Source organism: Lagenorhynchus albirostris, chromosome 15, assembly GCF_949774975.1.
Source record: "Lagenorhynchus albirostris chromosome 15, mLagAlb1.1, whole genome shotgun sequence".
Lineage (NCBI taxonomy): Eukaryota > Metazoa > Chordata > Mammalia > Artiodactyla > Delphinidae > Lagenorhynchus > Lagenorhynchus albirostris.
In genome coordinates, this window is record NC_083109.1 from 72,729,902 (window position 1) to 72,796,808 (window position 66,907).

Genomic DNA, 66,907 nt, shown 5'->3' on the forward strand with positions numbered 1-66,907 from the left:
AATTGCATATTATGTATTCTTTCGTGTCTGGCTTCTCTTATCTAACATCATTTTGAGATTCAAAAGGAACAACTTCTCCTCTCTCCTGTCCCTCAAATCTCACAATTTACAGAAGGATTTAGGGAGGTAGTAGGCAAAGGTATGTTACTGAAATCCTTATATCCTTGGTATGGACAAGCATAATATTAAGTGATGTCTCAACATCAGTGATTAATAAATTATTTCCCTTGTGTTTTATAAAAATTATTTAAAAATTTTTGTTGGTCTTCCCAACCATGTGCTATTAGCATAAAAAAAAAATGTGGAGTTCGATGAGAACTCCAACAGCATAGAAGTGCCTCAGAGCATCACCCATCCCGTTTCCAGGTTTGCTACCTAAGTCCTTTTTTTCTTTTTACTTATTATTCTTATCTTTTCATGTGTACTCTTTTTATTTTTTTAATTTTTGGCTGTGAGGCTTGTGGGATCTTAATTCCCCAATCAGGGATTGAACGGGGGACCTTGGCAGTGACAGCACGGAGTCCTAACCACTGGACCGCCAGAGAATTCCCCTACCCAAGTCCTTGACTCCGCTTTTTCCCCTAGCTCTGCACCTCCAACTCAAGTCTCTTCAGGCACCACATCCTTTTTGTTCTACTTCAGAAAGATTTCTCAACTCCATCCTCTCCTCTCTGTTGCCAGTTCTACTGCCTTAAGTGCAAATCCTTGTCATCGTTTGCCTGGATTATTGCAAAAGACTCCTTATCAGCCTCCCCTGCTTCCAGTCCCTGCATTCTGGTTTATCACCCATATAATCCACCAGTGATAGTTCTCCCTTAAACCCCAGACTCCAGCATTAACTCTGATGTCACTCCCCTGCTTCAAAGCACCCGTGCCTAAACGCCACCCACAACATGGCCTACAGAAGAGTTCAAATGCTTCAGCACGGACAGCAGAGCTCAGCCTGGCTTTGCCCCAGCTCTGCAGCTTTAATCGCCATGACCTTTCACACCTCTGTGCTTTTGTACTTATTTTACTTCCAACTGCCCAGAATGCCCTCCCCCCTTTCCTGTCGCCTAAACGTGTCCTACTTATCACGTGAGCCCCAGCTCCATTGAAAGCTTTCCCAAACTCTCCTATCACACTTGGTGTGGTGACTGTTGCAGTGGCATTGAGAACCATCAGGAACGTCTGGTCACATGTCTGACTCCCCAGTAGACTGAGCTCCGCGAGAGCAGAGGCTCTGGCCTAGTGCCTGACACGGTAGGCCGCCAATAAATGGTAACTGAATCAAGGAACCACTTCCGGCTGCTCAGGTTTGCTTATGCGAAGACTCAGATTCTTTTATCTTTGTTGTCCTCCCAAGTTACAATGTGGACACACTTGGAAAGTTAACCAAAGGGACCATGAAAGTGACCACACCCAATCTAAGTCTTCCCAGTCACTTTGCCTGCCAGTCAATGAGATCATGGTTATTTCTGTAGCAATAACAGAGAAAAGCAACTAAAAACAATGCTGTTTACTTGGGTCCAGTGCATTTCATCTACGCATCTGTACTAATGAGATTATCTGTTCTAAGAATTTCCACACGTTGATTAAACCTCACGACAACTAACCAAGAGAGGGACTATCACCCCATTTTACAGATGAATAAACTGAGGCACCGAAAGGTTTTAACCTTGCCAGTGCTCATCCATACGATAAGTGGCAGAACCAGGACCCAAACGGTCTGGCTCAAGAGAGCTTCCTGCTAATTTCTCTGCTATAACGCCTATCTCATTAGGACAATTTTGAAAAAGAAACTACCTTTCCTCCATAATTCCACCACTTCTAAGAATAATATCATCATGTTTGCATGTTTCTTCAGGCTTTGCCAACATGCCTACATATTCTGACTACTCTATAGTCATAGTTTAGCTACTGAACAAGAGAAAACTACTCCAAGCAAAAGATGAATCTAATTTTGCTTTCCGAAAAGAATTTGTGCATTCTTTTTTTACTTGTGAACATTTTCTGGCTCATTCATATTCTTCATAAGGATATTTTAATGGCTATATACAATTTTTATTTAAAATCCCATTTTATTCATTTCTTTTATTATTGGAATGTCATTACTACAGAAAATGCTGTTATGAGCATGTTCAGGCCACGCACAGAGCTTATTTTTTTTTAATCTCTTGTGTAGAAATCACCCTCAGGAGTGCAGCTGATGCCCTATGTAAGAAAGGGCCTTTGGCCTTCATAAAATAGACGCTCTTCTGAAAATCTGAATGGCCACAGTTCAATTTGCTCGTGTCTGAGACTGAGCCAAGCCTGATGACCGTGGCCCATTCATGGTCTTGGGGCCCCTAGGAAAACCACAGCAGTTCTGGCAATGCTCTCTGAGTCAGCTGGGACACAGTCAGTGCAGTCAGCCCTTGTGACAATTGAAAGTGCCACAGGTTGCCAAAAACTTCGATCTTGTTAGCGACAATAATCCACCACTCTGTCTGTGACTATCATTGCTCTCCCCTCCTACATTCCCTGTCTAGCCTGGGCTTTCCTTACCTCTTCCTGAGATTATTGTGTCTTTCTTCCAACTGCCTTACATAAGGCTGTCAGATACGTTTCTTACTGTAAGGCAGAGCTTCCTTTTTCCACAGCCTGGGACACATAGAAAATGTTAACAATGATTTGTGCAGCACACTGGGATAAAGGGTTGAGGCTGCTCCCAGCTGGAGGGGCCTGGCCTAGTGCTTCTGGCCATCCCAGGCCCCACCCATCTGTCCTAGGGGTTAAAGCAGTGGTCTCAACCCTGGCTGCACACTAGAATTAACCAGAAGTTTTACAAAATTCTTTTGCCTAGGCTGTACCCCAGAGTAATAACAATAACGTACAGCCAAGGTTGAGAACCTCTGAACTAAAGGGATATCTCAGGTTATCCTCAGTAACCTCCACAGGTTACTCCTTCCTTCACTGCAGTGTTTCCCTTCTGAGCAATGGGTCCAGGGTATCGATAGACTAAGATTGAGTCCTGAACTCGGGTGTGTGCAGCTCTCAGTAGCTGGACTCAGTGTCACATGATGATAAAATTTAACTTAACCAAACCGTCTAAGCCTACATGATTGTGTCCGGGCTGGGGGTACACAGTGGCCTAGTGGAGAGCTGAGAAAGCTGAACCTGACGGAAGGCGGGTGCGCGGGGTGCGGTAGGGTGGTGAAGGCAGAACGCAGCGGACACCTTGGGAACAGTAGTAGAGGCCCGGATTTTAAGGCGGGAGGGGCTGTGGTTCTTTAAGGGAGTTAATAGAATAACTGGACTCCAGGAAGAGAATGGAGGGTGGAAAGATGAAAAGGGCTGTGGAGGTGCTCGTCCCGCCCTTTCTACCCCGGATAACACCCGTGTGCTTTCGGGGCTCATAGGGCCGCGCCGCCTCAAAGGGGCTCGGCGAAGGCGTGTGTTCAGAAACGCCCCCTGCTCTAGGTGGAGGCGGCGGGCCGGGCTGCTGCCGATCGCCAGCTCTTACCCACTGAGACCCCGCACCTGCGTGTCTCCTGCATGACACAACCGAGGTGCAGCCGAGACGGGGCCAGTCGCCCCCACTCTCCGGAGAGGGCCAGACCCCAGTTCCGGGAAAGCCATCCGTGGCGTCGCAGAGGGCCCAATCCCGAGAGGGCTGCCACCCGAGGGAAGACTGAGAAAACGCGGCAGCGGCGGCGCCTGGCTCGGCTGAGGGGGACGCGGCCAAACCTCCACGGCTGGCAGCCTCCGCGGCGCCTTCTGGGAAATGTAGTCCCCGCAAGGGGCCGAGACCCGGATGCGGAGGGTCCCGGGCATCCTTACTCAACCTCCGGCAGGAGACGCTCCATCCCCCGCCGCCCTGCTTGCTTCTCCTCCCCAAAACCCGCCCCACCTGTCCCCAGGCCTTCCCAAGATGGGCCGAACCGGTCAGAGCAGTGAGCACACCATAAAGAGCCACCGAGGAACCACATCCCAGTCCCTAACTAGAATGTGAGAGGAAGTAGCCGGCTGGGGCGCCCGGGCGAGCGAGCCCTGGTGGAGGTGACCTGGCCTAACGTGGTGTGGTGGTACCTAAAACCTCTCGCTAAGGAAAGACCGAGAGTGAGGAGCTGGCCTCTGGCAGAGAATTTAAGGGAACGCCCCCAAACTCAGTAATCAAGAGAAGACATTGCAACGCGATATTTCAAAAAATCAAAATGAATGCAAAAAATTCATGGTGAACAAAATATCGAAATATCGGAGATTTAAATAAAGACAGGCATCAACCCTGTATTTTCTCCACCCTGCCTCACTCACCTCACCCTAATCATGGCCCTGGTTCCAATAAAACTTTATTTAGAAAAGCAGGTGGCTGGCACAGGTGGTAGCTTTCTGATTTAAAAGTATATATAGGGGGACTTCCCTGGTGGTCCAGTGGTAAGGAATCCACCTTGCAATGCAGGGGACAAGGGTTCGATCCCTGGTCAGGGAACTAAGATCCCGCATGCCGCAGGGCAACTAAGCTCACGTGCCTCAACTAGAGCCCTGGTGCAGCAGCTACAGAGCCCATGCGCTCTAGAACCCGCGCGACACAACTAGAGAAGACCTGCGCACTCCAACTAGAGAGGAGCCCACGCACCGTAAGGAAAGATCCCGCATGCCTCGACAAAGATCCCACGTGCCACAACTAAGACCCAACGCAGCCAAAAATAAATCAAATTAAATAAGTAAATAATAAATAAACCTTAAAAAATATATACGCATAGATGTATCATTTATCTTGATTGCGAGTATTTTCATGCTCCCTTAACTTTTGCACTAGAGGCTGGTGCCTCGCTCATCTAACCCTAGTGCCCCTCTGCCAAGTCCCCTCAGCTTTGGGAGCCACATATCTGCCCTGGCACCCAGAAGTGGACTACATCTGGAAAGGACCCTGATTTTGGTCTAAGTTCAGCCACCAGCTGCCTGAGTGACCTTGGGCCAGTCAGGCTCCACCTTGCCCTCTGTTGACCCCCAGAGCTGTGTCTTCCCAGAAGGGGCAACTTTTTCTTCACGTGGTGTCATATAAGCTAGAGAAGACTTGGATCACAGCTGCAAACCGGGGATTAGGAAGCTGCTTCATTGCCTCTAACCTGATTCTTGACACCCACAAGGCTGAAGATTAGACACGGCAACACTGCAACAGAAAACCCCCATGCCTCCTCTACCTTACTGGTCATCAGAAAATAGCAGCAAGAAAGTGGCCCATTTCATTCACACCTTCTAAATCTCATGCAAGGATATTGGAAGAACCTAATATGCAAGGGAATCTAAGAAATGTAGTGTTTAGTTTTCCAACAACTACAGTCCAGAGAGCCTCTTTAGAAGGAAGTGAGAATAGATTCTGGGTGTCAAATGACATCCCAAACTATGGGAAAGCCAAGCTTCAATGCAGGTATAAACCCATGCTGGCAAACATGCACCCTACACATAGCAGAATCATAAACTCTTTGAGGGAAAGCTCTGCGAGGGGCTCTGAAAACCATCTCATCCTATCTGCTTATTTTACAGCTGAAGAAACTGAGGCCCAGAGAAAGGAAGTGATTGGGGAGTGGGGGTGGGCAAAGAGTGGTATGAAGACGCTGGCACGGGTGAGCTGGAAGAAGAACCTGCAGAAAACTTCTTGGTGCCCAAAGAGTTTCTAAATTTACAAAGATTGTACTGAGGTTTGAATGTGTTGTGCCTAATTCAGATCCAGGAGGACGCTGGCCATTAAGAGATGTAAGCATTTTTCCAGGTCATGAAAAACAAAGAAATTGTCCTAAAATACTAAAGAATTCTTCTAGATTAAAAGAGACTAAAGAACCATGAAAACTAAATGCAATATGTGCATCTAGTTAGGATTATATCCTGGACCATAATTTTTTTTCTTATGCTATAAAGACTATTAGTGGAACAATTGGTGAAACTGTAATAAAGTCTGTTCATTAGATGACAGTACTGGATCATGGATAATTTCCTTGTTTTTAGAAAATCCACATTATTTAGGAATAGAGAGAGAGAGAGAGAGAGAGAGAGAGAAGCATTTTGAACTGGCAGGAAATAAGAACAGAAGAAAGAAGAACAGAAAGGGATCCTGAATCCCAGGGAAGAGAAGCTGCGAATCACCTAGGCAGTGTGATCAGACCTTCCTCAAGGTGTTCTGCACCTGCCCCATGTGGGATGCTGGGGACTCAACAGGGACAATGCAGAGTCCCTGTCCTCCTGGAATATGTCTAGGGAAGGGAGGGAGGGAGGGACTTTGGCTTGGGACAGGGGGGGATGCTGTTCCGGCATCCCCAGTGCACCTCTCAAAGCACCTGCCATGGGGCTTCCCTGGTGGTGCAGTGGTTGAGAGTCCGCCTGCCGATGCGGGGGACACGGGCTTGTGCCCCGGTCTGGGAAGATCCCACATGCCACGGAGCGGCTAGGCCCGTGAGCCAGGGCCGCTGAGCCTGCGCGTCCGGAGCCTGTGCTCCGCAACGGGAGAGGCCACAACAGTGAGAGGCCCGCGTACCGCAAAAAAAAAAAAAAAAAAAAAAGCACCTGCCAGCCACTGTTGAGCTTCTGGGTGGGTGGGACTCCAGCTGCCAGCCAGTGGCCACACCCACTGCCCAGCACCAGCCTCTGTATCGCCCACCAGGCTCAGAGGAGGAACCAGGCTCCCAGGACTGGGTGAGATCAGACAGAACTGGATGGAGTCCAAGCACATGTCCAGAAGCCAGGGCCAGCCCAGGGGAGACAGTATTACTGACGCCCCCTCCCTCCGAGCCCACCGGGGCCTTAGCGTTTATAGAGCACCTCCACAGCTGCTTGCTTCCCAAAAGCCCTGCGAGGGGTGTCTGCCGCGGACTGTCTCCCTGAGGCTCACAGGGCCCAATACTCGGTCCTCTGACCAAGGTACACAGGGGTTTGCCTGGCCTTGCTGAACCCGTAAGCTCTGCCCCTACTCCCTGGCACATACGGAAAGGAGCTTCAATATTAGAGGGTGATATCTGGGGTCGGGAAAGCAGGTCCGGTCTGTCAGCTGGGCTGGGGGCTGGGGAGGAAAATGGCTGGTCGGGGGCAGGAAGGGGTGAGGGAAAAGAGAAACTGCCTCCACTGCATGGGCCTTTCTCACCCATGAGAGTGTAGGGTGGGGATGGTCACCCCCAAACGCCTTTCTGTAGCTGTTAGGCAAGTAATTCAAATGAAACTCGCTGAGTCAGGGACACACCAGGGAGCGGTGGGGACTGTCCATGTCCGGGGCAGCCACTACTCAGCCCTGTCAACACGTTGTTGCTGGAAAGCTCCAGTGTTGCTGAATTTTCTGATCCTCTCCCCTCTCTCCTCCCCAAAAACAGCAAACTAGAAATCTAGATTGTGATGTGAAATCTCCTGATTTAAATGTTGGTTCATGGGACTTCCCTGGTGGTCCGGTGGTTAGGACTCCGCACTTTCACCGCTGAGGGCATGGGTTCGGTCCCTGATTGGGGAACTGAGATCCCACAAGCCACCGGCAAAAAAAAAAAAAAAAAAGGTGGCTCAATAGTGTAAACACACACACACACACACAAACACACACACACACACAGAGTGAAGGCCAAAGCAAACATGTCCGCTGCCTCTGGCCTAAGCACTGGCCACATGCTTGGAGAGTGCCTCTTTCCCAGCTCAGGGCACAGTGAATGCCGGATAAACCCCTGTTGGATTAAGCCCATCCTTCCTGTTTCCAAGGACTGGCCTGCCTCCCCGCTCTGGGCAGGACCTGTCTCTACAACTGAGAGGAGATGGGGCACATGGCTATTTACCTTAATGTGAGAAATTAGCTTCCAGTTGACTGAAAGGGATTTTGCAAACAAATCCTCCTCCCATGCCCACCTCTGCCATGTACCTAACGTCCACCTGCAGTTACAATTTTGCAGAGAACGCAGTCCAGCTTGGAGGAAACTGAGGCCCCAAGGTCACTAGTAAGAGTAAACAGGACCTGATCATAACAACTATTTACTGAATGCCTACTACGGACGCACCTGGCTCAGGCCTCCAACTCAGTCACTGGCTTGTGCTATTTTGAGATGCCATTGATGGGGAATATGCCAGAACCCATCTGTTCATCACAGACCCAGCTTGAGGAGACAAGTGGCATCCATTAGATGTCACCTTCATGAAGCCTCTTAGACTTACTCCAGGTGATGCCCTTTCTCCAGTGCCAGCATCGAGCCTGAGTCCATCTCCTTCACGACACCAAACTACTCCAGGACTGGGGCTGCCTCACTCATTTCTGTAACCTTTGGGAGAAGCTAGGAAGAGTGCTGGCGTGATGTCTGTGGGCCAACACAACCGGTGACAGGGTGACAGCCTTGAGGAAGAGCAGGGAACTGAAGACTGCTGAGTCCCTTCCTTGCCGAGTCCTTTCATCATCCCTGTTTTACAGATGAAGAGACTGAAGCTCAGAAGAGGCAGACCTGTCCAAGGTCACGCAGTCACAAAGAGAAGCCTGGACACTCTGTGCTAGAAGCTGAGAGAGGAGTTACCTCACATCCTTCCCCTTTGGCCCCTCTTCCCCGTGGATACGGTTCTAGATGCACCAAACCTGGTGAGAGACAAGATCTGGGGACAGGGCACCAGATGCATGAGGCTCATGGTCCCATGGGGTGGGCATTAGGCCTCCCCAACCTCATAAGGGCTACATTCTGTGCCTCTCCCAGGAACACAGGCAGCTACGGCGGGGAGAGCAGGGCCTCACAGCTTAGACTCTGCTCTGGGCACACATTGTGCAGTGCTTCGGGAAGCCTCCCTCTGGCTCCCATATACTCTAAGTTTTACCAATAGAAACACATTCGTTTACGGAGGCAGCCCGCCCCAGCGCCCTGGCAAAACGACCATGTCTAGTCCCCGGTGTCCGGGCACAAGTGAATCTTCACATTTTCTCCTCTGTTGAGAGATCAGAGAAAAAGCCTGGGAAACCTGCAAGGGAAAAGGCTAAAGAAGAGGTAGGGGCAGACAACCAACCTCAGGCCTTCTGCCCTTGCCTAGAAATGTCACCGGGCACCCCCCGAACTCAACAGACAGGCCTCCCGGTCCTTTGCTTTGGCCCTGGGCCCCACCAGCTTCACCCTGTAAAGACAGCTCTCTTTCAAAGGGGTCACACACCCCAGAGCTCACCTAATGGTCTCAAATTCAAACTCTGATCCTTGTGCTAGAACACAGCCTGCCTTATGGTCCCCTCTGGAGGTGAGGACCTCCCCGACCCCCTCTTCCCCTACTGCATTCCTCACGGGGGCTTGCCTGGCGTTGAGCCCCATTCCTCTGGGCTGAGGTAACTGCTGCTCTTGGTGTGATTAGCCCCATCACTCCCTAGGCCTGTGAAGGGACACACCCAGGTCGCCAAAGGTGTTCTGCATCTTAAAGCAGCTGGGCCAGCTCTTGCCATCCCCAAACTCTCCCTCCAGCTGGAATCCCATCTCCAGGGCCTCAGAGAACAGGCCTAAGCCCACTTTTCTGTTCCGATTCCTCCAGCCTGGGGTTCCCTGATTCAGCCCACTAATCAGCAGCCCTAGAGGAGCAGAAGTGAGGTTTACTGAGAAATGCTGGGCCCCTCAGGCTCCTTGAGCCTGGACCAAAGTCAGAGCTGAAGTCTGGGCTGCAACTTAAGCCAGGGATACTGGCAGGGGCTGTGCCCCTGGAGCGTCCGCTGGTGCTGGCCCAGGTTGGAGCTGCGGGCGAAGGCCTTGCCACGCTGCAGGCAGACGTAGGGCTTCTCACCGCTGTGCGCCACCTGGTGGATGAGCAGGTGGGCGCTCCGGCGGAAGCTCTTGCCACACTCGCCGCAAGCATAAGGCTTCTGGCCCGTGTGAGGGTGTTGGTGCCGCAGCAGATGTGAACTGTCTCCAAAACTCTTGCTGCAGCTGGGGCACTTATAGGGCTTCTCGCCTGTGTGCGAGCGTTGGTGTTTAAGGAGCTTGGCGCTGTGGGAGAAGGATTTGCCACATTCTGGGCAGGCATCGGGTCGTTCACCCATGTGAACGCGCTGGTGATTGGTGAACTGGGTGCGCTCACTGAAACCACGACCACACTTAGGACACTTGAAGGGCCGCTCTCCACTGTGGGTGCGCTGGTGCCGTATGCAGTCCGAGATGTTGGTGAAGTTCTCGCCACGCTCACAGCAACTGTAGGGCTTCTCCCCAGTGTGTGATCGCTGGTGCTTGAGCAGAGAAGAGCTGCGCCCAAAGCTGTCACCACACCAGGCACAGCGGTAGGGCTTCTGGCCCGTGTGTGAGCGCTGATGCTGCGCCAGGTTGGAGCTCAGGCTGAAGCGCTTGCCACAGTGCCCGCAGCGGTAGGGCTTCTCGCCCGTGTGCGTGCGCTGGTGCTGGATCAGGTAGGAGCTAACGCTGAAAGTCTTACCACACTCAGCGCAGGTGTAAGGCTTCTCACCCGTGTGCACCCGCTGGTGTTTAACCAGGTCCGAGCTGCGGCCAAAAGCCTCCCCGCACCCCAGACATTTGTGGGGCCGGAGGCCTGAGTGGGAGCGACGGTGTTGGATGAGGTTGGAGCTCAGGCTGAAGCAACGGCCACACTCAGGACAGGGGTACGGTTTCTCTCCAGTGTGTACTCGGTGGTGCTTAACCAGATCTGAGCCACGTCGGAAGCTTTTGCTACACTCCGGGCAGCAGTAGGGCTTGTCGCCCCCATGGCTGCTTTGGTGGTGAATGAGGTTAGGGAGGTAGGCTGCGGACAGTCCACACTCCTGGCGCTCGAAGGCTCTGGGGACTGCAGGATAGTTGGTCTTGCCAGGGGCTTCTTCCTCCCCAGGGCCAGAGACTGACCTACGTAGGTACTGCAGGCCCATCATCATTTCCCGGGCGGCCGGCTGCCCCGGCCACACCAGGAAGGGCCGCTTGGGTGGAACAACTCCGCAATCGAAGGCGGACCTCGGGACTCCCTGGGATCCTGACGACCGGTTGGTTCCCCCGCTACTCGGCCCCGTCGGAGTCCTCCCTTGCCGTTTCTGGAGCCACCGACTCCACAGCGGTAAGAACGTACCGTTTCCTAGATACCAGCCACTGGGCTCACAAGCACAACCACAGCTGGAGACACTCTGGACCCAGTGATTCATCACCGGAAACGGAAATGTCCACCAGCCCGTGCAGTTCTAGGAAGTGGCAGCGAACGGTCTCGGTAGGTTTAACCCTCTCATTCACCTGGCAGAGCAAGTGCTCCCATCTGCAGCCGCTGTAGGAACTTGATACTTTCCGCTTGGCTCGGGGTTCTCAGTCCGTCAGCGCGGACTTCAGTGCCCCGGCCACCAATGAGGGGCGGCGAAGCGAGCCTGAAGGAAAAGGCTGTTGCTGCCAAGGACACGCTGGGGGCAGAGTAGACAAGTCACCTGGAGCAGCACTGTACTGAAACTCCATGATCGGATGTCTGGGTTCTCCAGAGGCACCGGCCCACCCGAGTCCCTTGAGAGAGTTTCCCATCCATCCTAAGCTAGGCGTCTTAAGCTTGGCGCGGACTACATAACCCAGCATGCGCCGCACGCGCCTCTGGGGCTCGCACTACGATTAGATAACTACTGCTCTCAACATGCCTTCTGCAACTGTGCAAGCCAGAGCACCGGGATCGAGAACTACAACTTCCGACTCGCATGACAACTGCGGCGGCGCTATTTAAAAAGCGTCAGAGAGGAGGTGCATGGCCACGTCCTTCTCTTCCAGTTCCGCTCCCTAGGATGAGCGGCGAGGAGAAGGGCGGAGCCTTAGGCCTGAGCCAAGATGGCGGCTGCGAAGCTAAGCCCCGCGGACTCGCTCTCATTCTGCCTCGCGCAGCTCACGGCGGCGGCCGGGGAGGGTCTAGGTGGGAGAAAGGACACAGCTACCAACGAGGCACCCTTGGGCCGTGCGCTCTTAGCCCTCCGTACGCGCCACGTCAAGGCAGCTGGGGGAATCGAACGCTTCCGGGCACGCGGCGGGCTCCGCCCCCTTCTCGCGGTGCTACGGCGAGCGGCTGCAGCGGGTCCCGCCCCTTCCCAGGCTGGCCCAGGCTCCGCCCCCTCGTCTGTCGAGTCAGCGGCTTCTGGCCCCGCCCCTTCTCCGGGCCCCGCCCCCTCTGCTGTGTCGTCATCGACGCCCTCGCCACCAGCGCGCCTGCGCAAGACGCTGGACTTGGCGCTCAGCATCCTAGCCAACTGCTGTACGGAAGGGGAGTGCCGGGCTGAAGTGCGCAGACTCGGAGGCATTATCCCTTTGGGTAAGTGCTCCGCCCCCATTTCCTAGAAGGATTCTACCCACACCTCTGTCTGTGTCTGGGCCTGGGCGGAGTCTTGAGTTCTTTGTGTTGTAGCCTGGAAGATCGTGCTTTCTGACGGCGCAGCGCCCGCAGCTCTCATGATGTCATGACCCGTGACGTCACTGCTCTCTCTATATATTATACCCTAGCCCTCTTAGATCAGATGCCAATTACCTGGGTATTGGTTGTAGAGCACCTCTCTCGCATCTGGGCTGGTGGAGGCCAAAGGGTTATTTGATGACTCTTTCAAATGATTCTTACTCTCCATTTATGTTCATAGCAGGCACTCAGTGCCTACTGTGTCCAGCCTTGTGCAGGGCTCTGAAATCCCATTTGATGAGCTGGGGGTCAGAAAGTGTAGTGGTTGAAAATGTGGGCTCTGCAGTCACCTAGACCCATCCGAGGCTAGGATTGTAAAATGGAGTAATAGCTACCTCAAAACACTGGAATAGGGAGAAAATGAAATACAAAGATAGAACACAGATATCTGAGTCTGGACTGGGTACTTCTAGTTATTAAAAACTAGCACAGTGAGAACAAATCCTGGGAATTCCCTGGCGTCCAGTGGTTAGGACTCGGCACTTTCACTCCTGGGGCCTGGGTTCTGATCCCTGGTCGGGGAACTAAGATTCCGCAAGCCTTGTGGCACAGCCAGAAAAAAAAAGAACAAATTCTAAGCCAATATTTTATAATAACTATAAATGGAGTGTAACCTTTAAAATTTGCGAATCACTGTATTGTACACCTGAAACTTATTTAATACTGTACATTAACTACACTTCAATTTTTTTTAAAAAGAATAAATCCTAACAAAAGATAGCAAGCTTTTCTGTTTACCAGCTAAATTGGCGCCTCCTAGTGGCAATGTTGTGAACACAGTTTACACTTCATTGCCAGCTATGAAATTATGCCTATTTTGATGAAATCTTAATTTTTTTGATAAAATAAAACATTAATATATTTAAAATTTTCATTGACGAGAGGCCTGGCACATTAATAAGTCCTCATTCACTGTTTTGTATTTTAAATATCTCCTGAATCCATCCACTTCTTTGCCTTCTTCCATCACGTGCCCAGAGACTGTGCTGGGCTGTGCTGGTAGCTGACTTGGGTCAAGCCGTCTTCTCACTATTGCAACAGCCTCCATGTTGCTCCCCCTGCCTTATTCTTTCCCCCTGTAATCCATTCTCCCCATGGCTGCCAGATTTTATCATGTCACTTCCATTCTTAAAACGCTGTGTGGCTCCCAGTGCCCTCACGTTCAAGACCTGAGCCCTTGGCCTGATCAAGGCCCTTCATGAAGTCATAGCATAAACACTAGATCTCACCTCTGGGCCTTTGCAAAGGTTACTTCGAAACCTGAAATGCCCTGTAACACTCCCATCCACCATCCTTCTAGCAAATACCTACCTATCTAACCTTCCAGACCCCACAAGTGTTAGGCCTTTTCTGGAGGCCTTCCCTGACTCTCTCAGGCGACGTTCTTGAGGTGATTAATGAGAGAGACAAGAAGGGGTATAAACCTCAAGAGGCCAAACCCTCTTGCAGTGACTATTCTTCAGTGTGTGAAGACAGACAGCATCCAGAACCGAACGGCCCGTGCTCTGGGGAACTTAGCCATGGAACCTGAGAGCTGTGGGGACATCCACTCTGCTGGTGAGCAGGCTCTGAGGGTGGAGCCACCCAGGGCTTGGGGGTGGGAGAGGGGCTTGGGTGTCTGTCCTCACTCACCTTCTGTCTTCTTCCCTCTGCAGGTGCTGTTCCCCTGCTTGTTGAGGGCCTGACGGCCTGCCAGGACTCACAGTGCCGCCAGAGTGTGGTTCGTGCCCTCCGCAACCTGGCGGACTCACCCCAGCACCGCCTGGCCCTGGCAAAGCAGGGAGTGGTGCGCCCGCTGGCCGAGCTTCTGGCCGCTGCCCCAGACCCTGCGCTGACCTTGGCCTTAGTCCGTGCCCTCCTGGAGCTGAGTCGAGGCTGCTCCCGGGCCTGTGCTGAGCAGCTAAGTCTGGGTGGAGGACTAGGCCCACTGGTCAGCCTGGCCTCCCACCCCAAAAGAGCAGTGCGTGAGGCAGCCATCCTGATCCTTGCCAATCTGTGCGCCCAGGGCCTGGTAAGGCCTGCGCTGGGCAACGCTGGTGCTGTGGAGGTGCTACTAGGTGAACTCCGGCGGCGCCGGGACCCCAGCGGGGCTAGCCCAGCCTCCCAGCAGCCCCTGGTGCGGGCCGTGTGTCTGCTGTGCCGGGAGGCTATCAACCGGGCCCGACTGCGGGATGCTGGTGGTTTGGAGTTGCTGATGGGCCTGCTGCGGGATCCTCGCGCCAGCGCCTGGCACCCTCGTGTTGTGGCAGCCCTCGTGGGCTTCCTCTATGATACTGGGGCCCTGGGCCGGCTGCAGGCTCTGGGACTTGTACCTCTCCTGGCTGGGCAACTGTGTGGTGAGGCTGGTGATGAGGAAGAAGAGGGAAGAGAAGCTGCTTCCTGGGACTTCCCTGAGGAGAGGACTCCTGAGCGGGCAGAGGCCGGAAGCTTCCAAAGCCTCAGGTGAGTTCCCACCTGATGCTGTGGGGTAGAGTCTCTTCACTACCCTCACTCTCCGCCCGTTCTGTCTCGGTAAGACTTTTATTGACTCTGATTCCTAATTCCTTGTTCTCACTGAACACGACCACTTTCCAGTCCGCATTAAATACACCTCTTTTCCCTTGGGGCCACCTTTGACCTTGGCTCCACCCCAGCACCTCTGAACTTTGGGGCCCAGACAGGTTCCCCGGAAGGTAGTATGTGCACTGGTTCTGATGATACGTTCTGGCATCTAAGTTCTTATTCTGGTACCACCACCTACAAGCTGAGTCATCTCAGGAAAGTTAATTAACTTCTCTGAGCATCGGATTCCTTGTTAGTAGAACGAAGGCTAATGCATACCTACCCCATAGAGTTGTAAAGATCAAATGAGGGCACTTTGCACCTTACCTGGCACTAAGCAGCGCTCAGTAAACGTCAGCCTCTGTGAACTCCTGACCTCATTTCCCACTGCTTTCCTGGTGCCCACGATACTCTTACACACTGGCCTTCTAGCTAGTTTTTGGACCTGGCAGATAAGTACCATATCAGGGCCTCTTTGGTTATTGTTCCCTGTGCCTAGGGCACTCTTCCTCCAAGATGCCTTGATTAGATCTCACCCTCATCAGCACCCAATTTTAAAATGTCAGCTCTCCCCTCCCTGGGCTCTTTTCTGTTCCCTTTTACTTTGCTCCGTATGCATCACTTCACACCACACTAACTGCACACTAACATACCTGTGGTTTCTTATTTTGTTATCTGTTTCTCCTCACTGGAATATAGAGTCTAGGAGGCAGGACCTTTTGCTCACTGCTTCTCCCCAGCACCTGAAACGGGGCTTAGCACACAACAGGCATCAGTAATTGCTGAATGAGCTGGGGTTTGCCCCTACCTCCCTTTTTCCCTGTCCCCCGCTCGGGCCCACCCTCTCTCCTGGCCTCTGTCACCTCTTTTTGCACAACCGATCTTTTGGCCCTGCCCCCTCCCCTCGGCTCTGGGTTCCATTCCCTCTTTCTCCCTCGGCAGGTCCTGGCTGATCTCCGAGGGCTATGCTGCGGGCCCGGGCGACATCTCTCCCGACTGGTCCCCGGAGCGCTGTCCGCCGCCGCCAGAGCCGGCCAGTCGGGCCAGCCCCTCCCTGGGCCCGACCTCGCTGCGGACGCCCCGCGCCGTGCGCCCGCCCGGCCGCAGCCCCGCCGCCACTGCCCCCGAGGAGCCCTGGGGCCGCGAGGGGCCAGCGCTGCTGCTGCTGTCGCGCTTCTCCCAGGCTCCCGACCCCAGCGGGGCGCTGGTGACCGGCCAGGCCCTGTGCGGCCTGCTGGCCTACGTGACGGGCGCGCCGGGCTCACCGAGCCCCCGCGCGCTGCGCATCTTGGCGCGGCTCACCTGCAACCCCGCCTGCCTCGAGGCCTTCGTGCGCAGCTACGGGGCGGCGCTGCTGCGCGCCTGGCTCGTGCTCGGCGTCGCCCCCGACGACTGGCCCGCGCTGCGCGCCCGGCCCGCTCGTCGCAGCCAGCACCAGCACCGGGAGCTGGGTGGGTACCCGCGCGCCTCCCTGCCCACGTGTGAGGCCACGCGCCCCTGCATGCCTTCCGTGCGCCCTGCAGCTCACCCACTGTCTCACTGCCCTCCTCCGCCCACCGCCCACCGTTTGGACAACCTCAGCCACTAGGTGGTGGCGGGGAGGGACTCCCTTCTGCTCCACTGTCCCCACACGCAGAGTTCTTCAGCCTCTGCCCGAGCCTTGGGGCCCAGAGACCCCAGCACTGGGCTTGGCCCGAACAGCTTAGAATTGTGCCTGTCTTCGTCTCCTTACCCAGTGTCTTCTTGGTTCCGCATTGTCCTGACTCCTGCACTGTCCTTGACTACCACTGGGCCCACTGATGGTGAACCCAGGCTCGGGCACCATGTCCTCCCAGGCCCCACCACCCCTTCCAGCCCTGCCAGGGACTGCCGGGGCTTCTGTGCCCTGTTTCAGTCCTTGAGGGCCCAGACTCACTCCCTGACCATCTCACTCCCCGTTCTTGCCCTTGACCTCCAGTTCCTAGTGTCCAGACCCCATCCCTGCAGGGCCTTCAGTCATCCCCCTCTTCCTTGCCCCGGGGTTGTTCGCCCCCGTTCCTTTCGGGGACCCAGAGGCCTGTCTTGCCCATCCCACCGCCATCTTGGATACCAGCTCCCAACCTGACCTGCTCTGCCCACACCGGCAGGTGAGATGCTGCTGCAGAACCTGACCGTGCAGGCCGAATCGCCCTTTGGAGTGGGTGCCCTCACTCACCTGCTGCTCTCTGGGAGCCCTGAGGACCGCGTGGCCTGCGCACTCACCCTGCCCTTCATCTGTCGGTGAGAGAGGCGTGGGTGCCTCGCAGGGGTGGGGGGAGCAAGGTTGCTGTTCCCCAGCCCCGCCCTTTCCCACCTTCTGAAAGGTTCTCTTTTCTCCCCGAAGGAAGCCCTCTCTGTGGCGCCGGCTGCTTCTGGACCAGGGCGGCCTCCGTCTCCTCCTCTCAGCGCTCACTCGGCCAGCTCCACACCCGCTCTTCCTCTTCTTTGCTGCGGACTCCCTTTCCTGCCTCCAAGGCCTGGTGACTCCCACTGTGAGCCCGGCCCTCCTACCTGCAATCCCCTTGGACCTGGACCCACCCTCCCCTTGCCTCTATGAGCCTCTGCTGGGCCCCGCCCCCACGGCGGCCCCTGACCTCCACTTCCTGCTGGACTCAGGCCTCCAGCTCCCTGCCCAGCGAGCGGCCTCAGCAACCGCCTCCCCCTTTTTTCGGGCCCTGCTAGCTGGCAGCTTTGCCGAAGCCCACATGGACCTAGTGCCACTGCGGGGCCTGTCACCCAGCGCAGCCTGGCCTGTCCTGCATTACTTGCACGGCTGCCGGGGCTGCAGAGCTGCCCTGGGGCCCATCCCTCCGCCGGGCCAGCGCCTGCTGGGCTCAGAGGCTGAGGAAGCCCTGGAAGCTGCTGGCCGTTTCCTGCTGCCCGGGCTGGAGGAGGAGCTGGAAGAAGCCGTGGGCCGCATCCACCTGGGACCCCAGGGCGGCCCAGAGTCAGTGGGTGAGGTCTTCCGCCTGGGCCGGCCCCGGCTGGCTGCCCACTGCGCTCGCTGGATCCTGGGGCCGGGGCAGTGCCCACGGAAGCGGGCCCTGGCCCTGGTGGGGCTTGTGGAGGCAGCAGGCGACGAGGCGGGGCCCCTAACTGAGGCCTTCCTGGCTGTGATGATGGGGGTAGAATTGGGGGGCGAGGGTCCCAGCCTCGACGGTTGATGTCCCCTGGGAGGAGACCCGAGGATGAATTGTCTGTGAGGAGTTCTCCCTCAGAGCGGCACAGTAGGAGGCCGAGCAGAAGGGGTCCCCGTCAAGGACCGATGACAGCGTGGACCGAGACCCCGGGCTGATGATCTGAAGGCTCAAGAGTGAGAAGCCAAGGCGAGGCATGGGGCCCACAAGATGGAGGACGGCCCACGGCCCCAGGCACTTGGCCTGGCTCAGCTTTCTGGAGTTGGAATTAAATACTTTGGAGCTGGCTACCCCTGTCGTGTGGTGTCTCTGCTTACCTTCCTGTGGTGGTACCCCAACCCCTTCACCCATCAAGTAGGGTCCTGTCCCGGTTTCTGTGTCTCAATACAGGCCACCCTTGGCGTATAGGAGTTGTTTTCTAAATTTTTTATTTACTTATTTTTGGCTGCATTGGGTCTTCGTTGCTGCGCCCGGGCTTTCTCTAGTTGCGGCGAGCGGGGTCTCCTCTTCGTTGTGGTGCGTGGGCCTCTCATTGCGGTGGCTTCTCTTGTTGCGGAGTGAGGGCTCTAGGCGCGCAGGCTTCAGTAGTTGTGGCACGTGGGCTCAGTAGTTGTGGCTCGTGGGATCTAGAGTACAGGGTCGGTAGTTGTGGCGCACGGGTCTAGTTGCTCCGTGGCATGTGGAATCTTCCCGGACCAGGGCTCAAACCCATGTCCCCTGCATTGGCAGGCAGATTCTTCACCACTGCGCCACCAGGGAAGCCCAGGAGTTTAATAAGTAATTATGCGCTGGTTCCTGGAGCCCTGGGATATGGTTGAGTTCCCAGGCTGCTTCTGAGGATGTGGTTTTAGGCCCCAGGGGAAGCCTGCTTCCTGCTGAGGCTACTTCATTGCCCAGATAGCCACCCAGCTGGACACAGACCTTGATCAGGACTAAGAGGGTTGTGCTGAGGGGATGTGAGGGTGGGGATGTACGTCCAAGACCTTGGCATTATGGTTTCCTCAGTTCCCTTCACCCATCGTGGGTCTTTGGTCTCTGGATCCATTTTCATATCTTGGGCCAACTGTCCTGCCATTTTTCTGAGGGAAGACCTACTGTGTTCTTCAAGCCCCTGAGGCCTTTAGTCGTGCCCAGAGGGAGCTGGAGCCCTAGGCTGGCATTCAGGTGAGGAAAGCGCTTGCGTTGCTTTGGTCGTCCAGGCAGGGTCTCCATAATCTGGCTCCCAGATCACTGGCCACTTAGGTGGCAGCCTGACTTTGAGGACAGTGTCTGGACTGGGCCTGTCTGCTAGCTTCTGGGGAGCTAAGGTTGCCCCATGCTGCCTCTGTGCCTCAGGGAGTGTCCGGGTCTCTGTTCTCAGGCTGTGCCTTAAAACCACCCAGAGAGCTTTTTTTTTTTCCCGCTAATGTATTATATAAATATTTATATAAGGATCTATTCATTTCTCTCTCTGGCTTTTTTTTTTTCTTTTGTGACACGCGGCATATGGGATCTGCATGCAGTATCTTAGTTCCCTGACCAGGGATCCAACCCATGCCCTCTGCAGTGGAAGCATGGAGTCCTAACCACTGGACTGCCAGGGAAGTCCACAGAGAGCTTTTTAAAAATACTGATGCCTGGGCCCTTTCTGACTGAATTGGACTGAGGGGAGGGTGACTTGGGCATCAGTATTTTGAAAAAAGCTCCCAGGTTCTGATTTACTGCTGGGTTGAGGAACCCCCTGCCCCCATTCCAGTGCTCACATCTGGACTCAGGTCTGGGTTGAGACCCACAGTCCAGTGGCTGCAGCCACACCTGTTGTGTCTGTCCACACCTATCTCTAGAGTTTCTCGTTTCCGACTTGATTTCTCAGGGTCTCAGTCCGGGGAAGGCCTCTTGTTCCTTTGTGGCTGGAGTCTGTGTCTTGCTTTCTTCGCTATGTTCAGCAGTATCTTGGGAAAGGGCTCTTTTGGGACAGGTATGGCTCATCTCAGTGCTGGGGACGGCTGGCTGGGGCTGGCTGCCTGGGAGTGTTTCCCCTGAGTCTGTGTGGGGCTGGGGCCTTGGTTTCTGTTTACCTGTGTCTGTATATCCGTTTCCAACACTATGACTTAGAGTCTGTGGGTGGGTTCATTGTGTGTCTCTGTCTCTGAAAGATTTCTTTGTATCTAGTTTGCGTGCCCTTTGGGATCTCTGTTTATGTCATTGTCACTGTCTCTAAGGGAAGGTCTCTGAACCTGGGATCTGACTGATCCTTAGAACATCACTCCCACCTCCAACCCCAAGACTCTGTCTGGAGCAGGCTCCCAGGAACAGCCTGGGTGGGAGAGGAGCTCTGTCTAGGACTCAGGGTGCTAGTTTTGGGGTGGCGGTGGGCTTGGGGACCTCAGTGTGTGTCTAAGGGTCTCCCGGGCAGAGGATCCCCAGCTTAGTCTGCAAGAGCCACTTTCTTACTTTGGCTCTGGCCGCCGGGGGCTCCCGGCAGCTGAGGCCAAGGCTGGGGTGTGGCCGTCTCCGCAGCAAGCAAGCAGGCTGGGCCTGAGTGGGCCGGGGCCCGGGGCCCTCCCTCCCTTTCAGGCCCCCACCCCGGGTTCTCCCGTTCATTGCCCCCCCCCCCCCAGCCCTATCCCAGCGGGTCCCGGCTTCCTTACATGGTCACGGCTGGGCCTCCAGCTCCCGGACGTCCCCCCGCCCCCCGCCCCCACCGGACACGGCCCCCGCCCTGCTCGCCCCGCGCGGTCTGCCCGCGCCCCGTCATGGAGGACCTGGGTGAGTGGGGCCCGGGTCCCCTTGTCCCCAGTCCCTCCCCACCGCCTGGACCCGCTTCCCCATCCTGGCGCCCCCTTCGCACTCCCGGCATCTCTCCATCCCTGCCTCCTGTCTTCTCGCTTCTGGTCTCTGCCGGCGCCTCCTTTCCGACTCCACGTCCCCCTTCCTGCCTCTCCCTTCCTGCCTTTGCCAGACTGGCTGCTCCCTCCCTTCTTCCCTCGCTCCACTCCTCCATCACTGGCTGCGGACGGATGGGCAGGGAGGCGCAGCGCCTGTCGGCGTCTGGGCTCAGGAGCTTTGGGAAGGGAGGAGTTAAAGGCACCTTGGGTCCAGGGACTGGGAAAGTAGACGGGAAGGGAGAATATGACATCAAGTTCTGGAGAAGAAAATGGGCTTGCCCTAGGGTTTTGGGAATGAAAGAGTTAAGGGCCCTTAAGTATGGTAGGGGTCAGGTCCTTGGGGCAGAAAGTATAATAGATGAGTGCCAAGATGCCAGGGAGAGGTTAAGTGTTCTACCAAGGCGCTCAGAGATGCGGAGTAAAGGGTCAGGGACTTCTAGATTCTGGAAGGTAATGAGTTCAAAGGATTCGGATCTGGGGATGCAGGCCTGGGGGGCAGCGTGTGTGTGTGTGTGTGTGTGTGTGTGTGTGTGTGTGTGTGTGTATCTGTCTGTCGGTTTTGGGGCAGGAAGGCGCACCCAGGCATCTCATCCTCCCTGTCTGTTAGAACTGGGGCTGGAAGGCTGTGCCCTTCGTGGGAGAGAAAAGGATCCAGCACCCTGCAGTAGGGGGTGCTGCTCAGCTGGGGTAACGCGCACTGGTACGGTGAAGAATAAGCCAATCAGAAAGCAGGTCCCAGCGGACTCACCAATGAGGTGCATAGGGTGGAGCCCAGTGGCGTCTGGAGGTGGGCCAGAGCTGGGAGGGGTCTCTTTAGGTGTAGGGGGTGTGGCAGAAAGAGCATCCAATCAGAAAGCTGGTGTCAGGCATACAGCCAGTTGAGCAATTTGGGGTGAAGCCAAATTTGGCTCCAGTAAAAAGCCGCTTTTGACTGCATTACGGAAGATTCGGAGAATAAAAGAATCAGGTAGCTGAATTTGTATATGAATCTCAGGATGAGCCATGTGGAATGTTCTGATCATAAATAGTCCTTGCTGCCCTTCCACATCTCTGCCTTGGTCTGGCTTTGTGTTTCTTCTGATTCTTGACCTCTGCTCCTAATACTGGCTTCCGTCTTCCTCAAACACTGCCCACTTAGAACACTTGTTCTCTGATCTCTTAAGGCCCTGTCTCTGCCTTAACCTTGACCTCCCAACCTCTCACCCTGACGGCCTCTCCCTGCAGATGCCCTGCTCTCTGACCTGGAGACCACAACCTCTCACATGCCAAGGTCAGGGGCTCTAAAAGAGCGGCCCCCAGAGCCCCTCACGTCTCCTCTGACACAGGTGAGATCAGATGCTGGGGACTGCGGCAACCACTAGGGCCAGGTTTGGCAGGGGCAAAGGGAATCTAGGCCTGAGTGGGTGCGGCGCAGGCCTATCATCCCACACATATGTCCTTCTCTATAGATGGGGTCCGGGGAATCTTCAGGAGCCTCTGGGGACAAGGATCATCTGTACAGGTGAGGGGGCTGAGTACTGGGGGATGGGGGAGCCCATTGAGACTCAGTCTTGTATTCCCCACCCCTGAACCCAGGCCCCCACCCTGTTTCCCAGCACGGTATGCAAGCCTCGGTCCCCGAAGCCTGCGGCCCCTGCAGCCCCTCCATTCTCCTCTTCCTGTGGTGTCTTGGGCACGGGTCTCTGTGAGCTAGACCGGTTGCTTCAGGAACTTAACGCTACTCAGTTCAACATCACAGGTACCAGGGTAACTGGGGCAGGGTTTGATGTGATGGGGGGCAGGGCAGGGCAGACACTAAGTGGGTATAGCCTTCCCAGAGTAGCAGCTAAAGCCTTAACTGGGAAGGAGGCTACAGCACGGCCCCATGTCCAGTGCCCTTCTATCCTCTCTGCAGATGAAATAATGTCTCAGTTCCCATCTAGCAAGGAGACTGCAGGAGAGCAGAAGGAGGACCAATCTGAGGACAAGAAAAGGCCCAGCCTGTGAGTTTGGCATAGTTGGCAGGGCTGGGAGAGGGGTGATCAGTCCTGGATGCCTGAGTTACAGGAGGAAGCGTTACTCTGGGGCTCTAAGCTGACACAAGTTGTGTTCTTCACAGCCCTCCCAGTCCATCCCCTGTTCTCCCAAAGCCTTCGGCCACCTCAGCCACCCTGGAGCTAGATAGGCTGATGGCCTCACTCTCTGACTTCCGTGTCCAGAATCATGTGAGTCACTCAGGGAGTGAGGGGTGGGCCAGTGTGGATTTGTGGCTCTCAACCCATTTTAGACCCTCCCACATCTGCTGCCTTGCTGACTCAACTCTCCTGTCCTCTCTGCTGCAGCTTCCGGCCTCTGGGCCAACCCAGCCACCAGTGCCAAGCTCCGTGAATGAGGGCTCCTCCTCCCCACCAGGGCCTGCTGGCAAAGGCAGCCTAGACACCATGCTGGGGCTGCTTCAGTCTGACCTCAGCCGCCGAGGTGTTCCCACCCAAGCTAAGGGCCTCTGTGGCTCCTGCAATAAACCCATTGCTGGGCAAGTAAGTGGAGCCCTGCGAATAAGGGAGTAGAGACCCACAGACCCATCTTTACTGAGAGCCAGTGGGTATTATTGTTGTTCATATTTTACGGATGAGGAAACTGAAGCTCCAAGTCACACAGCAAGTAAGTGGCAGAGTAAGAATTCCAATCCAGTTATTATTTATTCTGGTCCTACTGTGTGCCAGGCTGTACGCTAGCTCCTTTACAAACCCCCATCTCAATTAATCTCCACAAAAGCCTCATTGGCTCCACCCACCTGTCTGGTTCGGGAGCTCCGGTCCTTGGCTTATTACTGAGCAGATGTTACTGGCAACGGTGCCCAGTGGTTGACCTAGTTCCTCCTGCTAGATAAAGCACCCTACCACCATCCTAGAATTTCCAATCTCAGCAAAGCAGGGTGGCATTATGACTTTCGTGGGCCCTAAGCACTTTCACCTTCATGGGCCCCTTCTTCCATTAATAAAATATATTAAAAAATGCATTTTATGACTGTGTTGGTATAAAGATGAATATATTAGTATAATATATGAAGTCATTCTTCTCCTAGCTCATTTTTTCTTCTAATTTTAAAAGAAACTACAACATTTTTGTGGGTTCCTAAAGTATGCTGGGCCCTAGGCACTGTGCTGGAAGACGGGTTGAGTCTCCACCACTTACAGACTGAGTGACTTTAACGTTAGATTCTTCATCCTGATTGCTCAGAGATAAGATTCGAAAAGTGCTACGCAAACCTTGACTCACTGGGCACATGGCAGCCCGAGGGCCACTCCGACCCAGGCCTCACCCCCCAACTCGCAGGTGGTGACGGCGCTCGGCCGTGCTTGGCACCCTGAGCACTTCGTTTGCGGTGGCTGTTCCACAGCCCTGGGAGGCAGCAGCTTCTTCGAGAAGGATGGAGCTCCCTTCTGTCCCGAGTGCTACTTCGAGCGCTTCTCCACACGATGCGGCCTCTGCAATCAACCCATCCGACACGTGAGCCCCGCCTCTGTCTCACCCAAGGCGCCTGTGGGATGGGCCTCATCCACTTACACTTCTCCCATTCCCACGCCCACCCCAGCCCCGTCCCTCGTTCTCGTCCACGGCCCTTTAGACTTCGCCCTCTCTCTTTGATTCCCAAGTTCCTGCTTAGGTCTCCCACACCTTACACTCGTACTTCAACCCACTCACCTAGGTTCAGGGCGGAAGAGGGAGGGGAGTAGAAATTGAGGGCCACACTGAGTGCTCCCTTTTATTCCCCGCAGAAGATGGTTACTGCCTTGGGCACCCACTGGCACCCGGAGCATTTCTGCTGCGTCAGTTGCGGGGAGCCCTTCGGAGATGAGGGTGAGAGCTTGACTCCCACCTTGAAAGCCGCGGGTCCGCTTGACATCCCGCCCTGCTCTCTTTGGGCCAGCGCACTACGACCTCCGAAGTCCTCGGGGCCGCGAATTTTCTCCTGCTCTCTCCTGGCCCCAACCTGTCCCACCTGTGTGTTCCCATCCCAACCGTTCCCGCTCTGCTCCCGCCCCAGACCCCATCCCTCTCGGCCTACCACCTCCCCTGGCCCCATAGCCTCAGATTTTGTGGGGCTCCTGGTGCCACCGCGCACTCTTTTCCTTCCTCCTACTCGGTTCCCGCTCCTAGGTTTCCACGAGCGGGAGGGCCGCCCCTACTGCCGCCGAGACTTCCTGCAGCTCTTCGCCCCGCGCTGCCAGGGCTGCCAAGGCCCCATTCTGGATAACTACATCTCGGCGCTCAGCGCACTCTGGCACCCAGACTGTTTTGTCTGCAGGGTGCGTGGCTGGGGGGCGGGGCCTGGGAGGGACAGGCCAGCGCGGGGCGGGACCAGGAGCCTGGGGCGGGGCGATTATTCAGAGCAGGGTCCTGGGGAGGGGAGGCTTCGCCTTTGAGGGCAGTGCGAGGGGCTGCGGGGGGGGAGGGGTCTTGGGACTGGGGTCGGATTATTCAGCTCGTAGGGCAAGTTATTTCGTCTGGAGATCGGCGCTGACCCATCCTTTCTCGGTTGCCCTTCCCCAGGAATGCTTCGCGCCCTTCTCGGGAGGCAGCTTTTTTGAGCACGAGGGCCGTCCGCTGTGCGAGAATCATTTCCACGCGCGGCGCGGGTCGCTGTGCGCCACGTGTGGCCTCCCGGTGACCGGCCGATGCGTGTCGGCCCTGGGCCGCCGCTTCCATCCGGACCACTTCACCTGCACCTTCTGCCTGCGCCCGCTAACCAAGGGCTCCTTCCAGGAGCGCGCGGGCAAGCCCTACTGCCAGCCCTGCTTCCTCAAGCTCTTCGGCTGACCGCCTGCCGGGCTCGCCCCTTTGGGAGAGCGCGGCCCCCCAAACCTCGCCCTTCCCGAAAAGACCGGGCTCTCCAGACCCCAAGGCCTTGCTCTTAGAGCGTGGGGCTCCCCCAGCCCAGCTCCGTGAGGCCCCACCCACTGGAGGGACAGGCCCCGAAGGTACTGTACGTTCTCCATGGGCGAGTTCAGAAAAAGCCCCGCCGATCCTAAGGCCACGCGCCCCACGAAGTGGGTCGTACACTGGCAAGCGATCCCGCGTGAGCCCTTCACTTTATTCCCAGCCTTGAGGGAGCCCCCCGACTGGAGGAGGGCCCTTGCAATTCCCACGAATCCGAGGCCAGGCCAGGATGTCCCTCTCCCCGCCCCTCACTGCTGAGTGCACTTTTTTCTACCAACATAAACACACATTCCACGTCACACAGGTGCTGTGTCTCTGCGCGGGAGTGCCTCGCGTTGCGACGCCCCGCCCCTTATACTGTCTCGGGCTGTGATGCGTGATGCGTTCTAGGCCACCGCCCTGCGGCGGGAGCCGGACCTTCAGACTCAGCCCTTGCAGGCTGTCCTTCACCTGTCAGATGCGCCTGAGGAAAAGCTGGCCACCTGCGCAGGATTGTACAGACGGTGACAAGCCGGGACGGGAGCTCAAGCAGGACCCACCAAACCTTCCCGTCCCCAACCCCCCATCCTTCATTTCCTTATATCCTCGAAATACGCACTTAATCTGTACCCCTCCCACTCCCTTCCACCTTGCCACCTTGGCTGGTTTCCAGATTTTTCCCCCTCCTTAAAAGACCCTCAGAGATGGGGCTCCATTCAAGTGCCAATTTGTGCCCACCTTTTGGATCTGGGCATTAAATTACAGCTTCCCTCATACGGGTATTGACTCATAACAGCTCCGCTAGGCAGAGTGTGACACTTGGGGTGGTCAGGGCAGTGACTGAGGGAAGCGCTGGGGGCTGTAAGAGCCAGAAGGAGGCTTCTAACTCAGATTGGAAGTCAAGGAGGGCTTCCTGGAGGAGGTGATACCTGAGCCTAGCCCCAGCAGAGAAGGGTGGTGCCAGGGGTTCTTAAGTATGGAGAAGTTCAGGCTCCATCTGAATCCCTAAGCCCCAGAGGCCTCTCTAAGCCTGGTACCTTAGACTCTGAAGTTCCCTAGGGAGGGGGCCTGGATTCCTGGGTCCTAACTACAGGGACCTTTGAGGCTGTAAACAATGGATTATCAGAGGCCCTTCCAGCTCAAGGAGGAGCTAACAGCCAAGGAGAACATGTGTGGGCAAGAGACAAAGGTGAGGTTCTCTGTCTTGGCCTCGGGCAGAACCCCCAGATCCTTTCCTCTCTGAGGCTCCACCCCCTGGGTCTTCCTAGGCCTCCTGCTCTTCCTCTTCCACAAATTCTTCCTGGGGAATGCTTTCCATCCCTTGGCTTGTAACCACCACCCAGTCTTGAGCCATTCATTTACCAAGTGTTTACTGAGCACGTGCTGTCCTAGGCTCCATGCCAGGTGCTGGGGAGACCATAGGGAACATGTTCCTTGGCCTCACAGTCTAGTAGGGGAGACAGAGGAAAAACAAACACACAGTGACAAGCATGATGAAGTAATGGGGACTTCCTTGATGGCCTAGGTAAAGCTGGCCCTTCCCTCTAGTTTCCACCCACAGCACCTCCCTAGTCCCTCACTTATCACTATTGCAAATAAGTGTTTGTTTGTTGCTTGTTTATTTCTGAAATGAAGGCAAGCTCCTGGGAGTTTGTTTGTCAGATGACATGTTTGTTTTGCCGACCGTTATCTGTCCAGCGTCTAGGATGCTGTCTAGCATGTGGTAAGTGCTCCATAAATGTTGGCTAATGAAGGAAGGAATGAGGAAGGAAGGAAAGGAGCGAAGGCTAGAAGGAAAAAATAGAGAACTAAGTTAGTGAAGGTGGGGAAGGGAGTACTTGAACCAGATTGTCAGAGAAGGCCTCTGTGAATATGTACATTGAGACTTTGAAGGTTGAGGAAAGAGGCAGCCAGGCAAAGAGCCTGAGGAGAGCATCCCAGGCAAAGGAAACAGCAAGTGCAAAGGCCAGGCGGTAGGAAAGAGCTTGGCACATTGGAAGAAAGGAAAGAAGGCCAGTGTGGCTGATTAGAGTGAGCAAGGGAGAGAGTAGTTGGAGATGAGGTCAAAGAGGAATCAGGTGCCACCTCACGAAGGGCTTTGCAGGACCCCGCGAGAACACATAGATTCGATTTTAAGTGCCCATAACCCCAACGTGTCCTCTGATGCTTGCCCCTGGATTTCTCCCAGGCCCTTCAAATTCATCACCCACTGAAGCAGACACTGTGGGTGCCCTGCCCATATCCACCTGGCCCACCTGGGAAGTCGTATGCAGACACTTCCCAGACACTCAGTCTCCCCAGCTGCTCCCTGAGTTTCTGTCTAAGGGTGCTCTCTGGAGGAGGGCCTGGGGTGGGTGGGGGAGGTTCCATAACCTCCAGCCAGTTAGAGACAGGGATTGGTGAATGGATACCCCAGCTTTCTGGCCCCTTGGGGGTCAGTTCTGAGGTGAGTTCTCCACAGTGTCTCAGAGGGTCCCCACTGGGATTGTCACAGTGGTAACCTTTCGATCAACACATGCTTTATTGGCTTTTCTCCTTTCTTTGTCTCTCTTCCCCACTCCTTACTGGGATCGGCTCCCCAATACAGTCATTGCACCCCAATTCTCATCGTAGAGTCTGCTTTTGAAGGGACCAAAATGAAGGCATTCCTTAAATAACTCATCACATTCCCCTAAAATATTGTTCTCCGTTCCCCATCTCCAGCATGAACCCAGTTCCCAAAGTCAGACATCCAAGTCTGGTCAGTTCTTCTAGAAAGGCAGAGGCATGGATATTTATTCAGCCTCTCCCTTCTTGCATCCAGCCCTGTGCTGAGCAATGGGACTCCAGGGATGAATCAGATCATTTCCTGCTCTTGAGGAGTCTTTGGTCAACTGGGGAGACAGACCTGGACCCAGGCAAGGTCCATGCAATGTGCTCAGAACTGTGTCAGCAAAGTCCAAGAAGTTTTTCCCAAAGAGATGCCATGGGCTGGGCACTAAAGGCTAAGTAGGAGCTGACCATTTGAGAGGCAGGGAGGCACTCTAGGCAGAAGGCACAGCTTATACAAAAGTTTGAGGGTATGAGAATACAGGGGCTGGGTTGGGCAAGGGAATGGGAAGGAAATATGATTTCACTCTGGGTTTGGTATGGAGGAGCAAGGGGAAGGGTGGGCAGGGGTCGGGGCATCAGGCTGAGAAGCTGCTGCCTCCTCCTGGGTGTGATGGGGAGCTATGGAGGCTTCCTAAGCAGGGGAGTGACACTGTCAGATTTGGGTTTGAAAATGATCCCTCTGGGTTAGTCAGAATCAGGGGGCTGGCTCAGCCGGGATCCCTAGGTCAAAGCTGAAGGGTAAGTATTTTTAGCAGGTGAAAGAAGTGATTTTGAGCCTGGAGCTCTGGGGAAGGGGTGGGGGCTAAGGCCCAGGAAGGGGAGTGCTCTTGAATTTGAAAATGTCCAGCTCCGCAGGACCAGCCTGCAGCCTCGCTGAGAACTGATTCAGCTAAACAAAGCCAGGGAGGGGGGACTTGTTGGCTCATTGCCCCAGGGGTAACCATTAATCCTCCCCTGGGGGGAATCCAGGGGCTGGTGCCCTGAAGGGCAGATTCTGGGCAGAATGGAGGAACACACAGAGGCAGGCTCAGCACCAGGGCTGGGGGAACAGAGGGCGCTAATTGACAACCCTGCCGACATCCTGGTCATTGCGGCTTATTTCCTGCTGGTCATTGGTGTCGGCTTGTGGGTGAGAAGTTGGGGGATGCTGCTGGGGGCCCGCTTTTGGAGCCTGGGGGAAAAGTCTCGGACAGTCCTGATGTGTGGTAGGGGAAGGATGCCTGGATCTTTGAGGGAGAAACCCGGGGTGGGGGGCAAGTAAGTCTTTTGCTAGCCCCAGGGTGGCCCAGCCCACACTCATGCATGCCTTGTCTGTCCACCTTTGGATTGGACTAGTTGAGGGGTTGGTGGGTCTTCATCGGGACAGCATTCTAAATGAGATCTCTTCTACATAATGGCTGGCTGACCAGAAACCCAAATCCAGGGTCCCCAGGAAAGTGCGGCTGAATGCAGCCACACTCAGGCTTGGGGAACCGGACCCTAGGTTAGGGTCTGGGTAGATCTGGGTGCCTGGGAGGAGGCTGGGGGTGCAGGTGTGGTCCGTCTGGGGAGCCGTGCGCTGGTTAATCTTCAGCCTGAAACAAGGCCAAGGAATGTGTTGAGGAGGCTAATGAGGTCCAAAGATGTGCCCCAAACCCAGGCCTCTCCCCACTCCCGTCCCCCAGTCCATGTGCAGAACCAACAGAGGCACCGTTGGCGGCTACTTCCTGGCGGGACGAAGCATGGCGTGGTGGCCGGTGAGAGAGACTGGGCTATGGAGTGGGTGGAGGCCTAAGGAAGCAGCCTGGCTCACCCCAACCTCTGGCCACCCAGGTCGGGGCCTCTCTCTTCGCCAGCAACATCGGCAGTGGCCATTTCGTGGGCCTGGCAGGGACGGGCGCGGCAAGTGGCCTGGCTGTGGCTGGATTTGAGTGGAATGTGAGTGCCCCATTTTGCCAATAACCCCCACCTCCCCGTGGGAACCCCTGGAAGGGTCACACCTGGAGAGGCTCCAGGCGGGAGAAGTGGGGATGTGAGACCAGAGGTGGGACTTCCCAGCTGTGAGGTGGGGTTGGGCTTCGAGGGAGGCTCATGCAGCCAGCTTGGAGGCAGAGGCATGTGGGAGATACCACGTTCAGGGCAGGGGTAGGCCCTGCTCCTGACTCGCTATTGTTATGTGAGCCTGGACCAGCCATGCCCTCTGTGGCCTTGATTTTACTCCTCTCTGAAGTGGGATGAACAGTCTCAAGGATAGTGAAAGTGCTTCTTCTGATGCTCTCTGAATCTGTGGCCTGTGAGGATCACTAGGCTAAATGAAAGCCCCTTGCAGAAGGGGGCAGGAGACGAAGCTCTGGGACTGAGGCTCACCTTGGAGGGTCAGCAAAATCAGGGCTTTGAGCTCAGGGCTTCCTGGAGGAGGAGGCCTCCAAGCTGAGCCTTGAGGGACAGAAGGTTTGGGTGGGTGGAGAGGAGAGGGAAGGCAGAAGTTGGGGGTCAGCCTGAGGGTTCTGTGCCTGGATTCAGGTGTGTGTGTGTTGTGGGGGATGAGGAGGATAGGGATCATCTTGGGAGGGATGGCCAGGGGTCACGGCCTGGCAGGGCAAGAAGGGCTCTAGTTAAGGACCCAACAAAGTATCAAGACCTTGTCCCTAATGACCAGGGCCCAGGGACATCTGCATCTGTGTCCTCTGGGCCCCTCCTGCAACCTTGCGTTGGAGTAGCACTTTTCACCAAGAGAAGAAGGTTCATCAGACCCATCAGGGGCGAGGACGCACTCATGGCAGGATGTCCCACAGGGAGTGACCCTCAGCTGTCGCGCTGTGCCCGCAGGCGCTGTTCGTGGTGCTGCTACTTGGCTGGCTCTTCGTGCCCGTGTACCTGACCGCGGGCGTCATTACGATGCCGCAGTACCTGCGCAAGCGCTTTGGCGGCCGTCGAATCCGCCTCTACTTGTCCGTGCTCTCGCTTTTTCTGTACATCTTCACCAAGATTTCGGTGCGCATGCGCGGGGAGCTGGTCGGGACCCTGGTAGGGTGGGATCACCCAGTGGAGGTCTCTGGAAAGCCCTGGACGAGGCGGGACCAAGGAGCAATGGCTGTAAGAACCGTGATGGAGGCAGGGCCTGGAAGGAATAGGCTTCTGGGGCGACAACCATAGTGAGAGGTATCTGGGAAGACCAGGGCATCAAAAAACGAGGGAACCTTTGAGGTGTGGCCACGTAGGGTCGTGATCTGGGTAGGAAGTGGACCTGGGTCCCCACCCTGGCCCCTGGGTCCTGACCTGTGCGCTTGCTCCTCCCCCCAAGGTGGATATGTTCTCCGGGGCAGTATTCATTCAACAGGCTCTGGGCTGGAATATCTATGCCTCCGTCATCGCGCTTCTGGTCATCACCATGATCTACACTGTGACAGGTGGCAGGTGGCAGGGGCTTAGGGAAGGGAGCGTGGATCTGTGGGCGGGGCTTAGGGGAGTCACCAAAGGAAAGCGGGCTGGAGAAGTTTTTAAGTGTGATGTGATCCAAGCAGGAGAAGGACCTAAATCTTTGGAAAGCAAACTATTCCCCCCCTCCACGTTCCTTGGATTTGGTCTGGAAGTTCAGAGATCTGAGCCCGTCCTGGGCCTGGGCAAAAAGGAAGATTTAACAGCTCTTGAACACCTGGGAAGGGAGAGCCGACTTGGCCAGACCCCAAGGCTCACCAAACCCAGTGCAGGTTGGAGGATTCTGGGGTGGTGCCTGAGGCCTGACGCTGGAGCAGCGTGGGTGGGGCCTGGTACCAAGGCCGGCTTGAGGGGCCCGTCCCTTCGAATGGGATGAGAATCGGACCTTAGAGAATCACCTCCTCCTATCACACAGAAGAGAAAACTGGGGCTGAGAGGAGGGCCTGTAGTGGAAGTCCTGCACGTGGGCACCTGGCATTAGTGGGGTCTAAAACTCAGCCCCACTGTGCTCACGCAGCCCTGCCTCCTGATGCCGGAGTGCGTGAGCCCAGGGAATGGGCCATCCTTTTGAAATTTGCCCTCCAGGAAAGGGAAGCCCTTTTCCAATTCGCACAAAGACACTGTATGTACTAGTGGCAGCCTGTCTGGGCTGTCTCCACTGACCCAGGCCATTGCAGGAGGGCTGGCAGCGCTGATGTACACGGATACGGTGCAGACCTTCGTCATTCTCGCGGGGGCCTTCGTCCTCATGGGTTACGGTACGGGCTCAGCCGATGGGGGAGGGGCGCAGAGGTCACAGTTCGCAGATCTCTCCACCTGGGAGCAGGGACATCGCGCGTCTGCGACATGTGGGTCCTAGGGAGGGCCCTGTCGCGGGCACCATGTCCCCTAACTACTTTGCCCTCACAGCCTTCCACGAGGTGGGCGGGTATTCGGGGCTTTTCGACAAATACCTGGGGGCAATGACGTCCCTGACGGTGTCCGAGGATCCGGCGGTGGGCAACATCTCCAGCTCCTGCTATCTACCCCGGCCCGACTCCTACCATCTGCTCCGGGACCCTGTGACGGGGGACCTGCCGTGGCCTGCGCTGCTTCTGGGGCTTACCATTGTCTCAAGCTGGTACTGGTGCAGCGACCAGGTGCGGGGTCGCGGCCTGCGCGACGAGCGAGGCTGGGGCAGAACTGGAATGGCGGTGGGCGGAGCTGAGATGGGTGGAGCCTGAACCCATCTGGGAAGCCAGGTAGAAGGCGTGGTCCGAGGGAACGGGAAGCCCGCCAGTTAGAGCTAAGCCAGATGGAGCCGGATCCGAGTCAGGGTCTGCGCTTGGAGCTGAATTGCCCGCTTCGATGGGCCAGCCGCGGGGTCTGGATTAGAGCTGCGAGTTGAGGTAAGGCGGGAGGGGCGGGGTACCCGGGACTGGACGCAGGTAGTTGAACGCCCCTCGTCGCAGGTCATAGTGCAGCGCTGTCTGGCTGGGAAAAACCTGACCCACATCAAGGCGGGCTGCATCCTGTGCGGCTACTTGAAGCTGATGCCCATGTTCCTCATGGTCATGCCGGGCATGATCAGCCGCATTCTTTACCCGGGTAACGTCTGCAACCCCGCCCCGACCGAGAGTCCTGTGCCCCATCCAGCCCCTTTCTTGTGCAAGGATACAGGTGCCTGTCTCCCATTTCCGTTCCCGTCCTAAGATCTGGGCCACCCAGTCCCACCTCCCACCCGGGGGGCCCATCTCTCCTCCACTGGGATTCCCCGTCCCCACTTCTGGGATCCGAAGGTTCAGACCCGGTGCCGCCATAGCCGCGTCGTGCCCTTTCCCGCAGACGAGGTGGCGTGCGTGGTGCCAGAGGTGTGTAAGCGCGTGTGTGGCACCGAGGTGGGGTGCTCCAACATCGCCTACCCGCGGCTCGTCGTGAAGCTCATGCCCAACGGTGAGGGCGGGCCCCCGGGTTGCCCCGCTGCCCACAGGCGCCAGTGGGAGGAGTCACCCCTCGCCCAGCCCGCACCCTCCCGGGACCCCCTCGTGGCCGCAGACTCACGGCTCCGTCGGCCCGCAGGTCTGCGCGGACTCATGCTGGCGGTCATGCTGGCCGCGCTCATGTCCTCGCTGGCCTCGATCTTTAACAGCAGCAGCACGCTTTTCACCATGGACATCTACACGCGCCTGCGGCCCCGCGCGGGCGACCGCGAGTTGCTGCTAGTAGGACGGTGGGCCTGGGTTTTCCATCTCCTGCCCCACGAATCAGCCCCGGGTGGGGGCAGGGAGCACTCGTAGGGACAGGGGGAGACGGGGTCCTGGGTGAAACCACCTGATGGCCGTCCACCGCAGGCTCTGGGTGGTGTTCATCGTGGCCGTGTCGGTGGCCTGGCTTCCCGTGGTACAGGCGGCGCAGGGCGGGCAGCTCTTTGATTACATCCAGTCGGTCTCCAGCTACCTGGCGCCGCCGGTGTCGGCCGTCTTCGTGCTGGCGCTCTTCGTGCCCCGCGTCAATGAGAAGGTGAGTGTGTGTGCTCATTGGGAGCTCGGGGCCGGACTTGGAAACCCGAGGCTGATGCGCTCTCTGGCCCCGCAGGGCGCCTTCTGGGGGCTGATCGGGGGCCTGCTGATGGGTCTGGCACGCCTGGTTCCCGAGTTCTCCTTTGGCTCGGGCAGCTGCGTGCGCCCCTCGGCGTGCCCCGCACTTCTCTGCCGCGTGCACTACCTCTACTTCGCCATCGTGCTCTTCGTCTGCTCCGGCCTCCTCACCCTCGTGGTCTCGCTGTGCACACCACCCATCCCGCGCAAGCACGTAAGTACGGGCCTCTGGACCAGGCAACAAACGTGGGCCGCTGCGGGCCCTCTCCACCAGCAGTCGGCCAGCCTGCTTCCCAGAACTCCCAGTGGGTAGCACCTGAATTTCTATACTGAGGCTTGGTGAGGGCAGGCTGACAGTCCAGTCTGAAGCTTCATTTGCAAAGCAAGTACAATGTTTTTATTTAAATCACATTTATTTGAGGTGCTTTGGAGGTGGCTTGAAGAAGACTGTAGGGGAGGTTAAAGCCCCCCTGAGTCTTGGTCTGACTGGTGGCGGAGAGGGACAGAGTACCACCTGAAAGCCCCAAAAGGGTTTGGTCTTGTGCTGTGGCAAGGCAGGTGGCCCAGGGCAGAGCTGACTGGGGGGAGGACAAAAGAAGTGGGCCCAGAAGGATGGGCAGGAACGCACAGGTGGAGAAGGGGAAAGGCAGCAGGAGGGAACCCTGTGAGCGAACACCCACAGGAAGGAACACTGTTAGCAGGGCTGTAAGACTAAAGTACTACAATCATGAGTGTAGACGGTGATGAAGCAGAGGGCTGAGCAGGGCCAAGAGCTTTAAACACCCAGCTGAGGAGCTTGGGTTTAGCCTGAGGGCAAAGGGCAGCCATGGAAGGTCATCCTGGAGTGAGCCTGGGTGGGTGTGCAGGCTGGACAGAGGGAGGTGAGGGAGTGCCGGTGTGGACGGGGGACCTCCAGGTTCGGGGTGGGGGAACAGCACTTCCACTTGGTCCCTGCTCCCACCCTTCCCCAGCTCCACCGCCTGGTTTTCAGTCTCCGGTACAGCAAGGAGGAGCGTGAGGACCTGGATGCTGAGGAGCTAGAAGGTCCAACCTCAGCCCCTGTACAGAACGGGCGCCCTGAGCACGCGGTGGAGATGGAGGGTAAGGCACTGCCCGGGGGGGAGTTGGGGCGGGGGAGCTGGCGGAGCAGACTAACTGTACGGCTGCAATTTCTCCCAGAGCCCCTGTCCCCAGCACCAGGCCTGTTCCGCCAGTGCCTGCTCTGGTTCTGTGGAATGAGCAGGGCTGGGGCAGGCAGTCCCCCACGCCCTACCCAGGAGGAGATGGCTGCCGCAGCCAGGCGACTGGAGGACATCAGTGAGGACCCAAGCTGGGCCCGAGTCGTCAACCTCAATGCCCTGCTCATGATGGCCGTGGCCACGTTCCTCTGGGGCTTTTATGCCTGAGGTCAACTGTGTCGGATGCCATGAGCCACAGCCTTGCAGCGAGTGGGGGTGGGGAGCCTGCAATGGTGAGAAGGGTCTGGGGCAGGAGAGTGCGGGGGAAGGCCCTGGTACCCCTTCTCTCCACCTTGTCTCTGCCTGGGGCCCAGTCCATCTGATTGGTAGTCACTTCCTTGGCCAAATGGCCACACCAGTGCCCCTAAGCAAAAATAAAGCTGCCTTTCCCAGGTCCTGCTGTGGCCAAAGTGTCCTTGCTCCAGGCTCCTGTCCTGGGACCTGGGCCTCTGGCTGGGCTGCTCACAAGAGCTTCTTTTCTGGACACAGGAGCCATGTGGCCCTCCACTCATCCACCTCTAGCTGGTGATTCTCAGTCCTCCAGCCCGCATCCTGCAGTCCTGGGGATAGTGCATAGGGATACTGCTGGGGAGGAGGCTCTGGGCTGCCCCTGGGGAGAGGGCATAGGGATACTGCTGGGGAGGAGACTCTGGGCTGACCCTGGGGAGGGGGCATAGGGATACTGCTGGGGAGGAGACTCTGGGCTGCCCCTGGGGAGAGGGCATAGGGATACTGCTGGGGAGGAGACTCTGGGCTGACCCTGGGGAGGGGGCATAGGGATACTGCTGGGGAGGAGACTCTGGGCTGACCCTGGGGAGGGGGCATAGGGATACTGCTGGGGAGGAGACTCTGGGCTGACCCTGGGGAGGGGGCATAGCGATACTGCTGGGGAGGAGACTCTGGGCTGACCCTGGGGAGGGGGCATAGGGATACTGCTGGGGAGGAGACTCTGGGCTGACCCTGGGGAGGGGGCATAGGGATACTGCTGGGGAGGAGACTCTGGGCTGACCCCGGGGAGGGGGAAGGAGCAGCATGGGCTGGGTGTACTGCTCAGGTTCCCCTTGCTTCTGCTGGGTAATCTCTGGCATAAAATGAGCCTAAAACCTCATCTGGTTGTAGCAAGAATTCATTGAGCAGCACATGAAAAAGGACCAGAATGGAGTAGGTGCTAAATGAAAGAGCATCATCAGTAATTTGTGAGCCTTACCCCGCCCCCCGCCCACCATTCTCCAATGCCAACTGGGATTCATAGTCTGTCAACACTGACAGCGCCTCAGAGACCATCCTAACCTCCCCATCCTGCAGACAGGGAAACTGAGGTCCAGACTTGAGATTACAGACAGAAATTCAGGTCTTCCACCCTCTAGGTGAAGGGGTGGGGATGGGGGTAGGCAGGGCCTCTGGGAGAAGGCCTAGGAGCCATGAAGCAGAAGGATATTACCTTTCAAGAACTTTGGAAATAGCTTGTCCAACACTTGGTGGGTCTCCCTGACGATAACGCAGCTCTCTTTCTCAGGACCTGGAGTGGGGTGAAGAACCAGAAGCTCTTGGGTTCCCCAAGCCGAACAGGGTCCTTCCTCTCTCCACCCCGCTTTGAGTCAGAAGCAGCCTAGATTGTGAGGCGCTTACCAGCCCGTACTCGGTTCCTCAGTCCCTCCAGCTCTCCTGGGAGGGGTCCATCTCCCTGCAGGGCTCCAAGCACCAGTCCGTGAGTGGCAGCCCTCAGAATGGTCTCAGGGCCTGCCATCTGGCTCAGGACAACCTGTACCTGGTCTGGAGAGACCCAGGGACAGACTGGTACCAGGGAAGGGCCACGTCCCCAAACACTCTCAGGCCTACCAGCCTGCTTCATCCCTGTCTGGCCCAAAGGCCTTGGCCTGGCATGAAAGGCCATCTCTCACCCTTTCCTTTCCAACTTCATCTCATGTTGCTCCCCAGTGCTCCGGCCAAGTAATTTCCAAGATACAACTTCAGAGCAGCTCCCTGAGGTGGGTTTATTTTGCTCGTCTTTAATGGCTAGTGAGAATAAGCAGCTTTTAACACACGACCAGCAGACCAGTAAACTTTAGTACATGTTTCCTCAAGAGGTGACCCCGGCTAGGAGAGGAAAGTGGTTCCTCAGGGATAACCAAAGGTCTTAACCTTATCTGAGTGTGCTGCAATGTACAAAGTGCTTTTACATAGTCACCTTATTTGATCCTCATGAAAACCCTGCAGCTAATAAGGCAGGTATTGTTAGCGCCATTTTACAGAGTGGTAAAGGGAACTTCACTGGGGCATGTAGCTATAAGCTGAATGCATCCAGTCTTAGTCTAGAGCTCCCTTCAGGACACTAGGCAGACTCCAAACTGTCCAGCACGTGTCCAGGGCTTGGGGCCCTGGGGCTGGAGGAATGAGGGGCTGAGCCCGGGAGGGTGAGTCGGAAGCTGGGGGAACGCGGCACACTTACTTTGTGACCGGTCCCAGCGAAGGAGGTAGGGTTCTTGGTGCCCCTCAACCAGCTTTTGCAGCTCAAAGACACTGAAGGAGAGAAGAGCGTGCAGTGCGGGAGGAGAAGACAAAGGCAGCAGTGACCACCCAGTCAACTGCAGATCCACCTGTTAACCCTAACTGTCCTGCACCTCCTTGCCATCCAGCCCTCAGCCGTTACCCCTCCCCCGCATCAACCCTTCCTTTCTTCCTGCACCCAACAAATATAAGATCCCTTATATCTACTTCATGTCATACACGTGCTGCCCTCAAGCACCCACACTGACCCCCAAGTCTGTTCGGTGGAAATAGAGAACCAGAGAGGTGGGGCTTGGTTTGGGGAGGCCAGTGTATGATCAGAACAGGGAGCCCGTGTGGGGAGGGGGTGACCGTGGTGATGGGTGGGAGATGCTGGGCCACTCACCTGGAAGTCACACGGTGTAGGGGGACCCCCAGGGATAGAGACAGAGATGGCCAGAAACCTGTGGGAAGCTGGAGTCAGGAGGCCCAGGCAGGGGGAGACATAGGAAACTTGAAACCGAGGGGCTGGCTCACCTGTCCACAGCGGTTCCATCTGATTGGCTGAAGCGGGGCCAAGTACCTCTCCCCGCTGAAGGAAGTGCTTCAGGACCAGCCAGAGCCGGCCTTCGTTCAAGGTCTCTATGACAAGGGCCCGGACTGCCCGGTAGTTGGCGTAGATGTGGAGGGCAGTGAGGAGGAAGAAGCAGCCAAGGCTTAAGCTGGGGTGACAGAGTGAGGTGGTCAACGGGAGCAGAGGCCCAGCGGGGCGCCTCCTCCCTGCCCTTGGTCCCAGCTTACCTAGGGCAATCTGACACCAGGGGAAGCATCAAGAGGCTGACCAGGAGCCCTGCCAGGCTTACCAGCGTCTCCTGGAAAATGGCAGAGGGGATGGGAGCTGGAGGGCTCCCCTCCAGGCCAGAAAGAATACCCCTGAGTGCCTTTCACCACACCCCTCCCTGCCCCAGACACTCCCTACACTGATAAGGGTGCCTAGGAAATTTTTAACGTTTTTGATGAGTGAGCTGTCATTTAAGATACCAGCTGCTTCTCTGCCCAGGTAGGTGCAATGCCCTTGGAATGCCTGTGGAACATGCCTTCTTTGTTTTGCAAGAGTCAAAGTGTAGCCCTACACTCAGGCAAGTAAATGTCCACAGAGTAAAACTACTTTATTTTGTGGTTTAAAAAAAAAAAAAAGGGAATTCCCTGGCAGTCCTGTGGTTAGGACTCTGCACTTCCACTGCAGGGGGCATGGGTTCGATCCCTGGTCGGGGAACTAAGATCCTGCAAACCATGCAGCGTGGCCAAAACAAACAAAAAACCCCGAAAAACAGAAAAAAAGGTCCATCCGCCCAGTAACCAGCAGATGCTTTTTGCAAAGGGGTCAAGGAACCACCCAGGAAGAAAAGCACAAGATCCAAACTTCCCTTGAGAATCAATATTATCAGACCCTCTGATGGCCCGAGAGGGCCCGACTGAGGTTACCCTAGTGGAAAAGACCCCTGGCCACCGCCCCCCAGCTCATCATGAGAGAGGAGGAGTCTGGACTGGTGTCCCTGACCACGGGGTTCCCGGGGAGAGTTGGTCCTGGCACAGAGGGGGCCTGAGACTGCAGCTCTTCTTACCCAGTCGTCCTGGCAAAGGGGTGGGCCATGGAAATAAAGGCTGTGGGTGTGACAGTAAACTGGGGATCAGGGGCCTTGGAGCTCAGGGGCAGAGGGACCTCCCCTCCCCCAGGTGGGAACAGTCATTTCCAGCAGCCACATCAACTGGCAGCAAAGCAACATCAGCAGAAAGCAGGGGCTGAGTCTGGGGCTGAGCATGCGTCTCGTTGCCCCACTGATGTTACTGCCTCCGTGAACTGAGGAAGCCCTGGGGCCTTGGAAAATGCATCTGGGGGTGGTAGGGGCTGGGGGTTAGAAAGAGGGCAGGTGAGACAGCAGGCACGGGGCTGGTTGTACTTATTTCCCCTCCCTAACAACCTGTGGAAGTGATAATGGGGAAGAACTCATCCAACCATTTCCGGGGAGAAGGGATGTGCCCAAAGGGACCCAGGGAGACTTGACCATTCGGTGCCTTTTCCCCCCTCATCTGTAGAGTGGCAACAATGAACAGCCCTGCACAAGACCACTGTAAGGATTTAATGAGTTCATCCACATGAAATAGTTGGCACATGGTTAATGTTTAAAAAACATTAGCTTGTGTTAATATTATTGAAAGGAGTTAGTCAATTTTTTAATGAAATTCTATTTAATAAAACAATATAAGAGAAGGCCAGAAAGTAGGACTGGAGAGAACAGAGGTTTCTAAATTGCTTCAGTGTCAAAGAAAACCATCACACTTGTGACCACCCTGGGCCTCACTTTCCCCATCTGTAAAAGAGAGATGATAACAGTATCCACCTTAGAAGGTTGGTGTGAGGTAAACGATGCAGTGCACATAGGCTCTTAGCACCAGGGTACGGAGGGAGGCGATACCTGAAGGGTTCAGCCTGAGGGTGCCTCCACCTCCACTTCAGGCTCCTTTGGTCAGGTGAGGGCTGGGCCGGAAGGGCTTTGCTAAACTGCCCAGCGGAGGCCTCTGCAGTGACTCCGGCCTCCTCACATGCCAGGCGCTTTAACGTGTGGGGCCTCATGGGGTCAGAACATGCACCTCCCAGGGTGGGGCTCTGCCTAGAGAGGGTGAGGTCCAGGGCAAGGGCTCCCTCTCGGCCTCAAGGGCAGCAGGCAGGGGCTGAGATGACCAGCTCGGACTTGTTGCCGCCAGAGCCCGAGCCCGAGCCCTCACACCGACTACCTATCCTAAGAGTCAGAGCAGGGAGAAGCAACATTTCCTCCCGCCTGTCTCCCACCCCGCCCCGTAGGAGCTCTCAGGTGCTTCTCTTCATATGCCCAAATCGTGGCTCGGTCTGATGTCTGCCCCCCTCCGGTACATCCGCGCACCCCCCACCATCCCTCCAATTCTGGCTGCTCACCTGGCTGCCGTCCTTGGCTGACACGTCGGCCATGTTGTTTCTCCGGGCCTGATGCATGGTCAGTGCGGCCCGAGTGGCCCCACCAGCCACGCCCACAATGCACTGGGTCGGGAAAGGGAAGAGTGAAAGTCAGAGTGGCCATAACCTGCTCTGTGGGTGAGCCAAACAAATGGCTCAAACCAGTTTAAGAAAACTGGGCCTCAGGCCACCCCGCAGCAAAACCCTGAATGCCGTCCCTGGTCTCCTGTTCTCACCCTGCATTTCCACTAGGCCCACCTCCCCTGTCCTGCTCCAGGAGAAAACTGAAGGTCTGCCTGTCACACCACCCTGTGGACCCAGCCCCAAGGAAACTCACTTTCTCCCCGCAAGGTGGAGGCCCACAGACCATTCTTAGCCCAGAACCTCCCCAGCCTCCAACTTCTGCTTTGGCTGCACCCTCCCCCTTGCAGAGCCAAGTCTGGTTTCCAACTTGGTGCTTACATTCTGCCTACCTGGAACTAACTCCACTCTCTTCCTGCCCCAGTCGAGGCCTAGCCAAGCCTTCCAGGCCAGTTCCAAACCCACACCAGTGGCCCTGACCTCCTAGGGCTCTCCCTCTGAGATGGGAGAGCTCATCGATTAGGGTCACTGACTTCGTTCATGTTTATCAAATCTTTTTTAGATGTCAGATACAGATTTAGGTGCTGTGAGAGACTTCAGTACAACCCCTGCCCTCATGAAGCTTATAAATCATCAGATGGTAAACAAATAAACGAGTTGTTACATAGGCAGTGTTTGTTTGCAGGTAAGAGGAATGTGGATCAAAATGAGGCTGGAGTTATGGGCGGGGACCTGATCACATAGAACTTACCAAGCCTTGTAAGGTCTTTATACCAAGAGCAATGGGCACAGGGAAAGTGACCTGATTTGATTTCCACTCTAATAAGGACTATGGGGTTGCTCTGAGAAGGAGTGAAGAGGGGTGAGAATAGACGCACGGAGATGACCTAGGAAATAACTGTGCTTTTTCAGCAGCAAAGAATCACCAGGTGAGATGGGGATGGAGGCGTGAAAGGACTGGAGAGATTTAAGAGGGCAAATAACAGACATGAATGGAGGTTTAGCTGAGGGTGACAGGTAAAGGGGGAGGAGATGAAGGCATGGGTGACAACCAGGCTTCTGGTTGGTGCACCTCAGGGACGGAGGTGCTGGAACTCTAGGGAGGGGCGGGAAGGTGGGGAAGGGGAAGTTCATGGCCCTGTTCGAGTCCCTTATTCGACAGATGAAGAGACTGAGGCCCGCAAGGCGGAGCTTAGTGCAGAATTAGGCAGAGGTCACAATCCTTGGTTTCTCTGTGGTCGCCTGCCCTGGAGGGGGACGGGGTGCTCACGGCTTTTAGTGCCTGGGCCAGGGAAGCTCAGTGGCCTCCACCACAAAGAACTGTTCCTAAAATCCTAAATATCAGTAGTGCCCAGCAGAGAAACACAAGTGATTCTGAACAGATGGATGGGCCTTTAAGATGGGTCTTACATATCTTCTTAAGACTCTTTACTCTGTGCCAGGTACTTAACCCTGTGGGGAAGACAGGCTGAGCTCTACCGAACCTTGCTAGGCCTGTTTCCTCATCTGAATGAGGCCAACTTGAAGGAATCATGAGGGTGAGCAGCCTGGCAGAGAAGAGCTTGGATTCAGCCCAATCACCCCTTCAGCCTTGCTGTCCGGTCTGTGCTCTGTCTTGCCACTGGACCTTGACCTGCACTGTTCTTTCTGCTCAGAACGCCCACGCTGTACCTCACACTCATACTTCAGGACCCAGCCCCAGGGAAGACCTTCCTGCATCCCTGGACCAGGCCAGATCCCCCGCTGAACCCTCCTGCAGCCCCCTACACGTCTCATCTGGAATACCTATAGCTATCACTCGATAAATATTTAATTATGTGTGGCTTTCTATCAAAGATGGGAGGGCCTGTATTCTGTGCCGAACATGCAGCAGGGACCCTAAATATTCTACTGAAAGAATGAAAGGTAGCCAGGGAGCTGGTCCCAGGGTGTTGACACTGGACCACCCGTGCTCTCTTTCAGCTCGGAGCTCCCTCGCCAGTCCCGTGGCTCCAGACACTGCCTTAGACCGACTCTCTGAGGCTCTAGAGGCTGTCTGGCTGGAGGAGGGTCAGAGTACATGGCTGAGTCCCAGAAGAAACACCTGAACTTCTTCACTCTTCTAGAAATGCCTTGAACACTGAGCCCAGGCGGGGATCCCCTGTGGGCCCCAAGCGAGCCCGCACATACCACCACCAGGGCAGGGATCTCGGGTCCAGGGGTGCCCCAGAGGGGGGTACCTTGGCCAGGTTGCTGATGCAGATGGTCATGGTGAAACAGATGGGGAATATGGGAGCCATAATCTCGAGGAACATGGCTACATCATTGAGGATGTCGGCAAAAAGCCTGGGGGAGGGGATAAGAGGTCAGAGGTCAGAGACCTTCACACTAGAAGACTCCCCTCCCCTCAGTTCCAGCCCCTTCTCACCTCCACTGCTTGGCATTACAGTCCATTTTGCTCCTGTGGGGGAGGAGAGGTTGGTTTGCAATTTGGATTTAAGGAGAAAACACAGCCTGTGGGCAGTGCAGGCCATTCCTATGCCTTGGAAAGGTCCAAAGGGCTCAGGAAAACCCACACCCCAGCCAGACATCTGTCCCCACACCCTGTCACTGCTGCCTGAAATGCCATTAGCTGGGAGGACCTTCAGTGGTCACTCATATTTCCCCGTTACTAACCCATGAGGCACCAAAGGAAAAAGCTGACTGCCTTGTGGCTGCTCCCCACCCTCGGGTCCTCCTGGGAGAGAGGTCATCCCTGGGGTCCTCTGCCAACTCCCCTCCTCTTCCTTCTGCTTCATAGAAGGTATCCAGCAAGAAGTCCACATATTCTATAAACAATACATTTAGTGTACACACTACGCTGCATGTTATAGACAACTAGCCCAGAGAGGGATATGACTTCCCTCGGATCAGATGGGAGTGGGGGGAAAAGGCCGAAAGAGCCAGGCTCTGACATGCAGCCTAGGATATCTCTATTACACGATGCCGCAGATGGTTCCCTCCTCTGCAGGCCGAGTGACACCGTGGCCCTTGCACAAACCCCCAGGGACTACTTCTCCAAGATCCCAGTGGCAGGAGATGCTGCAGCCCCCTGCCCAGCTCACAATTTGCAGCATTAGCCCTGACCCTTCATTTGAAATCTCCTAGAGGGAAAGGGAGCATTCCTGGACGGGGCATGGGACACACATGGGGAACTCCTGATGGAGCAAATATATGGCAAAGGCAGGACTAGAACACGTGGGCCTGGTCTTGGGCTCTGCCTGATGCCACAGAAAGACCACAGGCTTTAGGTTCAAATCCCATCTCACCACTTACAAGCTGTGTGACTTGGTCTGCTTCACATCTGGAAAAGGTACACATTCAATCCTAGTCTACACAGTTATTATAAGGATTGGAGAGGATACACAGAGAGCTGGTAAGGCCCAGTTAGGGTTAGTAATTGCAGCTGGTGTTTACTGAACACTTATTATGTGCTAAGCACTTTACATAGCTCACTGCACCTCACAACCACGACTGATGGCAGATACTAACTCACTCCTGAGGTCACCCAGTAGTGACTCAAGGAGGAAGCAGGCAGCACGACACCCTCAATCCCTTCTAGATAAATGGTGATGTGGATCCCACGTCGGACAGGGATCCTGATAACCTACCCAAGCCCACTCCCCACTCAGCTTAGCAAAGTCCAACCAAGTATCTAAGCCGCCACAGTAGCCTCTGGAGTAAAGGTATTCCTTCTGGGCTAAGCACTGTCCCATCCAAGCTTCTCTTTTAACAGGCCCCCAGAGGATGCTCAGAGCCTGTGGCTCCCTGTGTTTTTCCATGATGGGCAGCAGAGGGGCAAATCGGTGCTCCTGAAGGCAGATCTCATCTTGGTAATGGCTCTGTGGCTTCACTGCTTGGTGACCCCGGGCAAGTCACCTGTACTGGGTACTCACTAAAGACTCCTTAGCTCTGATATATCTGCTAAATCTCTCCGCCCCTGGAGACTGGTAGGAAAGAGGGGGAGCTGAAAATACAGCCAGGGCTGAGAAAGACATGACTCCTGTCTAGGGAGAGTGGCTAGAAGTCTGCAGATCGGGAAGAAAAACTCACCCCATCCACCAGGCAAAGATGATGCGGCCCAGCATGCCAGTTGAATCTGGGGGAGAGAGGCATCGGTAAGGAACAAGCAAGAGCCTTGGGGGCTGTAGGGCCTGGCAGAGCCTGGCACTGAGATGGCTTTCCATCTTGGATCGCTGCCCTTGGAAGCTCAGTCTGGTATAAGTTCTAGACAGACGTAGCTGCATTATGGGGTCAGAAGTGCCTAGACTTAGCAGTCCCTCAGCATGTACCCCAGAGAACTAGGTACCCATGCACACCAAGAGACACGGACCAGAAATATTCTTTGCAGCATTGTTTATAACAGCAAAAAACTGGGAATAATGCAAATGCTCATCAACAGGAGAATGCATAAACAAATTCTGGTACATTTACTCAGGGGCATACTAGACAGCAGTGAAAATCTAATGGACCACAATTACCCACATCGGCATGGATGAATCCTAGTATTATCATCCTGCATGAAAAAGTAAGTCATGATGACTACATACAGCACAGTACACTCTTCATAAAGCTCGAAAACGACTGAAACTAAACAATATAGTGTTTGGGTATATATATCTATATGGTAAAACTATTTTTATAAAAAGCAGGAAATTCTGTGTGGAAAGTTCAGAGGTTATTGTTGATATTCTAGCTCTTAGGTTGCGCAGTGGGTCCACAGGTGGTCATCAGAGTATAAACAAGTAAAAAGGATCTGAACTGCAGGTTGGTGACAAGCGAGCTGGGAGTGTGGGGCAGAGGGAGAGGCCTCCTCAGACTAGGGAGAGTCAGAGAGGTCTCTGGAATCCACTAGACCTTCACTTGCACAAGTGCTTCTTGGCTACCCACTGCCGTGAGGCCTGGGGGGCACCACAGTGAGCCAGAGTCATGGTTCCAGGCTCAAAAGCCAGAGTAAAAGCAGACAGCAGCCCCTACGAAAAACACTGATTTAGACCAAGGGTCAGTTAACGGTGGTCTGTGGGCTTCTTCGCCGTTTTTGTAAATAGTTTTACTGGAACACAGCTGTTTCATTTGTTTCCAGACTGTCTATGGCTTTTTTCATAACACAATGGCAAAATCAAGTTGCTGCAAGTGAAACTGTACAGCCTGCAAAGTGTGAAATCTTTACAGTCTGGTCCTTTACAGAAAGTTTGCCCACCACTGATTTAGACCCTACCTTATACTGAGAGTAGTACTCATTAAGCCCAGCAGGGGGATCACAAAGAAGGACTGTTCCAGAATCAAACTGAGAAGGCCTCACACTGCGGGCACTGGGAAGGACAGGCAGAGCGGGCAGAGGACCCTTAGCTTGTTTGAGCTTGAGGGAAGGGACCCTTAAGTGGGGGACTGCAAGAAGGAGAACTAGGTTGTGGGTAGGAGGGATGAGAACGTCCCACGACATATAAAGGTGGTGACATGGGCCAGCCTTCCTCATTCTCCTCTTGCCACGGCGGCCATCCTTGGGCATTGACCCCTTCTAGCTAGACATCTTTACCCAGCCTTGGACTTGAAGGAGACCGTTAAGCACTCTGGCAGAAACCTGAAATACCCAAGTCTTTCAATCGTCACAACAATTCTACGAGCTTAAGGGATCATCCCCTTTAAATGAAGCAACTGAAGCTCGAAGATTGATAAACGAAAATGGGGCATTTTCAAGAAAATCTGGATTTACAGCTTTCCGAGAAGAACCTGAAGACACGGCAGCACCAGGCCTGCTTCCCCTTACCGCTCCAGTTGGCTGGGGCTGAGTAGCAGCTGCCTCATTCAGAGGCGTGTGTACAACACATTTCCCATCCGGCCTGCTCGGCTTCTCTATTTCTGTCCCCTCTGTCCATGGAAGTTATACTTCCCAGAGTGGGTTGAGAAGCCTCCTCCCGCTGTCACTCACCCACACTCCTCCTTTCAAGTACTTTTAATTCTACACAAGATTTTCATTGTTCAAGATTTTTGTATTGGATCATTTTAGTGACTCTGAACATGGCAAGGTTACTTTTACGGGGTGAGAGCTCACAGGGCCAGACTATTTTTCTTCCCTCCGACTGCACAGTCTTTGCCAATCAGGTATGTATTTTCTTCACACAAGAAAGGGGCCTACTCTATCTTTCAACGGAGGCAGTCTGCAGGGCCCTTGTCAGAATCTGGAGGTTGGCAATAGGACGCAGTGACATACATCCTCCCTATTAGCTGAAAGTCAACACTGTCCACTAGACCAGGAAACTTAATTCCCGCCTGCTCCTCTCTGCCTCACTTACAACTGGCCATGCTGTAAGATCTCAAAATTTTGAGTCCTAGTAAGGGATCAACTGTCCATAAATTGTACTCGGCTCCACTCTGAAATCCTAACTGGCCAAAGAGTGGGTGGTTAAGAGTGGGACACAGGAGTCAGTGGGCCTGGGTACAAATCCTGGCCCTATGTGACCTTAGGCAAGTTACTAAACCTCTCTGTGCCTCAGCTTCCCCCTCTGAAAAAGGTACTCATAAAGGCATCTAACTAATATGGCTGCCGCAGAGATTAAGTTACATATTACACGTCAAAACGCCTGGCACACACTCAGCTGGCAAAATATTGGCTGCTAGTAGTATTACTATTGCTAGTTATGACAATTAACATCATGTTCTATTAAGAGATCTGTAACTAAAAGTGACCACATCAAAAAATTCCAAGGGAGTTTCTTATATAAAGCTCCGCATACAAATTTCCCATGTTTGATGGAAACAAGTTTGTAATATCCTTTCTAGTTAAGGGGGTTTCCTTTAATATCAACAACAGGCTTTAAAGTAAGAGGATATTTTTCCACATCTTAAAATGGTCTTATTTTTTTCTTAATAACTTGCCTGAGCTGAAGACATACATAAGCAACATGTTGGTGATAAGACTAGGGTGCTTAGAAATGACATGGAACTACTCACCCAAGCTCCCACTGCATTCCAAACAATTAACCAATAGGAGAGGAATGGAAAAGATCCAAATTAAGCACAGTGCGGTGGTATGAAAATGTACTCTGGAACTAAACCTCCTGGGTTCACATCCGTGACCCTGGGCAAGTTACCGTTCTGTGCCTCAGTTTTCCCATCTATAAAATGGAGATAATGACAATACCCGTCTCAGAACTATTGTGAAGACTGAGTCAGGACATTTAAAGACCAGTACACAGTAAGTACTGTTCAGGAACTATTATTATTAAAAGAAGAGACAACTAGGACAAGAGGCACAGATCACCACCACTTCTCCACTGATATGCAGTCTCAGAGAAAGGGCTTCTTTCCAGCAGTGACTCACATTTGGACAGTATGCTCGTCTTCATGGTAAGGGTATAAGCAGGAGCCTCCAGATTCTCCAAAAGGTCCACGGAGGCTCACCAGAGCTGTGGCCAGGCTGATGCCAGGTGCAGAATGAGCCTTACCTTGGGTCTGATTTAAACCTCCACTGGGAACAACAGTGAAAGACAAAGGATGGTGGAGAGAGCCACTGGCCCTCCTGATGTGGGCAGTTTCCCTTTTCTTCTATACTTCACTCTCTAAGTAGCACAGTACCAAACTGTATCTTCCCCCCCCCCCTTTAGTGGTTTTTCAAAAAGCGGTACACATTCAACAGACAGTTACTATAGTTATTATTCATGGTATCATCTAGTATCCCAGAGGATATGAAACGCCTTTCATCCTTCCCCAAACCTCCTCTCTGCCACTCAGGACCTATTACAAAACTGTTTCTGTCTAAAATTAACTAATTTCCCACACCCAAGGCAGTTGGCAGTTTTATTCAATAACCAAACTCTTAGGCAGTCCTCCACAGATTAGGAGTAAAGGGGAGGGGACGGTTTACTTAGGGATCTGGGCTCCAGATGATTAAGGGACACTGCACAGTCCGTATGGGGAACGGAGTGCAGCTACCGAGGCTAGTGGGCGGGATGAGGGTGTTCCCGCCATGGGTTACTAGTCAGTCGTCAATAAAGCCAATAGAAAAATTTACTCAGTTGAATTTTGTTTTTTAACGAGGTACAAGGCACTCTTCTAGGAAGTGGGGAGGCTTGGCTCCCGGATCTAATCAGACAGGAATGCATAAGTAAACATACTCATCAGAGCCCAGAGCTAGGTGCCAAAACACTGGGAGAAGGGGAAAATAGGGGCTGGGCTTCCCAGCCGAAGGAAAAAGTGGACAGAGAAATGGCAGAGCTGAGAGGAGCGATCGGTGAGACTCCAGGGGTCCAGCTCACCTTTCACGAGCCAGGTGGCCGTGGCAGCTGAAACAGAGGCTTTTGCGTTCCCTACCCCTATGCCCAGCAAGACTGCGTGGGTGGCCAGGGAACCCGAGAGGCTGGAAGCAAAGGCCTGGAGAAGAAAAGAAGTGGGGTGAGGAGTGGGCGCAGGAGCATGGAGGTCTAAGACCTGTTATCAGCTCTCCTGGGTGTGTGGCCTGGGACGTGTCACAGCTCGGCTCTGGGCCTCAGTGTCCAGTCTGTAAGCGGGGAGGGAGAGGCGGCGCGCTGTCTCCCCTGCCCCGGCTACATGTCGCTCCCGTCCCCAGTCGGCCGGGCTGACCTGCACGGAATCCCACAGCTGGTAGGGCAGATAGTCCGGGCTGACGCTATCGGGGAAGCCCTGAGGCAGGAAGACAGCCAGGAGCCGCGAAAGAGGTGGGACGGCCGTCCCGGGAGCCACCCTTTCGCCCCCATCTCGTCCTCCGGGTTTCGTTGTGAAGGCCCCAGAGAACCCCCACCAGCGCCGCCCCCAGGCCTCCCACTGCAGGCTCCCGTCGGCGGCGGCGCGGCAGCCCCGGGCCGTCCCGGAGCCGAACTGCTCGGAGCACAGTGGGGCCTCACTCCTGGCAACATATGCCATCCTGAATTCCTCCCTCTAGTTCCGCGGGCAGAGAAACGTGGCCGGAAGACGCGTCCTGCTCGGCTACGGCAGCTGCAGAGGGGCATTATTCCTTCGCGAAAGGGCCTCCTGCCTCCGCGTACTCTTCCAGCCAGCCCAGGAACCAGATGGTTCCTTTCCGACCTCCCGGCCCCGCCTCGACCCCTCGGGGCTGGTCCCGGTCCTGGTTCTTTGTAGCATCTTGTCTGGGGCCGCGGGAGCCTTTTGGCCCGCCAAGCCCTGGAGGTACCTGTTTTGCTGTGACCCCCGACTTACAGTTATGGGGAGAAGGGAAGAGGGCGTCCCTAGGGAATCGTGTTGAGACCCGGTGCGGCCACAGAATTTTTCGCTGTGTGGCTTTGGGCAGCTCAGTGTCCCTCTCTGGTTCTCAGGTGGCTTCCTTGCTGTGAAGCCAGGGCCTGTATTTTACTCCTATTCTTTCCCGGGTACCCAACACATAGTAGGTGCGTAAAAGAGATAATATTTATGAATGAATGCATGCATGATGAGAAGTTGGACCAGATGATCCCTGAGGCCCTGTAAAGCTTCCCTTTTTGTTTGTTTGTGTTTTTTGGGGGGGTTTGTTTTCCTTCTGGGCGTCTCTGGCCCTCCACTAGAAATTTTTAGCCCTTCAGCCTTTCCTGACTGGAAGAGTATTATTTCTGAAGGGATCCTAAGAACTTCTGAGGAGCAAGGAAATGAAGGGATTGTAGTGAATAGTGTCAGCAAATAGGAGAAATAGGCAAGAAGTTCTTCTGTGTTTATTGGGGGAGAGGGTCTATGAAATTGGGGAGAAGTCTAAAGACAGTGTTTCCCTCCAAACTCACCTCTTTTTCTCTTTCCCTCTCTTCTCTCCCTTCCTCCTTCCCATCTAGTGCGATGTACTGCCTTCAAAATAGAAATTTGCTAAAAGCGTTCTCTTTTCTTCAGAAAATAAAATATCCTGGTTCCTTAGCCCAGCATTCTTGGACCCTCACAGTTTGATTCCTTGCTTGAAACTTCTGATTCTCCCTAACTATCATCTTTCTCTTGGACCTCAGCCTGGAATGCTCTTCCACCTCACCTCACCTTACCTAAAAGCGAGACAGAGTCTCTGAGGCTGAGGTAGACCCAGGGCATTTGATTTTTTGCTTGTTTGTGTGGTTCCTGTGAGAGTGAAAAATTGAAGGGATACAAACGTGTAATATTTTAAATGTTAGCTTCTCTGGGTATATTGAACTGACACTAACCTCCAGGAATGAATTCCACCAGAGGGCTTTAGTTTGGGGGCAGGTTCTGTCACTTAGTATCTGTGAGACCTTGGGCACGTTTCTCACCCCTCTGTCCTTCAGTTTCCTCACCTGTACAAGGGGAATAATACTAGTACCTACCATATAGGGTTGGGATGAGGATTAAATGAGTCGTATGTGTAAAGCTCTTAAACTATGTTTGGTACCTAGTGCATGCTATTTAAGTGTTGACCATTATTTGGAGTTAATGTCAAGTATTCAAATGTGAGGCCCTTTGCTCCACAGGGCCCTCATGACCAGCACTACTCTATGACATATTGTCCAAACCAGGATTTTTTGTTTTTGGTTGCGTGGCGCGACTTGCGGGATCTTAGTTCCCAGATCAGGGATTGATTGAACCCGGCGCCATGGCAGTGAAAGCACCGAGTCCTAACCACTGGACCGCCAGGGAATTCCCCAAATCAGGATTTTTGAGAGTGTCTTTAAAGGAGGCACCGTTAATAATCACATTGGACTAACAGACTGGAGCCATCCTGGGCAAACTGAGAAATACGGTCACACTATTTAGCAACCCTCTAGGCTTTACTGACCATCTTTGTCCACATTGACCTCTCCCTGCTCAGAGACCATGGCAACCCTTGTTCACTGTAGAACTTATTTAATGCTTAGCATATGCTTTCTGGAGCCAGTTTGTACTTGCTTTTATTAGGGATCTGAGTCCTGTCTTCCCAAGTGGACTGTAAGTGCCTGACAAGGACTCATACACTTCTTTGCAACCCCAGTGTCCAGATCAGTGGCTTGACAAAGAGATGAGGGATGCTTCCTCTTCCCCTACCCCCTGAGACCTCTTGGCAGCCTGCATTCAGCAGTATAGTAAGCACCGGGCAGAACACTCCAAGCTGCTCATCTCCTTGACTTTATCCTCACTGATCTCCCCACTTCCACAACTACCCGCTTATGGTCTACTCCCTACACAGCTTAAAACTCCCCGGCTCAAAACCTTTCAGCAGCTTCCTGTTACTTTTATGGAAGAGGATTGCAATATTCTCCTCCAAACCCTTCAATGACTTTCCTTCATATTTGAAAATAAAACATGAACTTCTTGTCATGGCCCATGAAGCTCTGTAGATTGGGCCCTGCTCCATCTTTCAGACTTCACCCCTTACGGTTCATCCTCTCACTCCCCCAACTAGAACATAAGCTCCCAGAGAAGAGAAACTTCGTCTTTGGCACTGATGCATTCCCAGGGCCTGGCACAAGGCAGGTGCCAAATACCTATTTGTGGAATGAATGAATTTATTTTCTCAATAACCCTCATAGGTATTATTTCATTCCTCCTTTAAACAGAGAAACTGGGGTTTGCATGTGTGAAGTGACTTCAACAAGGTGACAGAGCTGAAAAGTGGCATAAGCATTCATTCTCCTATTCATTCAACAGATATTTAGTGAGAAGCTGCTACTCTTCTAGGCCCTGAGGCAGGCGTCCAATTTGAGGCTAAGGGTTTCAGAACTATACCATCTTGTTTCTTTCTTTTTTATTTTGTATTCTTGTTACGTATTATAAAAATAATGGAAGGACACATTCTCACTGTAAAATAATTCAAACAATAATATAGATGGAGAAGGTCAAATTCTCCCTTGACATTTATCCCTCTTTCCATTTTTCAACAAATACCAGTCAATGCCCAGAAGTAAACATTATTTACCATGAGAGAGAGAGAGAGACAGAGAGAGAAATATAATTTTACATTTAATCCCCTCTCCCGTACTCGCAGCCTGAGGTAGCCTGCTCTAATTATAGTTCACTTAACGTTGTCTTTGACGGCACATATGTAGCTACCTCATTTATTTTAATAGTTGCATGTCATGCCATGGTGTGAATGTGCCATAGTTTCTATAAAGATTCCCCACATTGCTTTTTTCATTATTACAAATAGGTATGATAAATTCCTTGTACAGGCCTTTCTGTACACTGAATATGAATATTTCTTTAAAATGAGTCCAAAGCAGAATTGTTGGGCTGAAGGGTATGTGTATTTTAATTTGAACAAGTATTGTCAAACTATCTCTCTAAAAAGCTTTACCAATTTACACTCCTACTAACAGTATATAAGAATGCTTGTCATAGTCAAGATATGTATTGCCATTATCTAAAAAAGTTCTCTTGGGCACCTGTACATTTTAATGTCCACTCTTGTATTCTGATCGCAGATAACCCCTAATGTGCTTTCTGGTCACTATAGATTATTTTTGCTTCTTCTAGAATTTCATAGAAATGGAATTATACTGTATATGATCTTTCATGCTTAGCTTCTTTTGCTCAGCATAATGACTTTGAGATTCTTCCATGTTGTCATGAGTACCATTAGTCTGTTTCTTTTTTTTTTTTTTTTTGTGGTACGCGGGCCTCTCACCATTGTGGCCTCTCCCATTGCGGAGCACAGGCTCCGGATGCGCAGGCTCCGCGGCCATGGCTCACGGGCCCAGCCGCTCCGCGGCATGTGGGATCTTCCCAGACTGGGGCACGAACCTGTGTCCCCTGCATCGGCAGGCGGACTCTCAACCACTGCGCCATCAGGGAAGCCCAGTCTTTTCTTTTTATTGCTGAGTAGTATTCCATTGTATGAATATACCACAGTTTGTATATGCACTCACTGGTTATTGGACATTTGGGTTGTTTCCAGTTTTGGGTTATTATGAATAAAGCTGCTATGAACATTTGCATGTAAGTATTTTTGTAGACGTGTATGGACTCCACCTAGGAGTGGAATTGCCAGGTCACGTGGTAAGTGTATGTTGAACTTTATGAGAACTCGCCAAATAGTTTTTTCAGACATTTCATTTACCCTCCCACTGGCAATGTATGAGATTTCCAGTTGTCCTATATCCTTACCAACACTTAATCAGTCTTTTTAACTTGCAGGAGCTGTAGTGGGTATGTAGTGGTATCACATTATAGCTTTCATCTGCATTTTCCTGATGAATAATAATGTTGAACATCTCTTCATGTGCTTATTGGCTATTTGTATATCTTCTTTGTGAAGTGCCAGTTCCAATCTTTTGGCCATTTAAAAAAACTGGGCTGTCTTATTATTGAACTATCAAGAGTTTATGTTAAATTCTGGATACATTCTTTTTTAAAGGGCTTCAAATGCTTGGCTTTTTAAATTATTATTTATTCATTTATTTTATTTTTGGCTGTGTTGGGTCTTCGTTTCTGTGCGAGGGCTTTTCTCTAGTTGTGGCAGGCGGGGGGCCACTCTTCATCGCGGTGCGCGGGCCTCTCACTATCGTGGCCTCTCTTGTTGCGGAGCACAGGCTCCAGACGCGCAGGCTCAGTAGCTGCGGCTCACGGGCCTAGTTGCTCCGCGGCATGTAGGATCTGCCCAGACCAGGGCTCGAACCCGTGTCCCCTGCATTAGCAGGCAGATTGTCAACCACTGTGCCACCAGGGAAGCCCTGTATACATTTTTTTTTTGGTCAGGTCGTATTGCAATTATTTCTCCTAGTGGTAACACATACTTTCTACCCTAAATAAATGAAGACACGTTTACACAAACATCTGTACACAAATATTTATAGCAGCTCTAGTCATACTTGCCAATAACTGCAAACAATCCAGATGTCCTCCAGTGGGTCAATGAATAAACAAACTGTAGTGCGTCCATACGATGCACGCTTAGCAATGGAAAGGAACAACCCACTACTACTTGAAACGACTTGGATGGAGCTTAAGGGCATTATTCTGAGTGAAAGAAGCCAGTCTCAAAGGTTAGATGTTGTATGACTCCATCATAAGACATCCTCAAAAACACTGAACTGTAGTGATGGGGAACAGATCAGTGGTCGGCAGGATTTAGGGATGAGACTACAAAGGGGTAGCACAAAGGAGTTTTGGGGCAATGGAAACGTTCTGTATCCTGATTGTGGTAGTAGTTACATGAATCTAACGTATTAAAATCCAAACATCGTACACCAAAAGGACGTTCATTTGCTGTGTATTAATTAAGATAATGCTATAAACAAAAAAGCAGAGCAACAAGCCATGAGTGTATAGGTGCCTATGAAAACTGGTTTTTGAATGGAGGAAGATGGGACAGGAAATACACACATCTTGAATGCTGGTTACTTTGTCGGGGGAGGGAGCAAAAATGATCCACTTATCAGTGTGAATTTTTATAATGTTTCACTTATTTCAGTTATTATATGGTGATTTTGAAATTTGAAAAAATCTATTAAAAATGGAAAACATTAGGAAAATATTTTAAAAAAAGAAAAGAAGTAGTTTTGCTTTGTGAAGTACCTGATGATATGTTAGAGAATAAGACACGTGTGTCTCCATTCCTGTGGAACTCAGCCTAGTAGAGTCCAGTCCTCCCCATCTTACCGAAGGCTCATCTGCAAAATATGACTGTTATTGGAATTTGCCTAACAAGAGTTTTCATAAGAATAAATACTTATTCTTATTATTTTTTTGGCCATGCCATGTGGCTTGCAGGATCTCAGTTTCCTGACCAGGGATTGAATCCAGGTCATGGCAGTGAAAGCCCTGAATCCTAACCACTAGGCCACCAGGGAACTCCCAAGAATAAATACCTTAATACTTGCTTGAAACAGTGCCTGGCACAAATGATGACTGTAATGTTAGCTGCTATTAATATATCACCTATGAATTGGGAGAATAATTGCCACCACTTGTTAGGATGATTTTAAAAGTGCCTTTCTCGTAACAGGACATCTAACAGTTACTGTTAAGTTTCGTTAGCGTTTGGAGCCTGGATCCTGGGATGTGGGGGAGAGGGCATGGCTCTATCCCTGGTTTGGTTTTCTGGGTCTCCCCGCTTATCTGTTCTCTTGGCTTTGCTATCTTTCTAATTTCAGGGAAGCCTCTCCCTCCTTCCCCTCCCCTGGTTGACCTATCACCCTCCCTCAGGACCTAAATGCAGGGCGTTTCCCTCTTTGGCTGACACTGGACTCCTTGTCTACATCTAGCTTGGTACAGAGGGACATCCAGACCCTGAAAAGTGTGGGTGAGACGTCTATACATAGCACTGTTGGACCTGACAGTGAGCCAACCTGGGGGGAAATGTGATCTCAGAGCAGGGCAGGGTTTGAAAGGTGGTGGAGGGGAGGTGACCCTGCAGGGCCCCAGGGATGCTTAAGGGGAGTGAGGAGATTGGGGGAAATACCCTGGGAGAAAAAGATACTTAAATTCCATCTCTTTCTCTAATCAGGCAGATGGCCCTTCTTCAAACCAATAAGGATCTCATTGCTACAGGAATGAAGGAATTTAACATTCTGCTAAATCAGCAGGTAAGTCTGGTGCTCTGTTTCAGAGGACAGGCCTGGAGCGTTGGGAGGTGGGCGAGGACAGAGAAGGGAGAATAATTTGGAGCTGGGAGGGTAATGGTTGAGTTGATGGAAACAACAAGAGACAGGTAATACAAATCAGAGAAAAGAGGATGTCAGAGTTTGTGGTTATCCCTGAATCACATGGCCGAGCGTGGTCTCCCTTGCCAAATCCTGACCTCCCCTATCCCAATCCCACCCCCCCCCCCCAGGTCTTCTCTGCTCCTGTTGTCCCTGAAGAAGACATGGTGACTGTGGTGAATGACTGGGTGAACTTCTACATCAGCTATTATAGGAAGCAGATGGTGGGGGAGCAGCAAGAGCAGGACAAGGCTGTGCAGGAGCTTCGGCAAGAGCTGAATACTCTGTCTGCCTCTTTCCTGGACAAATACAGGAACTTCCTGAAGTCCTTGTGAGCGCCCGATCGCAGGCTGCCTTCCTCCTAGCCGGGAGACCCAGGCTTGTCTGAGACCCTTAAATGCTGCCTCTGTGTCTTCAAGGCCTCAGGCTCTGCCCCTTCATGGTGTTACTGCACTCTGACACCTCAATAAAGACCAGTACTGGTTTTGGTGGTTTTCCTGGCTCTGTGGCTCTTCTTTGGTTTCCATCGCTGCCTCGTGGAGACAGTTGGTCCCTTTTCCCTCACCCTGCTTCCTAGATATGATCTCGGAGATCTAATTCCTTAGAGCAGAGGTTTGCAGCCTTAAGTAACCCCTGGGCAGCACTAAAATAGCCTGAAGGAGGGGCCAGCCGGCAGAGCCTAAAGAATAAGTGCTGAGGGACGGGGGAAGGGCTCGTAGACAAAACGGGGGAGATAGAGGCTCTCCAGAAACTGTGGCCCTGTGACATGCTGTCTAGAAGACAGTTGTTGAAATCTCCCAGTCTTGTTTATCCTTTACTAGTTGGAATCAAGAGTCCTCTCGCCTCAATTTTCCAATCCCCTGCCCTCGGCCCCAGCTTGAACAACGTTATAGGCTCTTCTAACTCTAAAGACGACCACAGAACACCTCCTGGGAGTACCGCTTCAGTTAGAGTTGGAAGGGGTCTTGGGAACTAGTCAGCACACCCCTTATTTTTCAGACGGGAAATCCCTGGGCTCTATCACCCCCCAGCCCCAGATCCCAGGCTTGGGAAACGAAGATTCCTGCCAGCCATCCCTGCCGCCCCAACTTTCTCCTGTCACTCCCCGGACTAGACCCCCTTTCACTACGACCTCCAGACCCTAGGCCTCCTTATTTTAGGGCTTTAGGGTGGAACAAGGGCCGGTCCAGGCTCTCGAGCTTTTAAAAAGTGAAGTGAAAGTATTAGGGGGAATGAGGAAGGGTCCGCTGTCTAGAAGACCCTTACCTAAAACCTCGGGGCGCGGAGGGAGGGGCGCGGGGCAGGAGGGGCGGGGCTCGGGGACAGGGCGCACCAATCAGATGCTGTGCTCGGCGTGCGCCGGGGGAGGGAATAGGGAGTTCTCCTAGTGACTCTGTCTACCGCGTTGGAGAGAGGATAGAGAAGGGGTGTTTTCTCATTCCAACCTACAGCGAGGCTTCATTTCGGATCTGTGCACTCCCACCTCCGACTTCTGGGTTTTGGGGCCTCTGTAGTCCAGTTCAAGGTCCAAAGGGAATGAGCTAGGTAACCCCAGCCATCCTTTCAAACTTGGGGTATGTGGAGGCCTCAGACCTTGCAAGAGAGTAGCGGCCTCCAGGTAACTAGGTAGCGAGCACCTCTACGGTGTGACTGGTGGCCCAGGCTGAGGCCAAGGCTTTCCCACTGCGCCCATCAGAAAGTCTCAGCCCTCAGTTAACGGGGACCCAGGGCCTGCTCAGGGGGGGATAGTAGTCAACAGCGTCACCTGTGCAAAAAGACCCGGACTGCTGCGCGTGGGTAGAGAGAGAGACAGAGGTACCACATGAAAAAAATATTAGATTAACCCCATTGCTGTTGGAAGCATAGCTGAAAAGTATGTTCAGAAGCCACTTCTTTCCGGTCTTTTTTTTTTTTCAATGATTTTGTGTGTGTGTGTGTGTGTGTGTGTGTGTGTGTGTGTGTGTGTGTGTGTGTTAGTTTCTGCTTTATAACAAAGTGAATCAGTTATACATATACATATGTTCCCATATCTCTTCCCTCTTGCGTCTCCTTTTCCTTTTTTATCCCCTGCTGCCCCCAAAAGCAAAGATTAATTTAAAGGCAAAGATGGAGTCCCTGTAAACTCACTTGTCCTCATTTACACCTTCCTTTTCTTTTGCAGTGCAGCAATTAAAAGTAAGTATAAAGCATGGTGATTTGGAGTTGCTTTGTGTGTGTCGGAATCACTGGTAAATTGTTGGCTGAGAGCAGTTCCTCCCCTCGCACTGTGAAAACACACTGAGTGCTTAAAGAGATTAGACCGAGAAATAATTTAATATCTTTTCTCTTAAAAAAAAAAAAAAAGAAGAAGAAGAAGCCATTTTGGCTCCATTAATGTAGGTAAACTTTCTATAAATTTGGAACTATCTAGCCTTGAAGCTGTAAGCCAACCGTTTCTCAACGTCTAAATTCCATTCCGACCATTCCATTAACTGTATGAAATTGAGAAGTTGCAAAACATTTTTTAGGCCAGAAATCTGTTAAATTGCACTGCATGTTCTTGAATTCCTACCATCCAAGCATCTGGCAGTAAATCTACAAAGAAGTAAAATGTGGAATATTTTGATTTTTCAGAGTTAGTGGCATGAATTATCTGGATCTGATGGTCCATAATAATACAATTAAAATTACTGGGCCAGTGAGTACCCCAAATCCATTACTGTTCCCACAGAAAAATTAACCAGAATCAGCAGGAAGAATAATGCTCCTTTTACTTTGACAGCAGTACTTGAATTAATACTAGAAATAAGATTGTAAACAAAAGGTGAAATATTACAGCCATAACCCTGCCCTTATCCTCACCCTGACATTGACTCTGCCCCTAGAGTTGTGAACTTGAACGTCACCTTTAATCTCACCCTGACTCTGACGCTTATCCGCTCTCACTTGACCTTGATTCTGACCATGACAAACACCCTTACCCTCCCACTGTCCCTGACCTTCACACTGACATTATCTCTCATTCTCTCACACTGATCCTGATGCTGAACTAGACCCTGAACTTTATCTGACCCTACTTTTCACCCTGACCCCGATTCTGACTTCTACTCTCACCCTGACTGACAGACATATCCTGTCCTAGACACTGACTCTGAAGTTGACTTTGACCCTGATACACATAAGTACCCTGCTCCTAAACCTGACTCTGACCCTCATGTCTGACTTATATTCTGACCCTTAACCTCACATAGTACATAACTCTGAGCCTCACCCTGACCCTGAAAGTTATAAGGACTCTCACCCTGACCCTCACCCTGAGTCTGCCCTTGATGCGCTAATCCTGACTGATTCTTAACCTCGCCCTGACCCTGAACTACTTACTCACACAGATCCTGACTATTACACTGGCATGACCCTCAACCTGACACTGACCCCAATTGTGACTTCATTATGGCCCTGCCCTACTCTGACGTTGATCCTACCCTGACCCTCACCACATCCCCGATTTTCACATTGCCATTGAATCTCTGTCACCCTGACCCTTACTTGACATTCACACTGAACTTGACTGTCACACTCATCCTCACCTGACCCTGACCTTGACCCTCAGTTTGACCTAAACACTGATTATAACCATCACTCTGACCCTGAAGTGTATACTCACTCTCACCTTGACTCTGACTCTCTCATTCTGACACCACCTCTATTCAATACCTGAATCTCACCTTTGTTACTCACTCTTACCTTGTGTCTGACTGTGACACTCACCTGACTTTGATCCTGATACTCATTTAAACACTCTGTCTCATTCTCACCCTGACTCTGATTCTGTACCTGACCCTGACTCTCACTCTCACCTTTACCTTCAATTTCATCTTTACCCTGCCCCTGCCCCTAACATTGATGCTAACCCTTCACCAGCACTCAACTTGACCCTCACCCTGGCCCTGAATCTCAGCCTCACCACAACTCTCATCATGACCATAAACTTGACCCTTACCTGACCCTGACCCTGACTCTTGTACTCACTCTCCATTTACCCTGACTTGACCATTACCTTCTCCCTGAGCCTGACCTCACTCTGACTCTTCAATGGCCCTTACACATACCTTCACTATGCCCTTGACACTGCCTTGAATCTGAAACTTATGCTTAACCTGAACCAGACTATCACCCTGACACTACCCTTCCCTCACCCTGGCCCCGGGTTGGCACCGCACCCTCATCCTGACCCTGATCCCGGTGCTGAAACTGACCTTGACCTCTTCCTGATCATGACTCTGAACATTTGCCTCACACCCCTGACTGTTCTTCCTGACTCTGACACTAACCCCCCTTCTGACCCTCACAATGACGCTCAATCTGACCTTGAGCGTGACCCTTACCTTCATCGAGACCCAGAAATTAGCATTGGCCTCACCCTGAACCTGACACTGATCTTTACCTTTAAATTTACCTGATTCTGACCTCTCTCCCTTTGCCTCCTGACCAACTGTGGTGCTTCTCCATGTGGCCTGTGTGGCATGACATGCCCCTCCTCTTGGGAGCTGTCACAAACTATCTTTTCAATGATAACTGTCTACTGATCTGTTGGCCTCCCCATATTTAAATAATAATAAAACCTACATTTAAAAACATGCTCATCCTCACCCTCTACATGACCATCTCCCCAAATAGATTCTGATGTCCTTGTTCCCCTGCGCCTTACCTGAACTTGACCCTCAAGCTGACTTTGACCTTACCCTGAGCCTGACCCTGGTGATCTTCCCACACCTTAATCCTGATTCTGAAGCTGACCCTGCCCCAGACACTATTGTCGTATTAACTCTGAACTTTTACTGACCCTCACTCTGACCCTGACCCTGAACCTAGCCTTTACTTTTACCATAAGCCTGATGCTCACTCCATACTTATCCGGACCCTGGTCCTCACCCTGCCCTCAGCCTTGTCTATTCCTTGATATGACCCTCACTCTGAGGCTGACCCTGAACTTAACACTTATCTTGCCGTTGACCCTGACATTGACCCTTGCCATAACCCTCATCTTGACCCTCACCCTGACCATAAATTTGATTTACTTACCCTCATGCTGAATCTGACCCTAGGGTGACTTTTGACTTAGATTCTCACCCTGACACCAAACGTGATACAGAGCTAATTCTGTCCCTGACACTGAGCATGACCTTCACCCTGAAGCTTACCCTAACTCTGACACTGATGCAATGTGGTCACCAATTTTGCTTATCATCATCACCCTAACCTGGAACCTGTCCCTCATGCTGACCTTGATCATCACGCAACCTGACTCTGATATCAACCTCACCTTGACCTACAACCTATCCTAATGCTAATCCCTCACTCTGACCCTTGCCCTCACTTCATTGCTAACCTTCACACTGACATTTAACCTGACTCTCTGACCTTATCCCAAAGTCCTCCTGAACCATGACCCTGACCCTGAACCTCATTCTCACACCCATCTTGACCCTAATTCTCACCTTGACTCTCACCCTGACACTATAACTGATGCTGCACCTCATCCTCATTCTGACCTTTACTTGATCCTCACACTCAGCTTACCATGATCCTGATCATGACTCTCAACCTTAATCTAACTCTGACCATCACCCTGACTTTGACCTTACCTCACCCTGTCCCTGTGACTCTCACCTTAACTCCCATCCTGACTCTGACCTTCAAGCTGACCCTGACCCTTGCACAGACTATGACTCTGAACCTAACATTGACGATGACTGGGATCCTGGTGCTCAGCCTGACTCTGGCCCTGGTGCTCACACAAATACGGATTCTGATTTTCACCCTCAAAATGACTCTGAACTTGTCCCACACACTGTCTCTGACCCTGATCATGACCATCACACTGACCCGGGCCCTTATGATGTTGACAATCAACCTGACCCTGACTGTGACCCTGACCCTGATCCTGAACCAAACCCTCACTCTACAATGAATCTCATCGTTATCTTGACCTTCACTTAATGCTTATCCTGACCCTGAGACTCACAGCCACCCTAATCTTGACCATGACCCTTACCCTTAGCTCTGTTCTAACACTACCCAGACCCTGATAATCATCAAGACCAAGCTATCCCTCAGCAGGTGAATGGATAAATAAACTATTATATCCATATAATGGAATATTGTTTGGTGGTTTAAAGAAAATGAGCTGTCAAACCATGAAAATACATGGCAGAACCGTAAATATGTATTGCTAAGTGAAAGAAGCCAATCTGAAAAGGCTACATACTGCATGAGTCTAATTATGTGACATTCTGGGAAAGGTAAAACTATAGAGACAGTAGAAAGGTCTGTGGTTGTCAGGAAGGAAATGAGAGTCAAAGAGGGTTAACTAGATGAAGCACAGGGGATATTTTTTTAGGGTGATAAACCTATTCTGTATGCTACTGTTATGATGAAGACATTATGCATTTTTTGAAAATTCATAGAACTTTACAGCATGAAGAGTGAAACTTAAGTATGCAAATTTAAAGAAAAATAATTTGGCTATGTTTGAAGGATCCCAGGAGGGAATGCAGAATGTGACATGAGAGTCAAACTATTACAAATGTACAAGACAACCTCACTTCAGGGATGGGGGAATGAAATGTACTAACCTAAGTGACTTTGGAAATGATGGAATTGATAAGGCAGAGCCAGAAATAACTGCACACAAACACTGTGCTCTAGTTGATAAAGTTATTTCTCACAGATGTACTAGTTAATAATTCTGATACTGCTGTACATACACATTAGAATTGAACAATGAAGTAAATAGACTGTGGATGATGGGAGCTGGGTTTCTCAATGTTGGAGTGGGAATTTAGGGATAAGCAAGGGGGAAAGTTAGAATAATCTATGTAGTTGCTTAGAGTTAGAAATATCAGCAGGGATAGACTTGTAGGAGTGATATCAGCATATGGCCAGTGGGGTAAGTTGCTCCTCTTTTCCCTCCCACTTTTTAAACAACTAATTAGACATCCATAACTGAACAAAAGTGCCTCTGCACATTACATCAAGGAAGCCAGGAGGTTTCTAGCCCATCTGTGTCCCTGAAAATAAGTAAACAAGACCTCAGTAAGGGCTGTAGATCCAAGGGAGTCAGCAAACCTGCTCCACCCCCACTAGTCACAGCGGGGCAGGGGATGGAGGGGAGGAGAGCCTGGAGATTGCCAAACTGGGAAGAGACCGAGAGACCCTCTAGAGAGAGAGAATTTGTGGAAGTCCAGCCTGCCTGAGGGGGATTTTAGCATGCCATTGGAACAAGGTGAGGATGAGTTTGGAGGGGAGAGGGAGAAACTCGCCAAGGTGGCCCATCTCCCCAGGGTGACACTAACAAGGGACTGAGCTTTTGGCAGCAGTGGTGGTGACTCCTCCAAAAGAGGAGGTGGGAAGCCATGACCCCTCCCATGGAGCTGGTGGAAAGCGGAAGTGATGAGTGACTGGCCTACTATCCCAGTTATGCGAATTGCAACTGGAGAAACCCATTTCTCTCCAGCAGCAACCGGATTCCTGAGGAGGGACCTCCGTGACTGAGGGGAGAGGGGATGAAGGGAAGGAAAGAGATAAGAATATCAAGGAGCATTAAAGGTCCGTTTCCTGCTATCTGCTTCAGGACTTCAGCAGGAAGTCTGCCCACAAACCTGCTGGAGAACCTTACTCGAGGAGACACCCACCAACTGTGGGCACTCCAAGAACCCCAAGTGCTAAACCCATACCTCCTTCTACTCTGCTATCGCCTCCCAAGTGCATCTGCCAGAGTGAGCCCTAGTTGACACAGAGGGTGCTCAGATAACAGGCCAAGGTTTGGGGGGTGGGGGGGAGTGCAAGGGAGAAAATACAAACTTGAGCTATAGCACCACCTTCTGGAGTACAAAAGAAAGGATTCTAATAGCCGGCCTGGTGAATTGTAAGAGCCAAAGAAGACATAAAAGCTTATTTAGTTAAGGTTTCTGCTACTTTTAATGTGAAAGCAGAAGTGTGTACCTATAAACACTATTTTAAAATCAAAAAAGGGCTTCTCTGGTGGCGCAGTGGTTGAGAGTCCGCCTGCCGATGCAGGGGACACGGGTTCGTGCCCTGGTCTGGGAAGATCCCACATGCCAAGGAGCGGCTGGGCCCATGAGCCATGGCCGCTGAGCCTGCGCGTCCAGAGCCTGTGCTCCGCAGCGGGAGAGGCCACAACAGTGAGAGGCCCGCGTACCGAAAAAAAAAAAAAAAAATCAAAGAAATACGATGGACCTAGAGATTATCATACTAAGTGAAGTAAGTCAGACAGAGAAAGACAAGTATTATGATATCACTTATATGTGGAATCTAAAAAATAGTACAAGTGAACTTATTTACAAAACAGAAACAGACTCACAGACATAGAAAACAAACTTATGGTTACCCAAGGGGATGCAGGGGGAGGGATAAATTGGGAGTATGGGATTAACAGATGCACACTACCATATATAAAATAGATAAACAACAGGGCTTCCCTGGTGGCGCAGTGGTTGAGAGTCCGCCTGCCAGTGCGGGGGACAGGGGTTCGTGTCCCGGCCCGGGAAGATCCCACATGCCGCGGAGCGGCTGGGCCCGTGAGCCATGGCCGCTGAGCCTGAGCGTCCGGAGCCTGTGCTCTGCAAGGGGTGAGGCCACAGCAGTGAGAGGCCCGCGTACCGCAAAAAAAAAAAAAAAAAAAAAAAAAGATAAACAACAAAGTTTTACTGCATAGCACATACAGTATATTGAACTATATTCAATATCTTGTAACAACATATAATGGAAAAGAATTTTAAAAGAATATAGATATCTACACATGTATAACCGAATCAATTTGCTATATACCTGAAACCAACAAAAAATCAAGGAAATAGGCCATCATAAAAAGAAAATGATAATTTTCCAGCAGCTGAACACAAAGGCATGGAATATTGCAATCTAACTGATCAAGAATCCAAAATCTCTGTTACGAAGACATTCAATGAGCGACAAGAAAACTCAGAAGGACAATTCAATGAACACAGGAATAAAATTAATGAACAGAAAGAGTTCTTTACAAAAGAAATTGAAATTATTAAAAACTTGGATAAATGTATTTGATAATCATTATGCCAGTGAATCTGGTAGACAGTGTGGACATGGGCTTGAATAAGAGAACAGAATCTTAACGAGGAAAATCAAACCCTATGACCATGAGACACTAGCATTTCAAAGTCTATGTTTTCAGGGAGAACAAATAAGTCAGTGATATACAATGAATATTGGGCATAAAAGTGAAAAAGTGTAGTCTCAGATTTTTCTGTGTTATAAAATTATATAAATTGTCTTGGTTGCCAAGTTTAGTTTCTCCATAGGAGTTGTGTAACTCATGGCTATTCTTTTAGTAAAATCAAACAAAAATTAGTGTGATCTACATCACTTGAGAATAAATTATTTTTAAGAAATCTAAGTAGTCCCATGAAATAAATGAGAATTGCCAAATATTTTAAGTCCAAGGTTGGGAATAAATTTGAGAGAATATGAGAATGACAAAGGGGAAATAACCCTGTTCATTGTCAGGGCAGGAAGCTTAATAAAGTGAGCTGTATAAATTGTAGAGAGAAGTTGAAATCAAAGAAATAGAAACTCTAGCAATAAAAAAGTAGCAAGTCCTACTTCCACACTCTGATAAAATAATTGGAAATTCTGGCTCACAGGCTTTGATCCTTGCAATCATGCGTACTTCTTCAGCCCTAGGACAACTGGTCTTTTATAGTTTCCTTCCCAAAGAGTCTTTTCAAAGCTGTTTGTATATGTCTTTGTTCTTCAAACTGTAGATGAAGGGGTTCAGCATGGACATGACCACAGTTTACATCAGCAAGGCTGTTGCACTTGAATGTGAGCTGTGTGGAGAAGCAGAGCTTAAGTACATTCATAGACACATACAGTAAAAAAAGGAGACAACTGAGAGGTAAGATGGACAGATGGACAAGGCTTTATGCTTTCCCTGAAATGATGAGATTCCGTGTATGGAGGAAACTCTTTTAGAATATAAGTAAAGAACCTCAGCCACGGGAACACCGCCCAGCAGTGCAGCTGCAAAATGTATCATCACGTTATTAAGAAAGCTGACAGAACAAGCAAGTTGACCACTTGACTGAGCTACAGAAAAAGTGGGGATA

General features: G+C 52.6%; 6 protein-coding genes and 1 pseudogene across 18 annotated transcripts; 4 read left to right on the plus strand and 3 right to left on the minus strand.

Moving 5' to 3' along the window:
• Nucleotides 1–7,943: 7,943 nt before the first annotated feature.
• Nucleotides 7,944–11,872, minus strand: LOC132505091 (zinc finger protein 501-like). Its single transcript, XM_060122972.1, has one exon. The coding sequence runs from the start codon at nt 11,072–11,074 to the stop codon at nt 9,581–9,583; it is 1,494 nt and encodes a 497-aa protein (XP_059978955.1). The 5' UTR covers nt 11,075–11,872; the 3' UTR covers nt 7,944–9,580.
• Nucleotides 10,949–18,328, plus strand: ARMC5 (armadillo repeat containing 5). 2 transcript variants are annotated; one of them, XM_060122954.1, is made up of 6 exons: nt 10,949–12,204; nt 13,792–13,899; nt 13,998–14,784; nt 15,826–16,334; nt 17,010–17,142; nt 17,246–18,328. In XM_060122954.1, the coding sequence occupies exons 1-6, from the start codon at nt 11,730–11,732 to the stop codon at nt 18,063–18,065; spliced, it is 2,832 nt and encodes a 943-aa protein (XP_059978937.1). In that variant the 5' UTR covers nt 10,949–11,729; the 3' UTR covers nt 18,066–18,328. The 2 variants fall into 2 exon arrangements, with proteins under 2 accessions (XP_059978937.1, XP_059978938.1); XM_060122955.1 differs by lacking the exon at nt 13,792–13,899 and having other exon boundaries at nt 10,950–12,204.
• Nucleotides 18,329–18,978: 650 nt separating this feature from the next.
• Nucleotides 18,979–26,124, plus strand: TGFB1I1 (transforming growth factor beta 1 induced transcript 1). 3 transcript variants are annotated; one of them, XM_060122981.1, is made up of 11 exons: nt 18,979–19,202; nt 22,130–22,230; nt 22,354–22,406; nt 22,501–22,643; nt 22,800–22,887; nt 23,004–23,109; nt 23,227–23,421; nt 24,221–24,394; nt 24,664–24,745; nt 25,046–25,194; nt 25,439–26,124. In XM_060122981.1, the coding sequence occupies exons 2-11, from the start codon at nt 22,168–22,170 to the stop codon at nt 25,703–25,705; spliced, it is 1,320 nt and encodes a 439-aa protein (XP_059978964.1). In that variant the 5' UTR covers nt 18,979–19,202; nt 22,130–22,167; the 3' UTR covers nt 25,706–26,124. The 3 variants fall into 3 exon arrangements, with proteins under 3 accessions (XP_059978964.1, XP_059978963.1, XP_059978962.1); XM_060122980.1 differs by lacking the exon at nt 18,979–19,202 and adding an exon at nt 20,722–20,786 and having other exon boundaries at nt 22,069–22,230; XM_060122979.1 differs by lacking the exon at nt 18,979–19,202 and adding an exon at nt 20,735–20,786.
• A 3,275-nt stretch (nt 26,125–29,399) lies between these two features.
• Nucleotides 29,400–35,822, plus strand: SLC5A2 (solute carrier family 5 member 2). Of its 2 annotated transcripts, XM_060122957.1 has the most exons (14): nt 29,400–29,525; nt 30,061–30,132; nt 30,209–30,313; nt 31,205–31,369; nt 31,680–31,785; nt 32,491–32,571; nt 32,723–32,952; nt 33,265–33,400; nt 33,638–33,745; nt 33,872–34,022; nt 34,144–34,312; nt 34,388–34,603; nt 35,361–35,490; nt 35,569–35,822. In XM_060122957.1, the coding sequence occupies exons 1-14, from the start codon at nt 29,400–29,402 to the stop codon at nt 35,793–35,795; spliced, it is 2,022 nt and encodes a 673-aa protein (XP_059978940.1). In that variant the 3' UTR covers nt 35,796–35,822. The 2 variants fall into 2 exon arrangements, with proteins under 2 accessions (XP_059978940.1, XP_059978939.1); XM_060122956.1 differs by having other exon boundaries at nt 35,361–35,822.
• Nucleotides 34,764–50,215, minus strand: RUSF1 (RUS family member 1). Of its 5 annotated transcripts, none has more exons than XM_060122973.1 (13): nt 49,786–50,149; nt 49,461–49,575; nt 45,259–45,304; nt 43,595–43,627; nt 43,407–43,512; nt 41,089–41,190; nt 38,916–39,025; nt 38,652–38,836; nt 38,521–38,578; nt 38,077–38,147; nt 37,257–37,400; nt 37,069–37,146; nt 34,764–36,187 (listed from the first exon to the last, which is right to left on the minus strand). In XM_060122973.1, exons 1-13 carry the CDS (start codon nt 50,083–50,085, stop codon nt 36,090–36,092), a joined length of 1,446 nt encoding a protein of 481 aa, XP_059978956.1. In that variant the 5' UTR covers nt 50,086–50,149; the 3' UTR covers nt 34,764–36,089. The 5 variants fall into 5 exon arrangements, with proteins under 5 accessions (XP_059978956.1, XP_059978957.1, XP_059978958.1 ...); XM_060122974.1 differs by having other exon boundaries at nt 38,916–38,986; nt 49,786–50,141; XM_060122975.1 differs by lacking the exon at nt 37,257–37,400 and having other exon boundaries at nt 49,786–50,164.
• Nucleotides 49,388–57,256, plus strand: AHSP (alpha hemoglobin stabilizing protein). 5 transcript variants are annotated; one of them, XM_060122991.1, is made up of 4 exons: nt 49,965–50,349; nt 56,266–56,362; nt 56,567–56,645; nt 56,894–57,256. In XM_060122991.1, exons 3-4 carry the CDS (start codon nt 56,571–56,573, stop codon nt 57,095–57,097), a joined length of 279 nt encoding a protein of 92 aa, XP_059978974.1. In that variant the 5' UTR covers nt 49,965–50,349; nt 56,266–56,362; nt 56,567–56,570; the 3' UTR covers nt 57,098–57,256. The 5 variants fall into 5 exon arrangements, with proteins under 5 accessions (XP_059978975.1, XP_059978976.1, XP_059978974.1 ...); XM_060122992.1 differs by lacking the exons at nt 49,965–50,349; nt 56,266–56,362 and adding an exon at nt 49,388–49,435; XM_060122993.1 differs by lacking the exons at nt 49,965–50,349; nt 56,266–56,362 and adding an exon at nt 49,716–49,806.
• A 9,266-nt stretch (nt 57,257–66,522) lies between these two features.
• Nucleotides 66,523–66,907, minus strand: part of LOC132504843 (olfactory receptor 7A5-like) — a 910-nt pseudogene continuing 525 nt past the window's right edge.

Coding starts and splice junctions, on each gene's coding strand:
- TGFB1I1 (XM_060122979.1), top strand. Junction 22,407..22,500: donor GACAAGGATCATCTGTACAG/GTGAGGGGGCTG, acceptor CCTGTTTCCCAG/CACGGTATGCAAGCCTCGGT. Junction 22,888..23,003: donor GACAAGAAAAGGCCCAGCCT/GTGAGTTTGGCA, acceptor TGTTCTTCACAG/CCCTCCCAGTCCATCCCCTG.
- AHSP (XM_060122992.1), top strand. CDS start 56,571: ATGGCCCTTCTTCAAACCAATAAGGATCTCATTGCTACAGGAATGAAG. Junction 56,646..56,893: donor ACATTCTGCTAAATCAGCAG/GTAAGTCTGGTG, acceptor CCCCCCCCCCAG/GTCTTCTCTGCTCCTGTTGT.
- RUSF1 (XM_060122973.1), bottom strand. CDS start 50,085: ATGGCATATGTTGCCAGGAGTGAGGCCCCACTGTGCTCCGAGCAGTTC. Junction 37,401..38,076: donor TCGCTGGGACCGGTCACAAA/GTAAGTGTGCCG, acceptor GGGTCTCTCCAG/ACCAGGTACAGGTTGTCCTG. Junction 36,188..37,068: donor ATTTCCAAAGTTCTTGAAAG/GTAATATCCTTC, acceptor CACTATCCCCAG/GACTGCAGGATGCGGGCTGG.
- ARMC5 (XM_060122954.1), top strand. CDS start 11,730: ATGGCGGCTGCGAAGCTAAGCCCCGCGGACTCGCTCTCATTCTGCCTC. Junction 16,335..17,009: donor GCACCAGCACCGGGAGCTGG/GTGGGTACCCGC, acceptor CCACACCGGCAG/GTGAGATGCTGCTGCAGAAC. Junction 17,143..17,245: donor ACCCTGCCCTTCATCTGTCG/GTGAGAGAGGCG, acceptor TTCTCCCCGAAG/GAAGCCCTCTCTGTGGCGCC.
- LOC132505091 (XM_060122972.1), bottom strand. CDS start 11,074: ATGAATCACTGGGTCCAGAGTGTCTCCAGCTGTGGTTGTGCTTGTGAG.
- SLC5A2 (XM_060122956.1), top strand. CDS start 29,400: ATGGAGGAACACACAGAGGCAGGCTCAGCACCAGGGCTGGGGGAACAG. Junction 29,526..30,060: donor TCATTGGTGTCGGCTTGTGG/GTGAGAAGTTGG, acceptor CCCGTCCCCCAG/TCCATGTGCAGAACCAACAG. Junction 31,786..32,490: donor CATGATCTACACTGTGACAG/GTGGCAGGTGGC, acceptor AGGCCATTGCAG/GAGGGCTGGCAGCGCTGATG.